This window comes from Lissotriton helveticus, chromosome 11 (genome assembly GCF_964261635.1).
Source record: "Lissotriton helveticus chromosome 11, aLisHel1.1, whole genome shotgun sequence".
Lineage (NCBI taxonomy): Eukaryota > Metazoa > Chordata > Amphibia > Caudata > Salamandridae > Lissotriton > Lissotriton helveticus.
The window spans coordinates 872,471,408-872,543,496 of record NC_136072.1 but is presented as its reverse complement, the minus strand read 5'-3'; positions in this window follow the sequence as shown (position 1 = coordinate 872,543,496).

Below are 72,089 nucleotides of genomic sequence, written 5' to 3'. Positions count from 1 at the left end.
TTAATGGAGGCCACTGCACGGCCAGGCGAAGCGGGCACGCGGCTGGCGTGCCGACGGCACGCCAAAGTCAAGCCCGTCTGCACCTGTCTGCGCCCGTCTGCACCTGTCCGTGCCTGGACCACGCCCAGCGCTAGAACCCCTGGCCCCAGCCATTGCCAGGGCACCCGACTGAGGTACAACAGCGCCACCCTCACCGCACTCAACACCAGACGACCAGCAGCCTGCCACCGAGCCACCCTGAGACGCACCGATGGACCCTTCACCTGCCAAGCCTGCAAATTCACCTGCCTCCAAACCGGCAACCCGCCCACCGAACACAGCAACAACAACAACCACCTCAAATGCATCCTGCTCAACACCCGCTCCGTCCACAAACACGCTGTCGAACTTTGGGAACTCCTCGATACCAAATCACCAGACGTCGCCTTCCTCACGGAAACCCGGATGAACGTCTCCTCGGCCCCCGATACTGGACGGCTACAAGATCACCCGGAAGGACTGCATCAACCAAACTGGAGGAGGAATTGCCATCATCTACAGAAACTCCATCAGCGTCACGAACAACGCCGAAGACACACTCACCGCCGCCGAACACCTACACTTCCAGATCCACACCGACCCCCAGACCAGCCTCAGAGGAACACTCATCTACAGACCCCCGGGCCCACGGACACAATTCAGCGAAACCATCACCGACTTCATCAGCCCGCACGCCCTAGCCTCATCAGAGCACATCCTCCTAGGGGACCTGAACTTCCACCTGGAGAAAAACAACGACAACAACACCACCACCCTGCTCGACAACCTCGCCAACCTCGGACTCAAGCTACTGGTGGACACACCCACCCACCTCACCGGCCACACGCTCGACCCCATCTTCTCCTCCAGCAACCACGTCTCCTTCAGCCATTCCACCGGACTACACTGGACCGACCACAGCTGCATCCACTTTACCTTCAAGAAGACCACCTCCCACCACCAGACGCTACAGATCCCCCGCAGATGCTGGAACAAAGTCACCACAGACCAACTGACCACATCACTGAGCCAGAACCCACCTGTTCACACCCCCGATGCCAACAACGCAGCACACAATCTTGCACAATGGATCACCAACTGCGCCGATGACCTCGCCCCTCTGAAGAAACCCCCAGGCAAGACTAGCAACAGAAAAACCGCATGGTTCACAGACGCCCTCAAAATCGCAAAGAAATCATGCCGAACCCTCTAAAAAGCCTGGCGCCACAAACGGACATCAGAAAACATGACAGCCCTCAAGAGCCCCACCCGTGAATACCACCAGATGATCCGCACCACCAAAAGGACATCGTTCAAAGAGCGTCTGGACAACAACGCCCACAACAGCAAGGAACTCTTCAGCATCGTCAAAGAGCTCTCCAACCTCAGTGCCAGCAACAACGACATCACACCGTCGCAAGACCTCTGCAACTCTCTCGCCACATTCTTCCACCGCAAGATCGCAGATATACACTACAGCTTCGGACCCCAGACTCCACCTTTAGCCACCAACCCAACGACCCCCACCACCAGCCTCAACGCATGGACCCCCATCAGCACTGAAGGCACCACCCGCGTCATGAACACCATCCACTCCGGCTCCCCCTCCGATCCATGCCCTCATCATATCTTCAACAAAGCCAACACCATCATCCCACCCCACCTCCGGAACATCATTAACAGCTCCTTCACGTCAGCCACCTTCCCGGGAAGCTGGAAACACGCAGAAATCAACACCCTTCTGAAGAAATCAACAGCAGACCCCAAAGACCTCAGGAACTTCCGCCCCATCTCTCTTCTCCCCTTCCCGGCTAAAGTCATCGAGAAGACCGTCAACAAACAGCTGACTGCATTCCTCAAAGAAAACAACTAGCTTGACCCATCCCAGTCCAGATTTCGAGCCAATCACAGCATCGAGACCGCCCTCATCGCAGCCACCGATGACATCAGGACCCTGATGGACAACAGAGAGACAGCCGCTCTCATCCTCCTGGACCTCTCGGCAGCCTTTGACACCATCTGCCACCGCACCCTAATAACCCGCCTCTACAACACTGGGATCCAAGGAAAAGCCCTGGACTGGATCACATCGTTCCTCTCCAACAGAATCCAGAGAGTCCGCCTCCCTCCCTTTCGCTCCGAGCCACCAAAATCATCTGCGACGTACCCCAGGGCTCCTCACTCAGCCAAACTCTCTTCAATATCTACATGAGCCCCCTCACCCCCATCGCACACAAACACAACATCAACATCATCTCCTATGCCGACGACACCCAACTGATACTCTCCCTCACCAAAGACCCTCTCACCACCAAAGCCAACTTCCAGGACGGAATGAAAGATGTCGCAGAATGGATGAAGCACAGCCGCCTGAAGCTCAACTCAGACAAGACGGAGGTCCTCATCCTCGAACAATCCCCATCCGCCTGGGACGACTCCTGGTGGCCCACTATGCTGGGCACCGCACTGACACCCACAGACCACGCACAAAACCTGGGATTCATCCTGGACTCCTCCCTCACGATGACCAAGCAAGTCAACACAGTCTCATCCTCATGCTTCAACACCCTGCGCATGCTCCGAAAGATCTTCGGTGGATCCCCACCGAAACCAGAAAGACGGTCACCCAGGCCCTCGTTACCAGCCGACTGGACTACATAAACGCCCTGTACGCAGGAACCACAGCCAAACTTCAGAAACGCCTTCAACGCATACAGAACACCTCCGCACGACTCGTCGTCGACATCCCTCGCCACAGCCACATATCTGCCCACCTGAGGAACCTGCACTGGCTCCCCGTCAGCAAGAGGATCACATTCAGGCTGCTCACCCACGCACACAAAGCGCTCCACAACATGGGCCCCGAATACCTCAATAGCCGCCTCTCGTTCTACACTCCCACCCGCGAGCTCCGCTCCACCAGCCTCACCCTCGCCAGGGTCCCATGAACCACCACCGGAGGAAGATCGTTCTCCTACCTAGCAGCCAAGACATGGAACTCCCTCCCCGCACACCTATGACTGACCCAGGACCATCTCACCTTCAGGTAACACCTCAAGACCTGGTTATTCGAACAATAGCAGGCACCCCCCCACCTCCCTCCAGTACCTTGAGACCCTCACGGGTGAGTAGCTTGCTTTACAAGTGTATTGATTGATTGATAAACTACACAGTGAAATAAAAAGGCAGTAATTCTTTTTTCTTCTACTTCCCAAAACATTTCATAGTAATATGCTAAACATATACCCTCTGATATATACAGTTCATTTCATATATTGTGTACATATCACTGTGATACTCTTTTTTAACAAATTCCCTTATACCTCTTCTTTTCCATTGTATTTCTTTTTTCTAAATACCTAAAAAGTTATGTACATACCAGTGAATTGAGTGCGTAGTTTATATTGTTGTTTTAGCATTTTTTTAAAACGTTTTGACACAGTAAGGGTTTGTAAAAACTAAGTACAAGAATGGTACACCACTCTCATACAAAGCATCCATAAAATAGAGAAAACGCGTTTTGGGTAACCCTGGGCGGAGTTCACAGAGTTGCACTACGTGGAGCTCCGCAAGCGGTAGTAGAAAAATGCAGTTTGCGGTGACTGCAGTGGAGGAAAAATTCCTAGGCAGTAAATAGAATTCACATTCCATTAATCTATTCTTAAAGTGATTTGGGGGATAACCCAGGCTCAGTGCAATAGATCAACAACTGTTTAAAACATATGAAATTCTTTTTTATTGAAGTTTATCTAAAAATAGAGACATAATAAAAAGCAAAAAATCAAGAAAAATACAGGAAAGTGCATTATACATCGGGTACAACGTATTCACCACAAGTTACGATCGGTGGCACTTAATCCAAAACAGTATTAAATATCAACATATACATATAATACAATAAACATTCAAATGATTACTACAAAGATTATAAAATGAAATTGATATAATGTGGCTGACTGATGAAAGTTCTCAAAGTTCTCAACGCGCGTTTCGGCACTGGGCGTGCCTTCATCAGGAGGGCCACAAAGGTATATCAGAAGGGGGCGGTTATTAAGAGCAGATTGGCTTCAAGTGCAACGGAATGACCAAAGACAATAAATGGTGACGGTATCCACTGCTATTGACTCAGTTTTAGTGTGCACGATCACACAAAGCTTTATGGCATCAATTATGGATAAGAGTGTCCAGTTGGGGACCGCTGGGAGTCCTGCTCTTAATTTATATAAATCTATAAGCTTCCGTGATGGGGCTTAACTCGGTGTCTGTTGATGTATAGAAATAGTCTGCATGGATTGGCAACAAAGACGCTCGGGTTGAACTGAGAGCAGTCGCTCGGAGACGCAGGTCTTTCTCCAGATGGTGTGTAACGAGGACATACACTGTTTCATCAAAAATGAAATACGGTATAGCGGCAAACGAGTGCTGTAGTAGCCTCGGGGTTCAATGAAGAAGGACGCCTTAACCGGGTTTACGGTGACTGCACAATGCCGGGTGCTTGTCCGCATTGTGCCATCCTTGCGAACAGCACCATGCACAGCACAAGCTTACCTTCTCTGCCGCTCAAGTAAATTTGTACTCGAGCTGCAGCTTTCTCAACGCGAATGGGCAGTTTCTCAATGCGAGCAGTCGTAATGAAAAACCTGACCCTCCCGCGTTGAGAAATCTTGCCGGGAGGTTTATTTCCTACACTCGGGCTCGCCAACTTGATGTTGGCAATCGCAAACGAGGAAAAATCTCGCCGGGTGGTGCATTTTCCTCACTCGCGCTCCCCAACTTGATGTTGGTAAACGCGAGCGAGGAAAAAAACTTGCGCAAAGAAGAGATTTCAGAACTCTGCAAGCTTTGCGTAACACTTAGTGCGGGAAACTCCGCAAACTCTACCACCCAGGGTTAGTTTTGGGACCCCTTTTTTCTCTGCCCCCCCTTGACAAATCACCCAAAAACTTTCAAGACAGGAGCTGACCAGAGCGGGCCTTTAGTTTTGGACAGTTTGCAAAAATTCATCAAAAGGCGCTAAAGATATTGGCAAATCAAAAAACACCTTTCCTATAGAAAGTAGGTCTTAACTATAACTACCAACTGCCAGTAGGTATATGACGCGTTTCTGCCTGAGGGAGGGGCCGAAATGCGTCATGGCGTCCACGAGCACCAAATAAATAACATCTGCACGATATTGTGGTCCGTATCCGTTATTTTATCCTGTGCAGGACTGCACTATAAGAAACGGAAGTCTGGGATATATATATATATATCTCCACCTCCAATGCTCTCCTTGTTACAAAGCAAGCGGGACACACTCCGGGTCAGACAAAGGATTTATTCAACGAAGCAAACACACAGTCCTTCCAAGTCCGTGAAACGCTGTAGATTACAGGCAGACGCGTTTCTGGCCAAGTGTGGCCGTCATCAGTGCCGGTCTCACAGAATGCTGCATATCCCTGGGTTTGGATCGGTCACCACTCCCTGTGAAGCAGTTCCATGACTCCTCCTCCCAGCTGCAGGTGTGTGCTGATTGCTGGTAGCTGTGGGTGAACTGCATGGTGGTTAACGTAGTCCCTCGTCGTGCCACATACAGTGATTGGTACACCAAGCACCCCAAGGATGCCCCCAATGATTGGCGCTGAACGATGCTCCTTCCACACAGCACCTAAGTAAGTTGGTTCCGTTGCAACTTTTGTCTGTCCCCTTAATCAGGCAGCGCAATGCCGCCTCCTCTCTCCCCTTGCGATAGTTCTCGCCCAATAGCAATCTTTACGCGTGGGGGGGTGCCGCATTTAGCACTTGCCGTACTAAGTCCACAGTTTGTTTGCCGATACAAATGCGGTGCACCAGAACGAGAGGGCGTGCCCCCAACCGGTCTCAGCAAAACCGGATAACTATCCACCTCCAATGCTCACCTTGTTACAAAGCAAGCGGGACACATGCTCCGGGTCAGACAAAGGGTTTATTCAACGAAGCAAACACACAGTCCTTCCAAGTCCGTGAAACGCTGTAGATTACAGGCAGACGCGTTTCTGGCCAAGTGTGGCCGTCATCAGTGCCGGTCTCACAGAATGCTGCATATCCCTGGGTTTGGATCGGTCACCACTCCCTGTGAAGCAGTTCCATGACTCCTCCTCCCATCTGCAGGTGTGTGCTGATTGCTGGTAGCTGTGGGTGAACTGCATGGTGGTTAACGTAGTCCCTCGTGGTGCCACATACAGTGATTGGTACACCAAGCACCCCAAGGATGCCCCCAATGATTGGCGCTGAACGATGCTCCTTCCACACAGCACCTAAGTAAGTTGGTTCCGTTGCAACCTTTGTCTGTCCCCTTAATCAGGCAGCGCAATGCCGCCTCCTCTCTCCCCTTGCGATAGTTCTCACCCAATAGCAATCTTTATGCATGGGGGGGCGCCGCATTTAGCACTTGCCGTACTAAGTCCACAGTTTGTTTGCCGATACAAATGCGGTGCACCAGAACGAGAGAGCGTGCCCCCAACCGGTCTCAGCAAAACCGGATAACTATCCACCTCCAATGCTCACCTTGTTACAAAGCAAGCGGGACACATGCTCCGAGTCAGACAAAGGATTTATTCAACGAAGCAAACACACAGTCCTTCCAAGTCCGTGAAACACTGTAGATTACAGGCAGACGCGTTTCTGGCCAAGTGTGGCCGTCATCAGTGCCGTTCTCAAAGAATGCTGCATATCCCTGGGTTTGGATCGGTCACCACTCCCTGTGAAGTAGTTCAATGACTCCTCCTCCCAGCTGCAGGTGTGTGCTGATTGCTGGTAGCTGTGGGTGAACTGCATGGTGGTTAACGTAGTCCCTCGTGGTGCCACATACAGTGATTGGTACACCAAGCACCCCAAGGATGCCCCAATGATTGGCGCTGAACGATGCTCCTTCCACACAGCACCTAAGTAAGTTGGTTCCATTGCAACCTTTGTCTGTCCCCTTAATCAGGCAGCGCAATGCTGCCTCCTCTCTCCCCTTGCGATAGTTCTCGCCCAATAGCAATCTTTATGCATGGGGGGCGCCGCATTTAGCACTTGCCGTACTAAGTCCACAGTTTGTTTGCCGATACAAATGCGGTGCACCAGAACGAGAGGGCGTGCCCCCAACCGGTCTCAGCAAAACCGGATAACTATCCACCTCCAATGCTCACCTTGTTACAAAGCAAGCGGGACACATGCTCCGGGTCAGACAAAGGATTTATTCAACGAAGCAAACACACAGTCCTTCCAAGTCCGTGAAACGCTGTAGATTACAGGCAGACGCGTTTCTGGCCAAGTGTGGCCGTCATCAGTGCCGGTCTCACAGAATGCTGCATATCCCTGGGTTTGGATCGGTCACCACTCCCTGTGAAGCAGTTCCATGACTCCTCCTCCCAGCTGCAGGTGTGTGCTGATTGCTGGTAGCTGTGGGTGAACTGTATGGTGGTTAACGTAGTCCCTCGTGGTGCCACATACAGTGATTAGTACACCAAGCACCCCAAGGATGCCCCCAATGATTGGCGCTGAACGATGCTCCTTCACACAGCACCTAAGTAAGTTGGTTCCGTTGCAACCTTTGTCTGTCCCCTTAATCAGGCAGCGGTCGCCAGTAAGTAGTTATAGTTAGGATTGTTTTCCATAGGGAAATCGAAACATTCTATGGGGAATAACTTTGGCGCCGGTTGAGGAATCTCCGCTCCTTCCCTGAAAGTTTCGGGGGGATCCATCAAGCGGGGGCCGAGATAAAAGGGGGGTCCCAAAACGTGTTTTCCCCATGTTAATTTCCATAGGACGGTCGGACTCACTTTTAGCTCGAACGGCTGAATGGATTTTCAGCAAACTTGGCAAAATTGTAGGGACTGGTAGCCCGATGTGCCTTTGCTATGTCTCAAGATATGTGCTCCAGAGGATTTTGAGTAATTTAGGTTAAAAAAAATATATATATCTATGGCCGCGCCCCGGTACGCGCACCGGGGAGCGCTCCGGGTGCGCCACGCGACTTGCGCACGGAAAGCTGATTGGCTCTCGGGTGTCTGTCAACATTCCAAACAGTCCGGAGTGGTAGGATCGAGACACAAGAGGTGGCAAAAACAAAGGGGGAAAGAACCAAAAGGGAGCAGGGTAGACCCCCCCTGAACCCCTAGGTTTGATGTGGGGGCCTTAAAAGGGTCTCGCGGGTAAAAAGAAAATGTTTTACTTTTTTTTCGATTTTCGCGGGCGTAGCGCTCGGTATGCGTACCGGGGAGCGTACCGGGGAGCGTACTTTAGTGAAAATTAGTGAAAAAAGTTAGAGTAAAGTAATCATTTTGAGTGATTACAGGTAGGGTAGCTCTGAAAAGAGCTTTTGGGTTCTGTGGCTGTTTTAGGTACCTACAAGTACGTCCCATACACACCCACACACACACAACCCCACCCCCCCACAGCCACACACTCCCCACACATACCTTACACACGCACACCTCTACCCACACCCAAACACCCCACACCCCCACACCGACACCTTACACATCCCCACCCACACCCACACACCCCACACACCCACACACACACCTCACCCCCCCAACACACACACACACACACCCTTATGATGTTTTAAAATTGCACAGTATACTGTAAGTTTCACTTTATACTATAATATAAACATAATCATTTTGGTCGTACGTCATGAATTAGATATAAAAATGAATAATGTCTCAAACAATTTTTAATTATTAAATATTAATTTATTATTCTGAATTTTCATAATTTAATAACACTTGCAACATTTCATTATCCAAAATCTCCTCCAAATTTGTACTGCATGATTCCATATTATCTAAGCAGTCTATGAATTGTTGGTCAAGAGACTCATCCAGGAAGTCAAATAAATCTTCTTCAACAATCTCTTCATCGGTTATTTTGAAATGAATCTGCTCATCAGTTTTTTCGAAAGAAATATTGTTGGTCTGTGGTGTATCTTCCATTTTCTTGCTGTAAATTGCATAAAAAATAACTATATCAGTAGAGTTAGGGCACTGTTGGGTGTAAGTTCAGAAAGGTAGTTCTGAGTTTTTTAACAGTGAAGTTAACTTTGGGCAGTGTATGGTAACAGGCAGGAAGTAGAAATATAAAAAAGTGCCTGTGAAGAAGCATAAGTAAATTCATAATTATAGCAGAAAAGCCTAAGTCAATCCATAAATATAACAGAGGAGCCTATCTCTATCTATAACTATAGCAGAGGGAGAGTAAATAACTATCAGAAAACGTTTTTACAAATTAACTTAAAGTGCCCTTTACAAATTATCAACTTACTTTACAGAGAGGTGAAGAAGAAAAAATGCGAAAATCCTTTCAAGATGTACCTCAGGTAGTTGTAGTCAAAATGGCTGTGTTTCCCTCTCATTTTTCATTTATATTCATGTACATAACCAAGCGTACCGGCAGCACTACGGGAGTCCTCCATCTTGTGTTTCGGAAGAATCGAGACACAAGATGGAGGACAAACAACGTTGGGAATGGGTAAAAGGGGGCACGGTAGACACTCCCTGACCCCCTAGGTTTTCTGAGGTGGACTTAGGAGGCCCATATAGGCCCAAAAAAAACATTTTTTTTTTCTAATTTTCGCGGGGGAGCGCCCGGTACGCGCACCGGGAAGCGTACTTTAGTGAAAAACAGTGAAAAAAGTCAGAAAAAGATAATTATTTGGAGTGATCAGAGGTAGGGTAGCTCTGAAAAGAGCTTTTGGGTTCTGTGGCTGATTTAGGTACCTACAAGTAGGTTCCAATGCACAGTCTTATATTCAGGAGGAATATTCTATTCCCCTCATCTGCGAAGTGCACACCATCTCCTCTGTAGATATCTTGCATGTTGTAATGCAAGTTGTTGTTGTATATTGAACCCATTCCATAGTCTCTCATGTAAGCAAAAACAGATTTATTCACATGTTTCCGTGCTTTCTCAAATTGTGGACAAAATTGGTTGGACCACTTCCATTTCTGTCTTTGGCATATATTGGAATATACCAAGGCAGTTTGAGGAAAAAGTGCCATCAATTGCTCAAAGGTGTCCTTTAAAAGCATTTCCAGACCTACCCCAGTCAAAGTGCTTAAGTCATTTCCACCACAGTGCAGAATTATGAGGTTAGGGTGTGGCAGATGCTAAAAAGTTTTCACCAATGGTATCAATTGATGACATCTCAATCCTCTTTGGCCAATCCATTTTATGTCTACATTTGGTAAGTCAAGGTTGTGAAAATTTCTGGTAGCTGCATACCTTTGAGCCCAGTGGATGTAGCTATGTCCACTAATCCATACAGAATACATGGTAAGAGGAGGTTCTGGTGCAGTCAGATGAAGTGTGGGAATGAAATGGCAGTTGGAACAGTATGAGTTTGCAAAAAAAAAACTGGAGTTTCAGTGCTCTTCAATCACAAGCAATGATTGGTGGATTCAGATAGTTGAAAACTGGAAGTTAGGGTGCATGGTTCTGTTCTGTGAAAGAAGCAATTTGAATGGTTAAGAAAAAGTCATTTAAAGAAAGATTGCAGCGGATAAGCTGGTATATTGAGAGGTCAAACATCCTTGCTTAGTTCATTTGCAACATTGTAGAATAAACTTTTAACCCTGAGAGCTTAGTGAGGAGGGAGTTGCTATGGTAACAGGTAAAAAAGGCTGAGGGGGGAAGGGTGTTGGTTTGAAAATAGAGAGGGAAGAGTTTTGATTGGTTATCATGTGCAATATGTGTGTAGAATTAGAGGTTCTCTGTGCCATTCATGGTTGCAGTGCCTGGAGTACATACCTTTTGCTCTGCTAAAGAAATATTGGTGTGTGTGTCTGACACTGTTCTCAATCTCCTAAAGCATTTGTAAAGGTGAGTAATGATTCATTTAATATACATAGAGACTTGTATACTCTATGGAGAAGATTTGGAAGCAAATTGTGGTTTTTTAATGTTGCTTTGTGTCATGCTTTTTGATAATGCTTGGTAAAAAGTTTCTACTGCATAGAGGATTTGTATTTTGTAAAATTGTGAAGTTTCAGTAGTGACATGGAATTCTTGTACATAGGACCTGTGCTGTGTTTCTTAAATGTGATGTCAAAAACGATTTTGGGAAAAATGAATGGCTTTTACATTTTTTAGAAGGAATAAATAATGTGTGCATGCTTAAAGAAATAAATTTGACTCTTTACAATGATGTTACCTGTGTTAACTCAGTGTAGGAAGTACATTGAGTTTCTTTGCATAGAGGAATTGTATTTTGTAAAATTGTGAAGTTTCAGTAGTGACATGGAATGCTTGTACATAGGACCTGTGCTGTGTTTCTTAAATGTGATGTCAAAAACGATTTTGGGGAAAATGAATGGCTTTTACATTTTTGAGAAGGAATAAAGAGTGTTTGCATGCTTAAAGAGATAAATTTGCCCCTTTCACAATGATGTCACCTGTGTTACCTCAGATTAGGAAGTAGATTGTGCAGATGAGGTGAGGCATGTCCAGAGGTACAGAGGAGGTGAGGCCTTTGTTCAAGACTGTAGTGGGAGAGAGGGCTTTCCTGGGGAGCATAGGAGGTGAGGCTTGTGTCTAAGAGTGCAGTGGACTAGGCTTCATGAAGCCTATCCCCGACTGCACTCTTAGACACAGGCGTCAATTTGACTCTTTACAATGATGTTACCTGTGTTAAGTCAGTGTAGGAAGCATATTGAGTTTGTTTGCATAGAGGAATTGTATTTTGTAAAATAGTGAGGCTTCAGTAATGACATGGAATGCTTGTACATAGGACCTGTGCTGTGTTTCTTAAATGTGATGTCAAAAACGATTTTGGGGGAAATGAATGGCTTTTACATTTTTCGAGTAGGAATAAATAGTGTCTGCATGCTGAGAGAAATAAATTTGACCTTTACAGAATGATGTTACCTGTGTTAACTCAGTGTAGGAAGCACATTGAGTTTCATTGCATAGAGGAATGGTATTTTGTAAAATTGTGAAGTTTTAGTAGTGACATGGAATGCTTGTACATAGGTGCTGTGTTTCTTAAATGTGATGTCAAAAACGATTTTGGGGAAAATGAATGGCTTTTACATTTTTGAGTAGGAATAAATAGTGTCTGCATGCTTAAAGAAATACATTTGACCTTTTCACAATGATGTTACCTGTGTTAAGTCAGTGTAGGAAGCACATTGAGTTTCTTTGCATAGAGGAATTGTATTTTGTAAAATTGTGAAGTTTCAGTAGTGACATGGAATGCTTGTTCATAGGAGCTGTGCTGTGTTTCTTAAATGTGATGTCAAAAACGATTTTGGGGAAAATGAATGGCTTTTAAATTTTGAGAAGGAATAAAGAGTTTCTGCATGCTTAAAGAAATAAATGTGCCCCTTTCACAATGATGTTACCTGTGTTACCTCACATTAGGAAGTAGATTGTGCAGATGAGGTGAGGCATGTCCAGAGGTACGGAGGAGGTGAGGCCTTTGTTCAAGACTGTAGTGGGAGAGAGGGCTTTCCTGGGGAGCATAGGTGGTGAGGCTTGTGTCTAAGAGTGCAGTGGACTAGGCTTTATGAAGCCTATCCCCGACTGCACTCTTAGACACAGGCGTCAATTTGACCCTTTACAATGATGTTACCTGTGTTAACTCAATGTAGGAAGCACATTGAGTTTGTTTGCATAGAGGAATTGTATTTTGTAAAATAGTGAGGTTTCAGTAATGACATGGAATGCTTGTACATAGGACCTGTGCTGTGTTTCTTAAATGTGAAGTCAAAAACGATTTGGGGGGAAATGAATGGTTTTTACATTTTTGAGATGGAATAAATAGTGTTTGCATGCTGAAAGAAATAAATTTGACCTTTTCAGAATGATGTTACCTGTGTTAACTCAGTGTGAACTTTTAGTAGTGACATGGAATGCTTGTACATAGGTGCTGTGCTGTGTTTCTTAAATCTGATGTCAAAAACGATTTTGGGGAAAATGAATGGCTTTTAGATTTTTGAGAAGAAATAAATAGTGTCTGCATGATTAAATAAATATATTTCAACCTTTCACAATAATGTCACCTGTCTTACCTCAGATTAGGAAGTAGATTGTGCAGTTGGGGTGAGGCATGTCCAGAGGGACAGAGGAGGTGAGGTCTGTGTTCAAGACTGTAGTTTGGAGAGAGGCCTTTCCTGGGGAGTGTAGGTGGTGAGGCCTGTGTTTAAGAGTGCAGTGGACTAGACTTTATGAAGCCTATCCCCCAGTGCACTCTTAAACACAGGTCTCACCTTCTTTGTACCCGTGGACAGACCTCTCTTCCACTACACTCTTCAATACACACCTCACCTCTCCTGCACCCCTAGACAATCCTCACCTCATCTGCAACCCTGAATAGACTTAAACTAATCTGTATCCTTAGACAGGCCTCAGCTTATTTACACCCTTGGACATGCGTCACCTCATCAGCACCCAGTTACCATCATTTATACTCAATACATTGAGGCCTGTCCAGAGGACACAGATGAGGTAAGGCTTGTCCAAGGGTGAGAGGAGGTCAGTCCTCTCCACTGTACTCATGAACACTGAATGCTTGTACATAGGACCTGCAGTGTGTGTCTAAAACGTTATTTAAAAAACTATTTTGGTGCAAATCAATGTTTTAGATTTTTGAGAAGGAATAAATAATGTCTGCATGATTAAATACATATATTTCATCCTTTCACAATAATGTCACCTGTGTTACTTCAGATTAGGAAGTAGATTGTGCAGATGAGGTGAGGCATGTCCAGAGGGACAGAGGAAGTGAGGCCTATGTTCAAGACTGTAGTGGGAGAGAGGCCTTTCCTGGGAAGCATAGGTGGTGAGGCCTGTGTTTAAGAGTGCAGTGGACTAGACTTTATGAAGCCTATCCCCCAGTGCACTCTTAGACACAGGTCTCATCTTCTTGGCACCCGTGGACAGACCTCACTTCCACTACACTCTTCAATACAGGCCATACCTCTTCTGCACCCCTAGACAATCCTCACCTCATCTGCAACCCTGAATAGACTTCAACTAATCTGCATGCTTAGACAGGCCTCAGCTTATTTACACCCTTGGACATGCGTCACCTCATCTGCACCCAGTTACCCTCATTTATACTCAATACATTGAGGCCTGTCCAGAGGACACAGATGAGGTAAGGCTTGTCCAAGGGTGAGAGGAGGTCAGTCCTCTCCACTGTACTCATGGACACTGAATGCTTGTACATAGGACCTGCAGTGTGTGTCTAAAATGTTATTTAAAAAACGATTTCGGTGCAAATCAATGAGTTTTAGATTTTTGAGAAGGAATAAATAATGTCTGAATGATTAAATACATATATTTCATCCTTTCACAATAATGTCACCTGTGTTACTTCAGATTAGGATGTAGATTGTGCAGATGAGGTGAGGCATGTCCAGAGGGACAGAGGAGCTGAGGCCTATGTTCAAGACTGTAGTGGGAGAGAGGCCGTTCCTGGAAAGCATAGGTGGTGAAGGCTGTGTGTAAGAGTGCAGTGGACTAGACTTCATGAAGCCTATCCCCTACTGCACTCTTAGACACAGGTCTCATCTTCTTTGTACCTGTGGACAGAGCTGTCTTTCACTACACTCTTCAATACAGGCCTCACCTCTTCTGCACCCCTGGAGAATCCTCACCTGATCTGTAACCCTGAATAGACCGTTTGCTTTTTGTCATTGCTTTGTTGTTTGGTAATAGTGGTCTATAATGTGCTATTTTTTTCTTTAACACAGATTGAAATCAAGATTTCAAGAGCAAGGAAAGATGCCCTCAAGGCAAAGGAGAAGAAAACATGATACCCGCAAAAAAACAAAAACAGCAACGGAATTACAGCACTCTTCCACAACAAATACTTCAAAAAACAGGAACAAAGCTCCTGGTAAGACAACTAAGTCTTTCTTACGGAACATATGCAGATCAAAAAAAAATGTTGGACAGCATGTGGAAAAAGAGAATGAGAGAGTACATTTGAAAAGGAAGGAGAGACCCTCAAAGAATCCTACAACTGGAGCAGGAGAGAATAATATATATAGGAATAGAAGGCAGAATCAGTTTAGAGACATTCGTAAACAAATGTTTTGCAATAGGGTGGTTTTAAATTTGTTAAAAAACATTAGGAAAGGTAAACAGAGAGCTGCTTTTTATAACAAAAGAAAAGTGTAGGGAAGATTGTTGATCAGGCTTTTGAAGTTAAGAAAAAAGTATTTATTTTAATAATTAATAGAATTAGGACACTTAACAAGACAATTGATGTTTTCAAATCAAACAGTAGATGGAAAAGAGTAATTAATTGGACTAATTTTTGTAAAGTTTTTTCAGGAGAATGGATGCACAGTTCAAGTTGTGAGCCATTTTTTAATGAGGAGAGTTACTTCCAGGAGAATTATTTAGTGCATGCAGTTGACACCAGTGGTCGAGCGTATGAAGTGAAAGACGGTTGTCCGATTGAAAAAGAGAAACTTGTGCCTAGAGAGCCAGAAGAGGTGTTAACTGATAAAGTTTTAGGGAGACGAACTAAGGGTCCAGTGTACACTTGGAAGTGTAGTCGTATTTGTAGTGTGCGACAGGAATCAATTGATTTGTTTTGTAATTTCTTACGTACATATAGTAAGAAAAGTCTAAAGCAGAAAGTGAAGTTGTTGCAAGACTTAGATCCTTGCAGAGTGAGAGAAAACACAGGTTTGCAAGGGCATTCACTGGCTTGTCTTTCTAGAAAAGTCTGTCAGAGTGTTTTTCATCATTTTAGGATGTTAGCAGTGCATCATACCAAAATGAGGAAATTAGTGAGAATGTTGTATTATGCAGCAAAAAGTCCAGCACTTAAGCTTAGACAATTAAACAGTGCTCTTTTGCATGGAACTGAATTAGATGTGAAGAAGATTTGTGAAGAAATTGAGATTTGTTATTTTGGTGAAAAAGAGGACAGTGTAGAAATTGACACAGCAATTCAAGGTAATGTGGAAGACAATGTACAGATTTCAAGTACAGAAAAGTTTGAGCAGGAAATTACCAGGTTTAAGGTAAAATCAAGTGAAAGGCCAAATTTTACTTGTGTGTGTTGTCGACGAAGTCATTATAAGCATCAAACTAGATTAGTTGATTTATACGTAAAAAGTGAAAAGATAAATAATTATGAGTGGAAGGATTTTGCAACTTATTTGTGGGTGGAGAATTGTTTTGATTTGAGTTCTGATCAGCGTATTTGTAAATATTGTTATGATAAATTAAATCAAAACAGAATGCCTGCTAGAGCTGTTCATAATAATCTGGAGTTGGTAGACATTCCCCGTGAATTGATGGATTTAAATACATATGAGTCTATTTTGATTCAATGTGTCCATCCTTTTCAGGCAATTGTTCGCATGGAGCCTAAGATAGGGAAATTGCCTCCTACAGATTGGCAGAGAGGATTAAAGTGAAGAGTTGTTTATTTGCCTCTAGATTTAAAAAAAAATATTGATACAATTGGTATAGAAAAAGTAGAAGAGGAACCTTTAGTTATTCTAGTTAATGGGGTTCCGACAAAGAGTAAGAAAATCTGACAAGATTTAGTGGATGTTAGGAAAGTCAAAAAGGCAACGTTGTATTTAGTCAAAAACAATGAGTATTACAAAGATGTCTGTGTTGCAGCAGAGGAAACAGCTGCAGATGAAGACAGTGATTGTTCAGGTGGCCAAATTGAAAAAGTTGATGTGTCTAAGAGTGTAGAAATATATGAACATTATACTGTTCATCCTTTGCATTCCAAAGAAGTAATGGGGAATGCAATTGAATTGTTTCAAATGAAAGCAGCAAAAGGAAGTCCCATTAGTGTATGGGAAGAAAGTTTGGAAGCTCGTTGTTTTCCACAGCTATTTCCAACAGGTCGAGGTGGACGATATGACAATCGACCACTTCAAATTCCTGCATCTGAATATCGAACTGTAAGATTATATGCTGAAGATCCAAGGTTTCGTCAATGCATTCCCTATTTGTTTCATCTACTGTATGAAAGTGACTTGTCTGGGCTTTCTTATCCAGTAAACCATATACTGAAAAGTGGAGCACATTTGCAAAATGTTTCGGCGAGGGACTTTATGCAGAAAGTGAATCTGCAAGATAATATTTTGGAATCTCATTTAATCAATCTCATGGCATGTCAGGGTGTTACAAATGAGTATTGGTTCCGTCGTCATGGGGAATTGAAATGTATGCTAAGAAACTTAGGAACTTTAACATGGTTCCTCACTCTTAGCTGTGCTGAGTATGCATGGGACAACTTACCTAAATTTCTACGAGAGGCAAATGCAAATATTCAAAATATAGAATTAAAAACTGCTGGAGAACTGTGTTCTTTGGATCCAGTGAATGTGTGCAGATATTTCAATCATAGATTTGAAGCTATGATGTCTTTTATTACCAACAAAAAAAATCCTCCCCTTGGAGAGGTTTTGGATTTCTTTTGGAGAAAGGAGTATCAAGCGAGAGGTGCTCCTCATACACATATGTTGTTGTGGATTAAAGATGCACCCAAATTTGGAACAGATTCGGATGAGACAGTGATGAGCTTCATTGAAGAGTATTCAACATGTGCTGTTCCGAAAACTACCGAAGAGAAAACAGTTTAAGGCAACAAGTTTTACGCTTTCAATCCCATCGTTGTGGAAAGTACTGTCGTCGAAAATTCTGAAACAAGGACAAGTTCTACACAAAATGTCGTTTCGGCTTTCCACGACCAGTGATTTCTAAAGGAAGAGTAAATAATTTGATGTCTTCTCTGCGACATACTGTGACGAGGAAATCACCAAAAAATACATACAATTTAAAAAGAAACGAAGAGTCCAAGTACATCAACGACTACAACCCAGTGATTTTGTCCATGTGGAATGCTAACATGGATATTCAGTTCGTTGCTAACAACTCTATTGCTGTGGCTCGATATGTGATGTCTTACATCACAAAAAAAGAAAAGACAGAACTGAAGGAAATGTGGGAGGACATTTCACATGAAAAGAGTCTAAGCAAGAAATTATACAGTTACAGTCTGAAGATGTTGTCGCATCGAGAAATTGGAGCATATGAATGTTCTGATCGATTGTCATCAGCAAGTCTCTATGCCAAATCTAGAACCATCATTTGGGTGAGTCTAGGTCTTGCTGCAACACGAAATCGAGTTTTGAAATCTGTACAAGAAATAGAGTATTTGGCGGAGAAAGAACCAGAAATTACAGATATTTTGAAGACAAACATGTTGGATACATACTATCCAAATAGAAGTAGTCATCTTGAGAACAGTTGTTTGTATGAAGTTCTGCAAAACTATATTTATAAGAGAACCATCAGAGAAGATATCAACAATGGAATATATGCTATCATTGGGTGTGAAGGATGTCTAGTGAGACAGAAAAAAGGCCATTTGATTAATCATCGAAAATTGAGTTGCGAAAATCCAGAGAAAAGGGAATTTTACTATTTAGCTCTTTTGCAACTCTTTAAGCCATGGCGTACAGAAGAGGAACTACTTGGAGATTTTCTCTGTTACGAAGATTCTTTTAATGCAACCAAGGATACCATAGAATGTCCTGTTTTTCCAAATTATCTGCAAATGTTGAACGAAGAAATAGAGCAAGAAGCCACAATTGCTGCAGAGATTGCTAGAGACAGTTCTCAAGACAGTCAGAGTTCTGCTTCATTGAGTCAGGATCCACTTGGAGGACCAATTATTCAAAATGAAGCTGCCACTGCCATGGATGAGGTGGAAAGAGCTATGCAACAAGCTCAAGATGATGTAGTTAACTTAGAAGATTTGGTGAAACAACTAAACCTTGAGCAGAAACAGATATATGACAAAGTCACAGAATAGATTGAACATGGATTCACTCATGAGAAAAAAGAGTGCTCATGTACATCATTTAAACCAGTCCAACTGTACGTAAGTGGAGAAGCGGGAACTGGAAAAAAAATTCTGATTAAAGCAATTGCAACTTACCTGCAGAAAAGGACTGAATCACCGCTATCTTGTGTTGTTACCGCTCCAACTGGGCTGGCAGCACATAATATTAAAGGGATTACTTTACATCGTTTACTGATGCTGCCAGTGGAGCATGATAACAAATTGCAATATCACAAGCTATCTGGAGATGCGTGTTCCGAAGTTTCGAGATTCCTGAAGAAAATGAAACTTCTTATCATTGATGAAGTAAGCATGGTGTCAAATATAATGCTTGCTTTTGTGCATTTGAGAATGCAAGACATTCTTAGAACAGACTATGATGTCTTATTTGGAGGAAAACATATTATTGTTTTTGGAGATCTACTGCAGTTGACTCCAGTGAAAGGACAACCTGTGTTCAAAATGCTCATGCATGAAGATACCAGGAAGTGCTTAGGAAGCATTGGAAACGTTAATATATGGTTAAACTTCAAATATGCAGAACTGCTTCAAAATATGCGGCAGGCAAAGGATGAAGATTATAAAAATATTCTACAAGATGTAAGAATCGGAAAAGTAAGTCAGCAAGGGAAAGAAGCTTTACATGGACGATTAATTTCAAATTTGTACCCAAATGAAAACATTCTTCCAGAGAATATTTTTAAGAAAATTAACGAGAAGAAATCTGTCATATGTTTGATGCCAACTCTGAAAGAATGTTCCATGTTCAACAACAAAATGTTAAAGTTAGAAAATGAAGAGATAGTGAAACTAGAAGCTATAGATAAAATTGAACATATGGGAGCAACAATTATTTTGTCTGAAAATTTGAAATCAAAATTGGATTCATTAGAGAAGACTATATCTAAAACTGCTGGTTTTGAAAAGACTCTGAATGTGTGTTTAAATTGTCGTATCATTTTGAGAAGGAATTTAAATGTTGAAAGAGGTCTGGTAAATGGAGCAACGGGTCATGTTGTTGGTTTTGTGAATTACAAAAATAGAGATGGAATTGAAATTTTAAAAATTAAATTTGATGGCATTGATGAAATAGAACAAATTTGTCGTTGTTCAGCTAGATTTTTGCTTGTGAAAGACTTATATGTTTGCCGAAAACAGTTTCCTATTTGTTTGGCATATGCGGTGACAATTCATAAATCTCAAGGTTTAAGTGTAGATAGCGCTTTGGTGAACATTGGAAGTTCTGTGTTTAAAGAGGGTATGGCATATGTGGCATTATCACGAGTCAGAACTTTACCAGGATTGTACTTGATTGAGTGTGATGAAACAAAGATTTGTGGTGATATAGATTGTCTTAAAGAATACAATAGGTTAAGAAGAGAGTATGCTCCACATTTGCCTCAATATCCTCTGTTTGAAAAACGTGTGGTAGGCCAAAAAAGAAGAAATGAGAATAATTGCAGTGAGGTAGTAGCAAAAAGACAAAAAGTAGATGAAACTGTAATTGTAAGGAGAAAGAAAAAGGATTCTGTTGAAGATGTTTTTGGATTTCAGTTTGAAAACAGTTCTGGTGTCAACTGCTATGCTAATGTAGTGGTTAATGTTGTTTTTTTTCTTCAAAATATACAAGAACAGATTGTTGAAAATCGGGATCAAAGATTCTGTTGTTTGTTGAATTCCGTGTTTGAGAAATGTAGCAGTGATAGAGCAAAAATAGAAAGTGTTTCAGAAATTCGAAATCTTCTAGACATATGTTCTGGTCAAAATCAATTTTCACAGAATATTCAGCAAGATTGTCAGGAATTTTTAATGTATATGTTTGATGTATTGGAAGATGAAGGTGTAGATATAAAAAATCTTTGTAGCCTTTCTTACCAATGGCAGCATGACTGCGACAACTGTACTTTATCAAGTACTACTAGAATAGACACTGAAAGATTTATATATTTGACTTTACCAGACTGCAAATCAGTGCCTTTTAATAATCTAGTTAAAGCAGCGGATCACAATATGGTGTGTACCCAATGTAAGTCTGCAATGCTGTCCACATTATTTCTACAAAATTATGGTCAGTATGTCATTTTAATGTTCCAACGATGTAGACCTGATGGAACTAAATTGACAACTTCTATTAAAAATTTCGTGGCTTCTCAGTTATCAATATCAGGAAGAACCTTTGCAACTGTAGCTATTATTTTTCATGACGGTCCTTCTACAACATCAGGGCATTACACATGCTATTTAAAAAGTTGTAAAGGTTGGACCCACTGTAACGACACTCATTTGACTTTCAAACAACGTTTGCCTTTTGGCTTAAAAAAGTCATACCTAGTGTTTTTACAACCAAAATTTAAGTAAAGGTAATTGGCCTATGAAGACGGGAGCAGTTAATAAAGGTTATTTTGCTGTTTAAAAATATATTCTGAGTAAAATTGATCCAGGTAATATAAAAAATTGACTTGTCATATAGGTACTGTAAGTGGATCTCATAGTAAGTGATATTAGTATTATACAAAATGATGAACATGAGTGAGTCAGAGATGGTTTTACAAATACTTAAATATTGTGAAAATGTTGTATGAGCCTTTCTTTCAGAACGTCGGAAAAAAGGTAATTTCAGAGTTTCTTAGAATTAATTTGGAAATATACTCATACATCTGACACTATTGGCCAAAAGGAAAGGTACAGGAATGAGTAAAAGAGTCATGACTGAAAAAAAGGAGTATATGAAAATAATGAAAATATTTCAGATGTTCTTGGAGCTTTTCTTCTAGAAAGTCAATGAAATAGATTTTTTAGTGAACAGCAGAGTACTTTGCAATGAGAAAAGGACCTCCATGATATACTAGTTGGCCTCAAGGAAAAGTAAGTCAATCAAAGATTAGTGTACATTTGTCATTTGTCAGTATCTAAGGTTTTTTTTAAAACACAATCTTTTAGATTGTGTTTTCTTTTCCCGCTGTCATATGATGAGTAATTTGAACTCACTGTTTTAAGTGAAATTCAATATATTCTGAGAACAGCAAAAATAAACTATGTAACATGTTGTACAAGTTATTCTATACTTTGGATTATGTAAATTAAATTGTATTCCCATTCTCTGACACTCACTTTCCTTTTTCCATCCTCTTTCAGCTCTTTTTACTCACTTATATTGTCTTTCTCTCACTCTCTGTAACCCCCGTTCCTTTACTCCACTTCTTTGACAACCCCTCATTCTCATTTCAACTGTCTGCATCCCCTCTCTCCCTTGCATAACTTTTCAGCTTTCAGTCTCTCTGCTTTACTTCCCTTTTCCGTATTTTCCTCCTTGGCTCTTTTAGTAATTCCTGTTTACTCACTCAGCAGTATTATCGCACTCTATCACTATAAATCACCCACTCTCCCTCGATTATCTTTGTTTGCTTTTTTCTTTTGACCTCTTCTCTCTATTTTTCGTTCACTACCTCTATGTCCTCAGTGCCTCACTCTCCTTGTGTTATGTTCACTTGTGTTTATCTACCTTCTATAATTTCTTTTACAACAACTTCACTGCTCCTCTCTCATCGTTCTTCATCCCATTTCTTTTACTCTGGTTCCATTACTATCCCTCATTTGAGTAGAGTTGAGTTGAGTAGATAGATGTGTGTGAATACACAAATCCACAGTAGAGTAGAGGCCGCTAGGTGGCGAGCGTGTGCGCGGCTCTATCGAAGCAGAGCAGACACACACAGACGCCGAGCGAGCAGGAGCCGCGGTGGGAGCTGCAGTGGGAGGCTTCTCTGTGTTTTCTCGGGGGTATGTAGCCTCAGCCCAGGCCCAAGCCCCCCCGCACTTTGATTTTCAGCTCTCCTTCAGCTGTGCAGACGGGAGGCCGAGAAGCCAAGACCTAGGACCTTGCCCCTGCCCCTGCACAACGTCCGGACGCTCCGGCCAGTTCAGAGCCACCGAGGAGAGGTGTGGTCGGTGTGGTCGATGAGTTCAAGGGGCGAGTTGCCCACCGTTTGGTGTTTGGTGTCCTGTAATTCGCAGGAGGCAGCCCAGTAAGTTGGCTATCGCGCTTCACCTGGCAGCTTGTTGCTTGCTACAGCTGGCTGCTTTGCTGTGTTCTAGGGCCAGGGCCAGTATTAGCAACGCCCTGCCGCCCCCATCCGGGAAACCCTCCCCCTCTTGGACCTTTCTTGGACCTTTTTGGACCTTTTTTCGAACCTTTCTTGGCCTGCCTGCCTTCGAGAGGCTGAGAGGCAAGCAAGCAAGTGGAAGTGAAGGGCAGGGTAGGGTAGGGTCAAAGCACGAGCGCGGTTGCCGTTAGAGGCAGCCGCTAAGTAAGAGCCCAGGGGGGGCAGCCCAGGCCAAGCTGACTAGGTCGGTTTTGGCTCAAGGCACCCCCTGAGTGCACCGCTCGTCCGAACCAACTGCCCCCCTCAGTGCCCCACCTCGGCCCATTCTTGCCCTAACCAGCAGGCCATTCAGCTTTTTCTCCAGCTCCAATTCCGACATATTACAGTGGAGGTCAAACATGCGTTCAGGTACCAAACGACAGGCTACAACAAACAAAGCATCACGCAGCAAAAAGACAAAGAAGTCAGACGCATCAAAACAAGCTCAAGCAAATTCGCCCCTAGTCGTTCTGCAGGAGGGGATGTGCGACGGAGAGGGGACAAGCAAGACGGTTCCACTAATTGAGTAACCATTCAAGTCTCTCACAAAAAAAACAGATCTTGTACAGGCAATGATTCATAATTGTAGCTCTCCAAAAGCAAATCAAACAAGCCCGGGTAAAAAACTGTTCTGCCCTCGCCCATTTCTCCTGGTCAGGACTCTTTAGAAATCTTATTCAATGATTTCAATAATAAATCGATAATGGGCGATAATAACCATGCTCTTGATCACAATAAGGCCAAAACCAATCACGGGGATGGACGTTTAAAAACACAACCAATCCAGAGGCCTACAAGGCAAGATGACCGGATTGATCACTCGACTGGATTTACTCTTCCTAATTTGGTCAATGCGACACTGGTCACGGCCCCAAGCCATCAGTCGCAAAAGCTAAATCTAGATCTAAATTTGGTCTACGACCAACTGGCCGAGGAACAAAATCTAAATCCAGTGGCGTCTACGCCCCAAAATGTGGTTGCCTCTAGCACGACTCATAGAATCTTAATCGACGACACCTCGGGAACTCGCAGCATCTACCAAAAAAAATCAATACAGTCTCCTATATCAATTTCTTCGACAAGTTCGATCTCCCAACGGGAGGAGCAGATTAAGATCAGCTCCAGCGAAGCGCCTTCTGGGTCCTGGGGGAACACTCTGATTAGCACTTTGGACCAAGCTATAAAGGCTCTCAACTACCAATCCGATAAGATGGAGGTCCAAATAGACTTGATAAACGTCATTGCAGACCATATTGCCCAAATCAGTTCTAAAACGGACACAATCATCACTCTCTTGACAAGCAAACAATCCTCGGATACTGCCCTGGCAAAACAGGCTCTAACTGACAAAGGCCTTACAAGCCCATTGTCCAGTTGCGACTGTGGGCGTATTATAGAGAAACTGGCCACACTCCCTGCAATACTCAAAGATATTCTGGGAGCAGTAAAAAAAGGAAACAACCAGATGATAAATCTAGTTCCATCGGGAGAAAATTATAACATGGGCAAACCAAGTGCTCCAACCCTTCAATCTTCATTATGCGAGAGTCCAGACGGGAATGGGGATCCTTGCCCGCCACCCCACCGAAAGTCGCAGAATAAAGCTTCCTCGATCTCGATTGTCCATTCGCTCAAAGGTACGGCCGATCATGACCAGCCACCCCCCGATAACCCTACAAAAAAACAAAGGAAAAGAGCAAGGAAAGCTAGGTCCAAATTAAAAGGTAAACAAGGGATCACCATCGACAACTTCTTTTCAAAAACTTTGATCAATCGGCCAAGAGCAAATCGATCAGAAAACACCTCTTCCAACACTGTCACTATTTTATCGGAAGGACAATCCCTCATCCAGGCAAAAACTTCAACGAAAACTTCCAAACTGTGGGCACAGTCCCGCGGCACAGGTCAACTTTCCTCAGAAGGACTGAGCAAGACTCAGAAAGCTCGTACCGACATAAAATCACCCTCGCAACTCGCCTCAGAAACAACATCATTGGTGAAAACCTTTACTCCGACTCCAAATGCTAATCAGACTCCCGTACAAGTAAATAGACCAATAGCTGGGAGTGATCCGCTCGAAAAAACATGTCCCTCGGAGCAACTAACAATCAACCCAAAAGGAGCCACAACATCATGTAGGACCCAACGAGGAATTGGCCAAATCCACACCCACTCAGTACACGATTTGACCCCGATCAAAATAACCAAACAAAAAATAATGGCCCTACCGGGAATAATGCAACACAAACCAGTAACCCGTGTCCCACAAAGGAACATCACTCCGATTTTAATAACCAAAAATGGGCAAAACCGCAATTGTATAGTGCAATCACATCCGGTTATTGAACCCAAAAACAACCATAAGCCACCATTAACCCTTTCTCCCGCAAGGGGTTCCAGCGACAAGGGTTCAACACAAAACGTGACCAAAAAATCAAAAAAGCATCCAGTGAGTAACCCCAATCACTCTATCACATGCTCTCAAGAACTATTGAAAAACTTGATACCAGATCTAGAACCGATGCTAACATTCACCCCCGAATATGAGTCAAAGGGCTTGCATGACATTCTAAACAGAGGAAACTTACTGAAATTATTTGGACTTGTTCCTGAGCTTAGAGGTATAACCTCTCAAGACCTTGTCTCAGTTGTGTTCGGCCAAAAAACAGATCATACAAACATCGAAGTTTCGGTTACAACCTGGGCAACCAAGGAGATAACCGCAAGAATCTTTGAAAACAAAGGATCATTCGAACACTGGGGAATTATCATTACACAACATACACGCAAGAGATATCCCTTCCCGCTTGTAAAAAGTTTGCAGAATACAAGCAGTGAGGACAGAACTAACCATAAGCAAACCTCGTGTCTTCATGGTGCCCTCTCGGCTACACTAGCCCAAGAGAACTGTGGTAATGATATATTACAAACGCAATCTTGTTCAGGCGGGTCCCAAACCCAGGCTGGTCATGGATCCCGTTAACCTTAAATCAAAAGTATACCTAAGAAAAATGAACTTTTAAATCAAAGTACACGGCCAAATCTTGTATTCAAGGACGGGGTCAAAATGCCTAAAATAGGCATCTGCAGTTGGAATATTCATGGATTTAGTAGTATGGATCAAGACAGTGATACTCAATTGTTTTTTAACAAACATGGCATTCTACTACTACAAGAGACCTGGAATCTGGTATACCCCGCTATTCCTGGCTTCACCAAATATCACATCCTTGCCGAGAGAACATCCAAGTTTGGGCACCCCAGTGGTGGGTTATCCACTTACATTTCGCAGAAATACAATTGGGAGCCGGAACAACAGGACGTGGGACTAAACTGGGTGCAGGTAACCAAAATCTCTATAAAACCCTGCCACCAATTGTTATTAATAAACATTTACATTCACCCTGATTGAATGAAAAAAAAAGAGAAACTGTCCGTGCTTGCTGAACTTATAAAAACACTCCAGAAATCAAATTCCCAAAGTTTGCTGATTCTATCAGGCGACTTTAATTTAAATCTAAATGAGGACGATTTACATACTCACATCCTTAGACAAAACACCCGGGCTGTGCCCAACTCATCAATCTCAAAACAACTGACTATGTTGGGATTAACTATCTTAAAGTCTGAAACAATAGGCGGATTGACAACAGCTCCCACATACATGAGTGGCAAGGTTTTGTCAACGATCGACTTTACCTTAGTCAGTAATAAACTGATCGACTTAACGGAGGGCTATGAAATAGTAATGCGATCTGAAAGTGACCACTTTCCTCAAATTATTTGGATCAACTTAGGGGTGCCGGAGTCTGCCCAACTAACTGCTCTCTCTGCTCATACAGAGAAATTCAATTTACGAAGACTGCGTTGGAGGGGTAGCGGAACCAACGCCATCTACGAAACCGCAAGCGCCTTCTTTGTTCTACACGAAAATGAACAAAAAGAAGATCCGGTTTCAACTTGGGAAAATCTGTTAGAGAACCTGTCCATTCAACACTCGGTACCCCTTGCCTCGCATCAAGTCCCACTAGTTTTACGGGAACCATGGTTTAATAATAAACTAAGACAGGAAAAGAGAAAATTAGCCCAGGTGCAACGGAAGGCAATAAGGAGTAACATCGAGCGCTCCTCACTAACCTACTCCCTTGTTAGGAGTATGAGAAAAAAGTATCGTAAAATGGTGTGGAAAGCCAAGAACAAACAGAAGGAAGAAATGTGGGCGAAATTGCTAGTAGCCAGTAAGAAGCGCAACACAAGGGACTTCTGGGGTATTATTAACAAATTAAACAACGCAGAAGTAATATCCCAGGATCCCGGCATTAGCAAACAAAGCTGGGAAGACCATGTCAAAAAGCTCTATTTCAAAATGGACGAATCTCTTTCTGAAAATTATTGTTGCTCTAATCCCACCACGAATTCAATCCATCTGAAAGGAGCAGTAGAAAACTCTACAAATAACCGAGATATAGGAAGGCTCAATGACCTGCCGATACAGTCTGACTCATTTTCCAGCGACAGAGTCAAAAGGTTTATTAACAAACTTAAAACAGAAGGGGCACCAGGACCCAACGGTCTTCCTAATGCAGTATTTAAATATAACGCCGATTTTTGGGCCCTCCAGCTGTCTGCCCTGTTTAACCAAGTTTTTGCCCGTAAGCAGCAGCCTCCATCATGGAATGGTAATATCATCCACCCCATTTTCAAAAAGGGGGACAGGAGACTGCCACAGAACTATCGTCTAATATCCTTGATAGACGTGGAAGCCAAACTATACGCATCCTGCATTCTGGAGGAAATACAGGAATGGGTGGATAATAACAATCTAATCCCCAGTTATCAAACAGGTTTTCGAAAAGGGACAGGGACAACAACAAATCTCACAGCCCTAGCACTGCTGATAGAAAGAGCCAAAACGAAGAACAGCCGGTTATATGGCTGCTTTATCGACATCAGAGCCGCCTTTGACCGGGTTAGTAGGGGGAGACTTTGGGCAAAACTCAAGAAGTGGGGGCTGTCAACAAACCTTCTCAACTCTCTAATGCTCCTCTACATGGACACTTGGGCAAGGGTCAAACAAGGACAGGGCACAAGTCTCACGTCAAAAATTCCAACTGAAGACGGACTGAAACAGGGCTGTGTCCTGGCTCCTTGCTTATTTAATCTATACCTCGCCGATCTAGGGAAAAAACTTGGTCAAGTTGTAAGTCATGCTCCGAATCTCTGCAACACCCCAATGCCAATTATCCAGTTTGCAGATGACATTGTCCTTTTAAGCCAAACTCCAATCGGGCTGCAAAGGTTGATAAATGCTCTACAACTCTACTTAGACGAAGAACATCTGGAACTTAATAGAGACAAAACAAAAGTAATACGTCTTGTAGAGCGAAAATCAATTAAATACAATTGGACATGTAACCACCTTGCAATAGGGGAACACCCGCACTATCGGTATCTGGGGGTCACCATCGGCAAAGATAATTCAAAAAAACAACACTCTGCGGTGTTAAAAGCTAAGTCCCAGACGTTAATCTATGGATACAGGCCTCTCTTGCAAAAACTGGATGGTCCAAATTATATCCATCTTTTAAAAGTAATGGCCGCTCAGGTTTTACCCACATTATCGTATGGGCTGGTAACATGGCTTGGAGGGGAGATTGGTCTACTAAATACTCTACAAAACAAAATTTATAAAGAAGTATTCAAACTGCCTAAATGCTCCTCACCAGCGCAGGTGAGATTAGAATTCGGGCTTCAGAATCAAATCTTCAGGGCCAAGTCAACATTTGTTAAATTCTGCCACAAACTTCGCGCCGCCGACCCAGACACTCTAAATAATCTTTGTTGGCAAGCAATTAATACAGATCCCACTCAGCCCTGGGCCATTCATTTGGAGAAATGCCTTGTGGACTTTGATCTGCAAGTAACATGAAATAAAAAAGTTGATCAAGCCAGTTTCTGCAAAATAGTAAATTCTATTGCTAAAAGGAAGTCTGTTCTAGAAGACAAACAAACACTGTCCCATCGACGTCATGCCTGGTCAGTCATTTCTTCTTACTCACTCCAACAATCTCAGGCCTATTTGGCAACCCATTTTAGCCACTATTTAAAAAAATACCTTATCAACCTCCGTATGGGCCTTCACGAATCTAAGGATTTACTACCTTCCTGGAAACCCCAAGATGATTGCCCAAAATGTCGACTCTGCGGATATCATACTGAATCTCTAGTTCATTTGTTTTGTGTATGTCCATCCCTTATGGTATCTAGAAGACGCTTTATACGGGACATAATGAACAACCTGAAAATAAGAACATGTCGCCAGGCCGTTATTTTCTGGCTGGGAGGTTCATCTCCAATCCTGACCTGTCGGGGTCTCAAATTTATGATGGAAATTAGAAAGCAGCTACAGGCCTCCCAATGATCATTTTACATATTGCCTTGCCCCTACCTTCTTTGCTAGTGAACCCCTGCCCACTCTATAAATCCTTATCTTGTAAGAGGGGGCAGGTTTCGAGTAGAGCTCTAGTTTTAACTCTTTTTTAAACTGTTATCTTCCTGTTTTTTATAATGTAACCTGCGTTGCAAACACTGGTTAATCTTACCTTTCTTATTGTAAGGATTTGTATTAATTCAACAATAAAAATATTTTGTATTGTATTGTATCCCTCATTTCCTTTCTTTCAATGTCTTTCTCTTTACTTTCATCACCAAATTATTTTCTTTCAGTACTACTGTTTTAGTCATCTTCTCCTCTCTTTCCTTTTTTTGCTCCCTTACTCATTTGCTTTGCTTACTCATTGTACTCCACCTCACTCAGTTTTTCTCTTAGTGTGTCTGTCTACTAACTTCCTCACTCCATTTCCCTCAATCATTGTATATTATCCTCTCTCCCTTCATCCCTTCACTCTATGACTGTTCTTCACTTACTCTCAGTTATCTTCTATTCCTCATTCTTCTAAATGCATCCTTAATTAGACTCTTCTCCGTCTCAGTCATTATCTTTTTACTTACTACTGTTTCCTGATTTAGTTTTGCTAACTCACATTCTTTTAGTATCTTTCTTACCTTCAGTTCATTTCTCTGTTCTTCTCTTCTTCTCTGTCAGTGAATCTATATGCCTTACTCTTAGTAATTTGCTCTCCTTCTATTTCTTTTTCTCTCTTTTTGTCCTTCTACCTTACTTTATTTCTCTTTCTGTGTCCTTCACTCTTACTTTATTTCTAAATACACTGCTATGATTTTTAACCTCTTCATTTGTATCTTTTATTTTAAAATAGATATTTTACTAATTATAACTTATTTTTTCTTCTCTCTTTCACAGATACAAAGTGTAGTAAAAAAATGTAATAAAAGTTACATTTATTATATGGTAAGTGTGACTAAAAAAATGTAGTTTGTCATCACCCTTTGCTTTAACCTCACTAATATTTTCTCAACGAACCTCACTCCTGTTTCTTTACTCTGCTTCCCTCACCTATTCTCCATGTTTACTCCCCTTTCCCTATTTCCCCTCTCATGTTCAACTACTTTCAGTTCCCATTCTTTACTTCACTTACCCTCTGTTCCCTTCCTTTACTTCTTCACTCATTCTCTTTTTCTTAATTATTTACTTCACTCCTACACACACACCTCATCCCCCTCCCAACACATACACACACCTCTGACATACACCCAACACACACACCACACACACACCTCATACACACACACACACACCTGCACACACTCTTCACACACACACACACACATTCCATACACACACATACATCCCACACACATACTCCCCACACCCATACATCCCTCACAGATATCTCACACACCCTCACCTCCACCCACACCGAAACACCCCATACACCCACACACACAGACACACCTTACACACCCATACCCCGACCTACACCCACTGACTCCCTATAAGTCACGCACACTGCATTACTTACCTTTATTTGCTGTTTCAGTCAAACCCATTCAGGCACTGTTTCCTTTACTCTCTTTGTCCTTTCTCTTTGTCACTCCCCATGTCTTATCCTAATTCAATTTTTCACCCTCTTTCACCCCTCTTTACTAACACTAACTGGTCTTTTCTCACCCTCCTTCACCGTTCTTCATTTATCCCGGTTCCGCCACTACCCTTCATTCTCCATTTTTTACTGTCCTTTCTTTTTCTTTCAACACCCATTCACATTCTCCCACTATCTCTACTTTAGTCTTCTTCCTCTCTCTTCCTTTCTTTTGCTCCTTTAGTCATTTTACTCACTTTCACCCTATTACACCTTCTCTGTTTTTTACTATGTAATAAACAATCCCTCTGTGTTTCTCCCTCTAGCTCTCTTTCTCTTAACATTACTCTCTTTGTGTTCTTCCCTCATGCTAACTCCTTCATTAATTTTTTTTTCTTTTTTTTTAGTGAGCGCCTCGGAGCGCGCCCCGGTGCACGTACCGGTACGCGTACCCTGCAGAAAAAAGATTGACAGAGATTCTTTAAAAATATAGGTTTATTTTTATAAAGTAAAGGTAGTTCTAAAAATACCTGTTTTTATTCTTCTTTTTGTTGTTTTATATTTTTTTTATGTTTTTTTAAACATTTTGTACTTTTTTTGGCTTTTCTGAACACTTTTATATTTTTTTGTATTTTTTATGGGGAGATACAAAAAACAGGGAATTGTAAGTGGCTCAACTGGAGCAAAAAAAAATCAGAAAAAATTAGGGTTTTCTTGGACACTTATGGTTATCACGAGCAACCATGATAAGTTCGATACTTTGCTCACCAGAGCAAAGTGTCTTGTTACAATATTTGCACACGATTTTGTAATCAGCAAACTTAGGTTGAATAGTAGCCAATGTGTCTCTTGCCCCCGGACCCGATGGAGTGGGTTGTTTTGATATTGAGGGTCTAGACGTTGATGGGGGTAGCTTACTGCAGAGGTCCCTTAACTCTGCATTAGAGTAATTGTTTGGATGCCAACGCATCATGTGGCGAATCATGGTATGATTCCCGAAGGAATATTTTTTGTTAGGGTTCCCCCTGGACAGCTCAGCACCACAAATCAAGCAAGTCACCTTTCCAGCGTTGACTTTTTTAAACCCCCTTGGGATTTTGTAGAACTCCCATACAAAGTGCTCTTTTGGTTTGTAGGGCTGTTTATCTTCAGGCAGGAACTGCCTTGTCTGTGCCTCCTCTTCATCATCCTCCTCCTCTTCCTCTTGACCACCAATGTAATCTTCTGGTGGTCTTTTAGATGGTGGTGGTGGTGGTGGTGGGGCAGATGCTCCAGCTGTTGCTGCTACTGTAGCCATTTTATACTAGTAAAGAGTAGAGATAGAACTCAAAACAGGTCTTCCTCAGTCAAAGGACAAAGTCAGAATAAGGAAAAAAGGTGGGGTCTTTCATCATTTGGAAAACAAAACTGTTCTGGACCAATGAAAAGTGTTATTTTCAAGTCACATGATCCAGGCTTTCATCATTTGGAAACCAAAACTGATCTGCACCAATGAAAAATGTTATTTTCAGATCACATGACCCGACGCGCTTACGCTACGTGCCCCGGGGCGCGTGGCGTAAGCGAGTCAAGACATTGCGCTATCGTATGCGATCGCGTGCTTCCGGGTGCGCTTACGCAGTACGTCATATGATGCATCACGCGGCTGCGCGATACGTCACGATGTTGTTTTCGTTCGCGGCAATAGCGCTATCGGGATGCTCACCGGTACGTGCCCTGGGGCGCGACGTAACATTGCGCTTACCCGTGCGTTCACCGGTACGCGCCCCGGGAGCGCTCCGGGCAAAAAATATATTAAAAAAAAAACACTATTACATAATTATACAATATAAAATTTGTTATAAAAAAAATGTTACTTTTCATACCTATAGAGATTTGCTATTAAAAAACCATTGAAATTCACTGAAAAAACCATAGGTTTCACACCAGTTATAGTTAGGAATTAGCATTTAAAAAACCTATTAAATTCACTGAAAAAACCATAGGTTTCACACCAGTTATAGTTAGCTGGAAGTTTTACTCGCATAAAACCATTGAAATTCCCACGTTATAGTTAGTTGGACTCACTATAACTTGCGCGTGCAATGCACTGCTGATGACGTCACATATTACATCACTCATGACTAGGGGTGGGCGGAGAACTACGCTCCGTTCGCGGAGTTTACGAAGTTTTGGCAACTTCGCGCTTCGTGTCGTCTACTTCGCAATCTACAGCGTCGCGTAGTAATTTTTCTTCCTCGCGCGCTTAATAGCATTCTCGCGTGCGCGGTAAAGACTTACCGTGGTTCTGCGTTCGCTTTCTCGCTTTTATCTCCCGGTCGCGTTCGCTACGATGTTTGGAATCCGGCCGCACAATCCAACCCGACTGTGAGAACGCGATGACGTCATTCGGACGCGCGACCACGTCATTAGGACGCGCGATCTTCTTACAGCGCTATGTTAGTAAGATCGCGTTTCCGAACACGCAGAAACTTCAATCTGGCACAGAATATCTCTCGACCATGTTAACATTTTCTCTAAAATGTTCATTTAACCCCTCAGATTGTGATTTGGCTGTTTTTTTTTGGGCTAGGAGTCCTCTTTTTGTTTCTACTCTTTTTTTCAAGAGAAAGGAAGTGCCCCTGTATCTCCAACTTCCTGTTCCTGTCTACCAGGCTCCTCCCAGTGCTTTGTCCATGTGGTTTTCACTTTCATTTGGAATTGGAGCTGGAAGGATCACTCTTTGTGTCTGCTGCATCATAGCATTTAATTGGATGTATTGAGGAATTTTGGATTTGAACTTTTCTTTCACAAGTAAGTTTGAGAATTGGTGTACTGTATAAATGTTTTTTTTTAACTACAGTTTTCTGTGCTTCTTAATTTTTCTTAATTATTATGATTGGGGGAGGTCTGTACTGTTTTGGTATGTTTGCACAGTGCTGCAACGCGACCTTACAGTTTTTGTCATCTTCGCGCTCTCAATGTGCGTGCTCGGGGGCGCGATCACGACGTTTTGTTCAGTTCGCGCCGCCGAACACGCCGAATTTGCATTCTCGCGAGCAATATCTCTCGAGTTGCCTAAAAAGTTCCCAAAAATGTAGATGCTGTTCATTTTGCTAATAGAAACTCTTCAGGTTGTCATTTGCTCGTAGTTTTTGGAGCATGGACCACTCACTGTTTCTGTCCTCTATGTACCTTGTTGTTTGAGGGTGGCCTGACCATGTGGGCGGCTTGGTGGCGGCCATGTTGTCAAGTCAAGCATTTTCCTTTTGCCATAGGAATGTATTGTCTATTTGTCTGTCTTCTTTTTCTTTTCCTGTTTTTGGGGGTGGCACTGGCCCGGCCATGTGGGGGCGGCCATTTTGTGTGACCTTCCATCCTGGTTGCCGCAGGCCTCCAAAGTTGTGTGATTTTTTTCTGCCAGTAGGCTTAGAGTCCCAGAGATAGTCAGCTGGGATGCTTGGTGTAGCGGTTTCCATTTTGTCTGTTGAATTTAACATCATTTAGGGCATGGGTGGCAATGCATTGAATTTTCAGATGTGGTGTTTGGGGTGTAGTTAACTAGTTAACTCTTTGGGGGAAAACTCCAAAATGCCTTTGTTGATTGTGTTGATGTGTAACTTTCAAACCTTGTAGCCATGGGGATTTTTTTTTTGCATTAAGCTGTGATGTATGCATCCTCCTTTTTCTGGCCATATAGGGAGGGATATAGGCCTGGTTGAGTTTATTTTTTTTGGCCTTTGCCCTTTACCCATGTACCTGTGATGTGATGAGTGCCCAATGTGGGGCTGTTGTGGTAGTAGTAGTAGTAGTGTGCCGTTTTGTTTTTGAGAAATTGACCTGTGTCTTGCCATTGTTCCTGTTGGCTTACTACTGTTCACATCCCCATTGCTATCTGCTGCAGGTCACTGATGCTGCATCCATGATGCACAAGTTATGGATAAACAAGTTCCACTTCCACTAAATTTGCATTTTAATTCTTTTCTATTCTTACTCTTACTGGATGTACTAATACTTCTAGTAGTAATTAAAGCTCAAATAAATCCATATTCGACTGATGTTGTTCTGCCTTCTTTGCTTGTAGGTGCACAAAAGACTGGAGGAGGTGTCTGTCATCATTCATCGCCTGTTCTACTGCCAGACGGACGTCCTTTTGTACTACGTCACGTGTGGTGTGAGTGACTAACCTGACCAGACATCATTCTCAGCAACTTGTGCAACTAAGTGCTGCTGCTGACATCTGAAGAAGATGGGCCCAAAGAAAGCAGGTACCAGGTCCTCCAAAAAAGTTGCTGAGAAAAAGGAAGAGCAGAAGAAGGAAGTGACACTTAAGTCTGGTGTTGACCCGAAAACCTTTTTTGGGAAAAAAAAAATACGCCTGCAGCAGCAGTGACCGGGGTCCAAGCTGGGGCCAGCACCTCCGCATCAGTGGGCCCAAGCCACCACCCCAGGCCCAAGCAGATGAGTGGGGAAGAGGTAGCCAGCCTAATCTTGGAAAGCAGTGATACTGAGCATCACCTGAACTTATCGCAAAGTAGTACACATTCCACGAAAGAGGGAACACAGCAGAAAAGTGGTGAACAACAACTAGCGCCTGCAATAGTAGATGCTCAACGAAAAGAACAACCACCACCTGTAATAGTAGTTCCACAACCACCAGCCGCAATAGTAGATGTTCAACAAAAACAACTACCACAGCCACCGCCTGCAATAGTTTTTCAAGAACCACCGCTGGCAATAGTAGTTGTTGTTCCTCCCGAAGTTGGGGCAGTTCAGGAAATTGAGCCTGATGCAGAGCAAGAAGAGGTAGCACATCCTGCAGGAGATCTATTGGGTTCCAAATCCCCACCAAGGAAAAGGAGGGTTAGTCCATTGAGTTCTTCGCCAAGCATCCCTTCTGATGATCTTGATCTCAATTGGGAGCCAGAACGATCTGAGCATGAGAGGGAGAGACATCCCAAGAAGACCAGGCTAGGGAAAAGGAAGGTTCCAGGAAGCCTACCACTTATGGAGTGCAATGTTCAGCAGCCGGATAATGATAATGATGGTGATGATGAGTCAGACCCAGACATCACAAGCATTACGCCTGGCCCTGAGGACATGGAGACCAACATTTTTACCCTATCAAGAATGGCTGCGACTAGGGTTGTAGTAGCACGCATACCACCAACACAGGCCACACCAAAACTACCTCCAGCTTCCATTTTTACATTTGCACACAGCCGGCAGCGTCCTACATCCAGCACAAGTTCCACCTCAGCAGAAGGAGGTAGTAGTACTACTGCGCAGCCACATAGTGCAGTTCACCACACAACCTCCAGTTCATCCGGCATTGGAAGTGGCACCTCTAGCAGGAGACAAAAATTAAGCTCCCCAGTGTGGGACTTCTTTACAGTTAGCGCAAATGAGGACAACATTGCTATATGCTCCATTTGTCATTCCTCTGTTCGTCGTGGTAAGCTTGGCACAAACTATGGTACCGGAGGCCAAATGACCCATTTGAAAAAACACCACGCAATCAAGTGGGAGGACCACCAACGTATCATGAAAACTGGAACCATTAATGTTGGTGGGGAAGCAGTAGAAGGTCCACGGAACACACAGGAAGAAGAGGGAGACATTCTATCGGTTAGTGGTACACCAAGTACCCCTGTCCCACTCCCCAGCACTGCAGTGGTAGAACCCAGATCCTCCGGATCAGCAACATCTCTGTGGCACCAGAGTACGAGTAGCCCGGAGACACCAAGGAGTACGGGTGCGAAGTCTGCGACACGAAGTACTGCATTGGGCATATCTGAAAGAAATACCAAGCAGCAGCGTACCATTCTTAGCATGTTTAGGCAGGAGGGAAAGTACGAGCGCAACCACCCAATAGCACGTTTATACAATGCTAAGCTTGCTAAAATGCTAGCACTGGACCTTCTCCCATTTTCTTTTGTTGAAGGGATGGGTTTCCTGGAATTTGTGTCAACCCTCTGCCCAAAATGGAATGTTCCCAGCCGCTACTATTTTGCCAGAGTTGCTGTTCCAGCACTACACCACGACGTGCTGAAATTGCTTGGAAAAACCTTGCAGCAGAGTGCAGTGCATAGTATCCACCTGACAACAGACATGTGGAGCAGTACCCAAGCCACAGATTACATGTGCATCACTGCACACTGGATCTCTTTTTCAGGTGTTAGAGACAAGATATCTACAGGCATTGACATTAATGACATTTTTAATGATACTCACAAACATGCAACTGTAGCCATGTTTGCTATGGAGAATTTGCATACTGCTGCAAACATTTTGGATGAGTTCAACAACAAGGTCTTTGAATGGCTGCGACCAAGAGGCCTCAATATTGGTTTTGTTGCCACCGACAATGGCAGTAATGTAGTTAAGGCCATGGAAGATGGTGGCTATTTCAGGGTCCTGTGTTTGGCACACTGCATCAACATTGTGGTTCAAGACTTTCTGAAAAGTGAAAGCAAAGTCAGCAACTTACTGACCATTTGCAGAAGAATCTGCACACATTTCAATCATTCTTTTAAAGCCCGGAAGCAGCTACGGGTCATTCAACGTGATTATAAAATGCCAGTCAAAGCACTCATTCAGGAGGTACCAACACGTTGGAACTCGACGTATTACATGCTCGAACGGCTGTTTGAGCAGTACATACCACTCAATGCATATGTCATGACAAGATCAGGGGACAATGCTGTTAAAGACATGACCGTTGAAATGTGGCAATGGGACCTCATTAAATGCCTGACTGAGATGCTACTTCCTTTTGAGGTCTTCACACGTGCAGTCAGCAGGGAGGACTGTACTATGAGCCAAGCAATCCCACTGTTGTACATGCTTGAGCAAGAGCTGAAGGAGGTGTCTGAAACGTACGAATGTATGGAAGGAAAACGTGAAGCATTTAATTTTGCGAAGTCCTTAGCAAGGCGCTTATCTCAGAATACAAGGATTCAAAATAAGATTTTGTCACATGAACATTACATTACTGCCACAATTTTGGATCCACGGTACAAATTATTTGTGAATAGTAATGCATTAATTCCTTTTTCTAAAGAGGATGTTTCCAAGTACAAAACTGTAATAGCCAAGGAAGCCACTGATTTAGAAAAAGAACGCCTCTCAATTAGAGGCCTGCCAATGCCAGCCCAGGACAGTGCAAGTACTACTGAGCATCCTACAGAGTCAAGGTCCTCTTCACAGCATGCGAGCAGTGCGTTTGCTTCTCAGCAGTCACCAACACAAACAATAACACCAACCACACCAACAGGATCTGATTCATCAGACACAAGCAAAAAAATAGCTGCTTGGTTTCTACAGAAAGGGATGGGGAAGTCCGTTGCTGCCGCAAAGCAAAAAGAGGACGAGCAAACCAGAGCACCAATGAACATTGAGCGGATGGTCCAGGCCTATCTGGATGACACAACAGAGGTGTTCATGGAGCAAAGCCCATTGGTGTATTGGTATAGAACAAGAAGCCAATTGCCACTGCTTAGCAGGCTGGCGATAAAGTATCTAGCTTCCCCTGTTGCAAGTGTCTCTTCCGAGCGTGTGTTCAGTGCTGCTGGTGCCATTGTGACTGTGAGAAGGACCAGTCTCTCGCCCAAAAGCGTGGAGCGGTTAACCATGATAAAAATGAACCAGCACTTGATACCACCAGACTACAAAGTCCGTGAATCAGAGCTGGAAGAGGAGAGCGAGTCGGAAGAAATAAGTATTGGGTTACAGGACCTACTTCTGTCAGAAGAACCACCAGGGTTTGAGGACGAGCTCCTCTTCCCTGACAACTAGCCCTTGCGGTGCCAAACGTCATCAACATCAACCACAGGTAAGAAGAGAAGTTTGCTGGGAGGTATACTGGAGGAGAGGCTGGTAGTACTAATAGGACAAATATAGCTTTCAGTGAGGGGCACAGCATCTATCTGTTTGCATGTTACACATGTGGTCAGTTAATAAAGTATTTAAATCAAACACTGGCCGCTGCCCTGCATCTAGAGTAAACCTTGTGACGTACAACAGTAACCCCACCACAAAACAACATCATATCATATCTGTATAAGTTGAAAATAAATAACATTTATTCATGTATAAAAATAATATCCTCCTATCCCCACCCTAACCCCAACCAATGTCCAAGTCCAAAGAATGTCCCACAAAAATAACCCCAACACCCAATTCCCACCCACCCACAAAAGTATTAAAAAAGGGGCAAATCAACAGGGTCCGGTCCATTACAGTTGGCGGGCTTTAAGGTGTTTGTCCACAATGATTTTTACGCGCTCCTCTAATTGGTCCTCCAGCTGGGCCATCCGGAGGAGAAGTTTTTGCCGAAAAGCACGGCACCTTCATTTGCATCCATTGTGTGTTGGGGTGGCAGATGTTACAAACCGGCGGTGAGCGGCTGCCTGGCCACGGCGCCGTACTCCTGCAGGTAGAGCCTTGCTGGGGCCAGACGCATTGGAAGAGGCAGCAGCTGCTGCCGCCACCTCCTCCTCCTCCTCAGCCTCAGCCACCAGCTTGCGGTACTCCTCCACAATGGCCTGCAGTTTCCTTTGCCGGGCCCTGGCTGCCAACTCCTTCCGCGATGGTTTTGAGGAAGGAGTATGAGTATCTATAAAAAAAGAAACAGAATTGTAACTGAAACTCTTCATAATTAATTCAACAGTACATTGTGGCATAGTAGCACTACCAAGCGCAGTACATACAATTGGTGTCTACTTTTAGTATCTATCTAATCTGTCCTCCTGCTTCCCCTGCCTGTAGCATTTGTTGAAGTTTTTTCCGGCATTATACTTGCCCTTGTACTGGGTGGCCTTGAGTACACATAAGAAGAACAAAAGTCTTTTTTGTATCCTTTTAGTTTTTCAAAGTAAGACTCTGCTTCCAGTGGCAGTCTTCACCTATGATGAATGTACAAATACATTTAGGTGGCATCCACCCATTAAAAGTCAATGTCTATCATTCTTTATTATCGGCTTACCTGGTTTCATTTTCACCAGCAACCACCCATGCGTCCACTCCTTCCTTGCCTTGGGTTTCATTGACAAAAACTCCGCTCATGATTGTTGCTATCCACTGTATCCATCCATGCACCCATATTCTTTTGCCCAACCAGGCCTGCATTTTCTTTGACCTTGCAGTTCTACCCATCCTTTAAAAACCCATGTATCCGATTTATATCAGCCATGTGAATGAACCTTACAAAGTATCCTTCTATGGTAGTTTGTCTTATTATTACATCTCTTTAGTCCTTCCTCCTTCCACCCTAGTTCACTTCTTTCCCTTTTTGTTCAACACATCCCTCAGGTCATCTGATCTGACTTTTAGTCTTCTCCAAAAGTTACACAGCTGAGTTGGAGTCTGATGGAAGAGGCCTTGTTTACTCAACTCAAACTGGAAATGCTACAAAGGGTGTCTTCTTCAACCATTGTATTTTGTCCAGTACAACTTCAAATTCATAGTTTCCTAATAAGTCTCATAGCACAGTGAGGAAAAAAATGTCCCCCATCCACCTAGTAATGCAAATAAGTTATGAATATAACTTACCACCGCCCACCGCTGAACTTTCCTCCCCCACTGATGCTCCTGCAGGTGCCGCGTCCTCTGTCCCCTCCTGGATGGCAATCTCTTCGCTGCTGGCCCCGTCAGCACTGGTGGTTAGTATTGATTGTGCACCTGTAAAGACAAGTACACCTTTTTAGATGCCTGCACACCTCCCCCTATTTTACTAGTTGTACTTTTTTCACCAGGAAGGAAGATTGAAAAAACAGTTACGTACAACAACAATCGTTGTTACAGTGTAACTTGTCCAAATTGCGTCCAATGTACAGCAGTCACATTAGACAGAGTTTTGTTTTAATTTATTAGATGGTCACTAGGGTCATCTAATCTACTCCTACTATAGTCTTTGGAAAGTTAGCCTGAGCCATATAACCATTTTTTGATCCGCGTCTACTGCTTTGCCCATGTTACCTTGCAGCTTGTTGCACAGTAAGAAAGACACCATTGAGGCCACATGAGTCTGGCATACAATTGACAAACCAGTATTGTTAGTCCATAATGTTACACTTGTTGCCATGTGATGACTGCTAAAAACTGGCATAGTTGTATTCACTGTCTAACGTGCAACATTTTTCTCATAGGCAGATGAGAAGAGAAGATTGCCTTCTACGAAACAAGGGATTTGCAGAGCTTTCGAAAGATGTCTCCCACAATTCACACATTTCTCTATCGTGCACTAGATGTACAAAATGTACAGTATTTAATCTTCTTCATTTTGCATGGTGGAGCAGGATGTTTCTCATTGAAATACTTCCAAGTTACAACAATACAAAGCTTGTTAATTATTACAAAAAATAAAGTTTTTGAACTTGCATGTAGACTCTGTGGTATATTTTCAGTGTCTGGGGTGCTGGGGACTGAAACGAGTGAGTGAGCGAAAGGGTCTTCTACTCTTCTTCTTCTGTTCTGGCGTGGGTTGTGTATTAAAATCATTGGGTATATCTAACTATCTTCGTGTGGGGGTCGGGAGTGGGACAATTGGCTATGACCAAGACACTTAGGTAGGTAGACTAGACGGTCATTGGATTATGGGTTCTTCTGGCTGAGTTCTGTGACCAGGGTGTAAGGTCCAACCTCCCTATCACCAACATCAACAACATCCTATTTTCTTCTTGTACATAGTTGTGTATGTGCAGAGAGAGAATAATAATAACCACAACAGTAGTAAAAGTATACTAACTGAACAATAATTAGTAGGCAAACATCTGGTTGTGCATTTTTGTTGGTGGGAATTGAGAGACTGGAGATTGCAGAGGACAACGCAAAAGACAGGAGTGGACCCAATGGCTACAGCTATTCTATCACAGCTTTATTCCAAAGAATACCTTAACTAAAGAGTGGCCAACAGGGCAAGCTTATCTACACACAGTCTAATAGTAGTAGCACAGAGACTCTAGGGGCAGAGGCAGTTTGAAGGAACTGAAAGTCAGGGATTGCATTGGATAGTTACGCAAAATTTGGAAAACAAATGTAAGACCAAAGAAGGTTTTGCTAACATTGAATTACGAAGGAGGATTAATAGGTTGAAATAAATAAGGTGCGTTAAAAAGTTAGGGAAATATAATTGTTAATAATATAAGCACTGTAGGACTTACTGGGGCCAGCAGCAGGATCCGCGGTAGAGGAGCGCTCCTCCTGTGGTTGTCCCGCCAACTCGGACCCCGTCTTCTTGCCCTTGGGTGGTGCTGATCATCATGTAAGAAATAATAAAGAAAGAGAAGCATTAAGTGCTGTGAAACAAAGACCTCATTCAAAAATCCTCTCAAACATTTTAGGGAACAGCAATTCCAATAAAATTGACTTCGAAGTATAAATGACTACTGGCTTGCAAGATCTACAGACCGTCTACTTATAGAACACTAATCAAATGTGCCATAAACATTCTGATTGCAGAATACTAACGAAGCCAGTACCACCTGACCTACACCACCTATTCAAGAATCCAGATGGGCCAATTGGTCAGTAAGTCGGCATTTCAATTTTATTTTTACCCGCAAACATGCATAGATGATGAGATGGAGGACACATGCATAAATTTGTACATACACATAATTGTTGGTTGCTTGCATCAGAACTGCTATTGACTCACCTGACCATGCTATTGCTGTGCTAAGCCTACCACTCAGTAAACAAACTCAAACCGGTTCTATGGAGGGGTGGGGTAAATAAGAACTAACTAAGCATTCAGTGACAGAGGAGGCGTCATGCAGACCGTTAAAAAATATGAAGCAAGTAATACTATCCATCCACCACTATTTCACTAAAGGACAATGGGACTCACTAGACTCTAGCAATAGCATCAACTAACTTCAGTTCTCTAAAAACTCTAACATCAATAATCAGCAGCCCAAGCTAGCGCTAAGTTACAAACCAGTAAGAGAAGTGGCGAGCAGCACCTGTGTCATACAATAACAGAAGAATTTGAGACTGAATTCATCGGCAATGTAACAAAGCGCACCAGTAACCGTGTTACTTATTCATCCAAGAATTATACACAATACTTGTACTACTATAATATATATTAAATTATTAATATTACTAGCTACTCACCAATCCCCACGACTTCAACACCTATCAGGTCCAACAGGTCCTGCTCCCTGTCTAAAATGTCTGCCCACCGGTGGGCCAGCTGCTGGTGGGTGCGCCGGATTTCTGAGCGACGGTAGACTGCCCGGCGCACCTTCGCCCACCGGCGGTGACGCTCCTCTGGCAGGTAACCAGACCCTGGCCTGCCACCTGCTGCCAAGGTCAAGGGGAGGTGACGCTGGATGAAAAAAACCAGGGCGGCCACCTCCGCCTCCCCGAAAAGATTCCGGGCCTTCACCCCTAATGGACGCATTCTGCCGCAAGGCAGCCGGCTCTTGGGCGCAGGCGCCTTGCCCTTCGAGCCGGTTCTGCTGCTCCCCTTTGCCATGGTCTGGGGTGGAGGTGGAGGTGGAAAAGAAAGTTAGGGGGAAGAAGTAGGAGCTTAAATAAAGAAATAAAATAAAACAGTAAAAAAGCAAAAAAAAAGTGGAAAAGTAGAAATAAAATGCAAAATATAAACTTAGGGACAGAGAGAGATAGATGATAAGTAAAAAAAGTAAGAAAAACTGTGAAAAGAGGTAAGGATTGAAGAGTTATAAAGTGGATAGAAAACTAGGCCCAGAACCATAGCATAGAGTGTGAAAAACAAGATGGCCGCGCCCATCGCGACCACGTGGGTAAGTTCGCGCGAGATTTCACGCGAACACGCACTTTGTCAGTGTAAACAAGTAGTTGTGTTCCCGAACAAGACGTGCACAGCGCGAACGCGTTATTCGCAACCCGGAAGAGGAAATAGGGGGCGCGGGCGGGCGGGACAATTGAAAAAACAAGATGGCCGCGCCCATAGACCAACCACATGGGTAAGGTCGCACGCTACAATCCCCCGAACACGCAGACAGCGCCCCGACCACGCACTACGCGCTCCCGAGCAAGAAACACGGCTCGCGAACGGGACCAGCAAGCTACTACGCATGCTCGCGAATCTCGCGTAGTGCGAGAACGTCTTCGCGTAGCTTCGCGTAGCTTCGCGTAGCGCGACTACGCCTACTACGCCCACCCCTACTCATGACATGGTCAGTGACATCACTCATGACATCACAGATGACGCCATCCAGTGAATGTGTGTCTTTCTGAAAAATAAATATGTGTTATATATGTATGTGTAAAAGTTGATGGAAGAATAAATGTTTAAATAAGTGTTAACAAAGATTGTTTTTTTTTTATTAATTGGTTAACTGGTTTATTAAGTGTATCTTAGTGAATACATATATTAGAGAGTAATGTTTAAATATTTAAATATATGTATTAGTGTTTCACTTTGTGTATAAGTGGCTGCATGGGTTGGTGAGTAGCTACATGTGTATCTATATATATATTCACTGAAAAAAACATAGGTTTCAGGGGCGTTATAGTTAGTTGGACATTTCACTCGTACAAAACCATATAAATTCCCCTGTTCTAGTTCAGCTAAATATATAACTCGCGCACCCAAGATGCACTGCTGATGACGTCACATATTACATCACTGATTACATGGTCAGTGACATTACTCATGACATCACTGATGACATCTCAAATAACAACATCACTGATGAAATCATCATTGTGATAGAGTGGCAGACCTCCTCTCACCCTAATATAACCTTTGATACTCACACTCAAAAATACAAACTAACATTTTAAAACAATGGACATACCAATACCTGTTACAACACACCTATTCAGTAATTCCAATATCTACACACACATCCACTCATTCAGCAACAGTCCCTATACAGTCACACATACATGTACTTACTCATCATATGTACTGATACACCTAAACATCCTGTTACACACCACCACTCCTCCATAGAGTTACTCACACACATAGTCACACATGCAAACAAAGTATCACGCATCCATTTACTTGCATATACAGTTATACACACACTACCACACTTACTTCTACAGACACTTACACATACTTACTCTCTTAAACAATCAATTATAGAAACACCTACTTATTTGTACACAAACTCTTCCAATTCCTCAATCTCACATATACTCACTTATATACACATAAACTCACACACACTAGTTTAAAACATATGTAGATACTCATAAAGACACTATTTAGACAGTCATTTACTCACTAACACACCAATACACACACTCATCCACCTATACAGTCTTGCACACATGCTGTCTTCAATACATACAGTGAGTCACTCATTCATGCATCTATGTACTAAGTAATACTCCCCCACCGAACTATACAAAAACTCAGACACTCATATTAATGTTCAAAAAACGAATAAATAACCCATATAGACACTGATGTAGCTACTCACCAACCCATGCAGCCACTTATACACAAAGTGAGAGACTGATATAGATATTTACATATTTAAACTTTACTCACTAACCCATGTATTCACTAAGATACACTTAATCAGTCAGTTATACAATCAATTTTACAAAAAAATCATCTATTTAGACACTTATATACCCATTTATTATCCGATCGACCTTGAGATATACATATATAAAACATATTTAATTTTCAGAAAAACACACATTCACTGGATGATGTCATCAGTGATGTCATTAGTGATGTCATTTGAGATGTCATGAGTGATGTCATGAGTGATGTAATATGTGATGTCATCAGCAGTGCATTGCAGGTGCGTGAGTTATAGTTAGCGGAACTAAATATAACAGGGGAATTTCTATGGTTTTGTACGAGTGAAATGTCCAACTAACTATAACGCCCCTGAAACATATTGTTTTTTCAGTGAATTTCTGAGTTTTTTTATGCTAATTTCTAACTATAACATGCCTGAAACCTATAGTTTTTTTAGTGAATTTCTAAGGTTTTTAAAATGCTAATTTCTAACTATAACGTGCCTGAAACCTAAGTTTTTTTCAGTGAATATATAATAATTTATTATTCTACGTATACATGTGAAAATGTCTTGGTCCGCCTGTTTGCCTCTGTGGCATGGAAAAAATGGGTGGAACTGACGTCTCATGGCTCGGATGACGTCATATGGTGTCGCGAGTGGAGCCGTGCTATTATGATGTCCTTGTCGAAGTGGGAGAGCTAGGAAAGAATTTCAGTGGAATGCTGGTGCAGGGGATATTCACCTAAGTGTTCAGACTAGTCCTTTGGGAGCAACTGTTTATGTTGCCACTCCAGAAATCAAAACCAGTTATACGAGGGCAGAGGCCCTGCAGATGGCACATGAGATGGGGTGCCCAGTCGTGTGCACCAGCGGGGCAGCAAAGTGACAAGCACCACAACCCACAAAAAGGTAACAAGGGCACTGAATAACACAGGATTGTCTCTTTGTATCTGGCAGGAACAACGAAGTTAAAATGCACTAGTACCAAATGTAGAATTAGTGCTAACATGGTCTTCAAGAAGACCTGTGATGCTGCTTCTGCCTCCCGTAACCTGGTGGCGGCACGTGGGTCACGCGGTACAGTCATACTGCGGTGGGACCTCTCATGGCACTGCTCTACACTTCAGGGAGGAAGCTTTCTATTAGCTATGTTTTCTGATGACGTGTAGCGCCGGCCCGGTCCAACAACAGAACTCCTTTAGATCCAAACAGACTCTTCCACTCTCTCACCGGAAATGAAACCAGGCCACACGGACACTTTTATAATACAACAGCTGGGACTGCACTTTTCGGTAAAAAAACACATTCCTTACTCCTAATTAATCGAATAAACATCTCACTGTAGAACAGGGGTCAGCTTTGATTGGTAAACAGCCACTACAACGACTTTTTTACTTTGCGATACCATTACAACGCATGCATTACCACGCATGCGTTGTACATTGTGAAGTCATTACTACGCATTTTTTTAGAACGCATGGTCATTTACCACGCATGCCTTTACAACGAATTTTGTTGTAAAGGTATTTATGGCAAATGACCATGTGTTCTAAAAAACATTTAGACGATCTACGCCGTTGTAAGGAAACGGAGACTGTTCCATTTCCTCACAACGATGTGCATCGCCCCTCAGAGACGTTGTGAAGCAGGAACCACGAGGAGAGAGAAACTACAAGGAGTGAGAGGTAAGTGGGATTGGGCATGGGATGGGGGTTTCTTTTCTAGAGTTTAGGGTAGTGCAGTGGTGTTTGGGTAGTGTCGGGGGTCATGCTGGGGGTAGTGTTTTAGGATTTAGGGTAGTACATTGGTGTTTGGGTAGTGTAGGGGGTCGTGCTTGGGGTACATTTAGGGTTTAGGGTAGTGCAGTGGTGTTTGGGTAGTGTAGGGAGTCATGCTGGGGGTAGTGCTTTAGGGTTTAGGGTAGTGCAGTGGTGTTTGAGTAGTGTAGGGGGTTGTGCTGGGGTAGTCTTTTAGGGTTTATGGTAGTGCAGTGGTGTTTGGGTAGTGTAGGGGGTAGTGCTGGAGTAATGTTTTAGGGTTTAGGGTAGTGCAGTGGTGTTTGTGTAGTATAGGGGGTAGTGCTGGGGGTAGTGTTTTAGGATTTAGGGTAGTGCAGTGGTGTTTGGGTACTGTAGGGGTTAATGCTGGGGGTAGTGTTATAGGGTTTAGGGTATGGCAGTGGTGTTTGGTTAGTTTAGGGGGTCATGCTGGGGGTAGATTTAGGGTTTAGGGTAGTGCAGTGGTGTTTGTGTTGTGAGGGGGTCGTGCTGGGGCTAGAGTTTTAGGGTATCGAGTAGTGCAGTGGTGTGTGTACAGTGTAGGGGGTTTAGGGTAGTGCAGTGGTGTTTTTGTAGTGTAGGGGGTCATACAGTGGGTAGTGTTTTAGGGCTTAGGATAGTGCAGTCATGTTTGTGTAGTGTAGGGGGTCATGTTTTAGGGTATATGGTAGTGCAGTGGTGTTTGGGTAGTATAGGTGGTCATGCTGGGGTTAGTGTTTTAGGGTTTAGGGTAGTGCAGTGGTGTTTTGGTAGTGTAGGGTGTCGTGCTGGGGGTAGTGTTTTAGGGTTTAGGGTAGTGCAGTGGTGTTTGTGTAGTATGGGAGGTCATGCTGGGGGTAGTTTTAGGGTTTAGTGTAGTGCAGTGGTGTTTGGGCAGTGTAGGGAGTCGTGCTTATGGTGGTGTTTTAAGGTTTAGGGTGGTCCAGTGGTGTTTGGGTAGTGTGGGGGGGCGTGCTGGGTGTAGTGTTTTAGAGTTTAGGGTAGTGCAGTGGTGTTTGTGTAGTGTAGGGGGTCATGCTGGGGGTAGTGTTTTAGGGTTTAGGGTAGTGCAGTGGTGTTTTTGTACTGTAGGGAATCGTGCTGGGTTCTAGTGCTATAGGGTTTCGGGTAGTGCAGTGGTGTTTGTGTTGTGTAGGGGGTCGTGTTTTAGGGTTTAGGGTCATGCAGTGGTGTTTGGGTAGTGAAGGGGGTCGTGCTGGGGTAGTGTTTTTGGGTTTAGGGTAGTGCAGTTGTGTTTGGGTAGTGAAGGAGGTTGTGCTGGGGGTAGTGTTTTAGGGTTTCGGGTAGTGCAATTGTGTGCAGGTAGTGAATGGGGCCATGCTGGGGTAGTGTTTTAGGGTTTAGGGTACTGCAGTGGTGTTTGTGTAGTGTAGGGGGTCATGCTGGGGGTAGATTTAGAGTTTAGGGTAGTGCAGTGGTGTTTGTGTGGTGTAGAGGGTCGTGCTGGGGTAGTGATTTACGGTTAAAGGCAGTGCAGTGGTGTTTGTGTAGTGAAGGGGTCATGCCGGGGGTAGTGTTTTAGGGTTGAGGGTAGTGCAGTGGTGTTTGTGTAGCATAGTGGGTTGTGCTGGGGGTAGATTTAGGGTTTAGGGTAGTGCAGTGGTGTTTGTGTAGTATAGGGGGTCATGCTGTGTGAAGTGTTTTAGGGTTTACGGTTCCGCAGTCATGTTTGTGTAGTGTAGGGGTCGTGTTTTAGGGTATAATGTAGTGCAGAAGTGTTTGGGTAGTGTAGGGGGTCATGCTGGGTTTAGTGTTTTAGGGTAGTGCAGTGGTGTTTGGGTAGTGTAGGGGGTCGTGCTAGGGTAATGTTTTAGGGTTTAGGGTAGTGCAGTGGTATTTGTGTAGTATGGGAGGTCATAGTGGGGGTAGATTTAGGGTTTAGTGTAGTGCAGTGGTGTTTGTGTAGTGTGGGAGGTCATGCTGGGGGTAGATTTAGGGCTTAGTGTAGTGTTTGGGCAGTGTAAGGAGTTGTAGTGATGGTAGTGTGTTAGAGTTTAGGGTAGTGCAGTGGTGTTTGTATAGTTTAGGGGGTCATGCTGGGGGTAGTGTTTTAGTGGTTAGGGTAGTGCAGTGGTGTTTGTGTAGTGTAGGTGGGAGTGGGTTAGGGTAATGCAGTGGTGTTTGTGTACTGTAGGGGGTCGTGCTGGATTCTAGTGTTTTAGGGTTTAGGGTAGTGCAGTGGAATTTGTCTAATGCAGGAGGTCATGTTTTAGGGTTTAGGGTCGTGCAGTGGTGTTTGGGTAGTGTAGGGGGTTGTGCTGGGGGTTCTGTTTTTGGGTTTAGGGTAGTGCAGTTGTGTATGGGTAGTGAAGGGGGTCATGCTGGGGGTAGTGTTTTAGTGTTTGGGGTAGTGCAGTTGTGTTTAGGTAGTGAAGGGGTCGCGCTAGGAGTAGTGTTTTAGGGGTTAGGGTAGTACAATGGTGTTTGTGTAGTGTAGGGGGTCATATAGGGGGTAGATTTAGGGTTCAGGCTAGTGCAGTGGTGTTTGTGTAGTGTAGGGGGTCATGCTGGGGTAGTTTTTAGGGTAAAAGGCAGTATATAGTCATGTTTGTGTAGTGAAGGGGGTCATGCTGGGGGTAGTGTTTTACGGTTTAGGGCAGTGCAGTGGTTTATGCGTAGTCTAGGGTGTTGTGCTGGGGTAGTGTTTTAGGGTATAGGGTAGTACAGTTATGTTTGGGTAGTGTAGGGTGTTGTGCTTTGGGTAGTGTTTTAGGGTTTAGTTTAATGCAGTGGTGTTTGAGTAGTGGATGGGGTTATGTTTTAGGGGTTAGGGTAGTGTGTCCAACCAGCCACAATATCTATGGGCAAAGGGGATCCTGACTCTTTTGAACACTCCACCAATTGAATAATTTGGGTCAAGGGCCCTACCACGTCCAGGACCTATTAATTTATTTCTTAGGATCCCTCATATACTTGGAGAAAAAGGTACATAGTTTCTAATCAATTTCAGGTGTGCGTTCCACCTTCCCCTTTAGTGAGGGCCTGGGGCATTCTCCCCTTATCCTATTCTGACCTCCTTTTCAAGGGGTGGATGGATTTTCCCCAACACATACTCTGACACTTTGGCATCAGGGGTCCACTCCGCCGACCTAGGATTGTAAATTTGGGTAGGCTCGGACATGTCCAAGTTGACCCTGTCCCCAACCGGGGACTGTGAGGATTGGGACCTTGGATCCCAGGGATTCAGTGAGTCCTTATCCTCATCGCAGGAGAAATCGTCCTCTGGGTCACCCTCTCCCTCTAAGGGAAACCCGCCGTCGGGGTCTACATTAGTGGTAACACCGTTGCATTTTTCTCCGGGCTCCTCCTCCTCCCGGCAGGGTGCATGTTTTAGCGTTCGTGCACTTTTGAGGAAGGTTTCTGTAAATGTATCAAATCCTTATTTACCATCCGGGAGCTTCTGGGACTCGCCACCACCAGATCTGGGTCACTGAAAACCCCAGGGATGCTTTTCGCCAGCTTATCAACCTGATCCCTAAGAGGAGCCAGCGCCCTAGAAATAGCCAGAGAGAGGGCTTGGTCCACTGCTGGAGGGAGAAGTTGGGGGGCCATTCCTACTCAACTTTCTAGTAGGAGGAGTAAAAATGGTCTTCTGGAGAAGTCATGAACAGTAAATCCTCTTACCTAATACAATACAGTGAGAATTAATTAAAACCAGTAGGTTAAAACGGGTGTTACAAAGCCCGGTTCAGAGCAACTTCAGGTTAACAGAATAGTAATGTTCAATGTTTCGCAAGATCAATATCATGTACTTCATGCACAATACGCAATAAGGCGTCCAAGTAAGATGTAACGCTCCAATACCTGACAAGTCTGCGCTATATAAAACTACAGAAAAACTAATAATAAAAAGCGTTGTACACACTTCTGTCATTGGGCTATATGTGGTCTACATCTGGGTGATATTTGTGCTACATTTGGGCTCTTGGAAGACTTATTTGTTATGAAGTTTCCTAATTTCCTCATGTACTGCAGGGTATACAACCTTTACAACGCAACTTTTACCACGACCTACCATTACCACGCATTTTTTACAACGCAGGATCCATGACAACGCATACCATTACCACGCATGTATTTACAACGCAGGTACTTTTACAACGCATACCATTACAACGTAAGTATTGGTAAGTATATTATTTTATTAAAAATATTATTTGGGTTTTTTTGTAAAGGGGTATTTTTTGGGTTCAGGGTCAGTTTTGGGTTTTTGGGTAAAGGGGTATTTTTAGGGTTCAGGGTCAGTTTTCAGTTTTTGGGTAAAGGTGTATTTTTAGGGTTTAGGGTCAGTTTTCAGTTTTTGGGTAAAGGGGTATTTTTAGGGTTTAGGGTCAGTTTTCAGTTTTTGGGTAAAGGGGTATTTTTAGGGTTCAGGGTCAGTTTTCAGTTTTTGGGTAAAGGTGTATTTTTAGGGTTCAGGGTCAGTTTTGGGTTTTTGGGTAAATGGGTATTTTTAGGGTTTAGGGTCAGTTTTCAGTTTTTGGGTAAAGGGGTATTTTTAGGGTTCAGGGTCAGTTTTGGGTTTTTGGGTAAATGGGTATTTTTAGGGTTCAGGGTCAGTTTTCAGTTTTTGGGTAAAGGGGTATTTTTAGGGTTTAGGGTCAGTGTTCAGTTTTTGGGTAAAGGGGTATTTTTAGGGTTCAGGGTCAGTTTTCAGTTTTTGGGTAAAGGGGTATTTTTAGGGTTCAGGGTCAGTTTTCAGTTTTTGGGTAAAGGGTTACTTCAGACGCCGCATTGCCTGCCGTGAGGGAAACGGCCATCTCGCTTTGTCTTGCTCCAGCTCACCGGCTCCTAATTTCTACAAACCGCGCCGTGAGGGAAACGGCCAGAGGGTCAGCGCCCATACCGCCATCCACCGCTATCCACCCGGTGCAGCAGCAGCTGGGGAACTACATCACCCAGCTGCCCCGGGGGTGGTCGCGGCGGGTGTGACGACGCCCACGCGCCAGGAGGCGCCTTATCAGCAGGGAACGCCTCTCGCACACGCGAGTCGCGCGCGGGAGAAGCCCGGGACAAGGGCAGGCCCTCTACGGCCCTCATCGGCAGGAGGAGGCAGGGGCAGGGCTCGACCCCCTGGTTCATCAGAGACGCGTCTACAAGTAAGACTCTGTTGCTGTGTTGTTTGTCAACCGTGTGATATATAGATGACGACTAAAAAGAAACCTGCTGCTCTGCCCACAAATACCATGGATAATTATGTTGTGCAAACAGTAAAGAAAATAAATGAACAAAGGAGGGAATCACTTGGGCTAAGCCAGTCACCAGATTTGCGCAGGTTAAGCCCTACTTTACCGCTGTCAGCTGAGGATAGCCCCTTCGTGTTGGTGGAAACCAGGGTCTCACCAAATGCATCACCTATGATTGAGCCTGACAGCCAGCCATTGATCATGCTAGCATCCCCTGTTATTCTGGATGTAGACTCTGATAATGTTATTGATTCAGACCCAGAAACAGTAACTGGTCCTGTGGAGGATGATCTACCACTGATTGAGCACACACCCCGGCCTGTGCGCGCCTGTGTGAAGAATCAGCGGAAGCAGGGCGGTCAAAGGCCAAGAGTGAAAAGAAAAAGAACATTATCCCCAGGTTCCTCGAGAGCTCCCCAAAAGACAGTAGGGGAAGAGACTATAAGAAACAGAGGAGATGACGAAATGTTTGCTAAACTGCTTGAGGTTGTAGAGGGTAAACTCATTGAAATTGTAAAACCTCTGATCTCTAAAATAGATAAACTGCAGGCGGAAGTAAAAAGACTTGGAGGCGTGCAAACAAAGTTGACTGAGGAAATAGGTAGTCTTAACACTTTATTATTAACAAGAAATATTACCGAAGGGGCTAATCAAGCCGGAGAAGGGACATCTGGTGTGTTGACCAATTCAGTCCATATGCTGGCCCCGGAAGTTAATCACAATGTAACAATAGCAGAAGGGCGTCCGTTGATAGTAAATTTACCACAAGTACAAGTTCACGGTACAGACCCACTGCAGTTTATTGAGGAAGCCTCACCCGTTGTACTGGTACTAGCTAACGTACCCCTGTTGGATGACGGTATTACGGAGTCATCCAGCTCTCTGAGTAGTAAGGCCCTTCACTGGCTCTCAGGTAATATGAGGTTAGCGCCTGGTGGGTTACAGCAACTGGCGCATGATATCAAAGCAGTTAAACGTGTTCCCTGGATAGGGAATCGCCCTAAAAGATTTAAAGGGGACTGTGTGGCGGTAACATTTGCACATCCCGATGTACTTCCTAATGTCCTAACACATATTCTTCCACCCCAGCGTAGAAAAGGTACGGTGGTTCCCCTAACGTTAAAATTTTTTCATGGGGAACAGCAAAATGTAACCCTACCAAAAACGCCAGCATTAGGATGGGATAACAACTTGAATATGCATAACCGCTGGGCATCCCCCCTAGTACCAACCATGCTATTGCACAATAGATATGATGCCCTGTCTGGTCTTAATAACTGCGATTGACAAGAGGTCAGACACGAGTTTGTCGAAGTGGTTGCAGGAGTAGATTTACATCAGTCCCCAAATACTACTGGTAGTATACTGCCTAAGTCTGTGGGTACATCTTGCAATACCTTAGAGGGGGCATCAACAACTTGCCTTATTGCTAGTTGGAATATAGCTGGACTAGTTTCTAAATTAGAAGTACTAGGGTGGTTAGAACTAATCAGAACATTTGATATCTTATGTTTACAAGAGACCTGGTGTCTAAATTTTAAGGGCCTTGATGGTTTTGTAGCATATGAGTTACCAGCAGTGGCAACTACCTCAGGGAGGGCCAAAGGTGGTTTGCTAATTCTGATTTCTGTGAAAATGCGAATTAGGGTGAAGGAGCATATCACTGTGGGCAATAATTCCCAACTGCTGTGGTTAGCTGATGAGGCAGACAAAAACATTCTGTTGATTAATATGTATAATAATGTTTTTGATGCCAGCAGACACACGGTTATTTTAGAATTAGACGTCGCAATCAAACAACTGATGAAAGCTTCTAATACAGTTTTTGAGTTCATATATGTTGGAGATTTTAACATTTCTGTTTGCCCTCTCTCTAATCAAAAGTTGTGTGGCATCTTGAACCGTGTTGGAGAGCCAGCTACACATTTCCAACACAATACATATGGAGAAACTCTGAACTCCTTCCTACTCGCCTACGATTTGGAGATCCTAGAGATTGAGCAGGACAAGAAGGGTGATAGTTTGCCAACCTTTGTGGGGAGAGGGGCGAACACCGTAATTGATTTTATTTGCATGTCTTCCGAATTAGCTCATTTTAGTTCTGATGTCAAGGTTGTAGACCATATGGTCAGTGATCATAACTGTCTTGTTATTGAAACTAGGTTTTGGGAAGTTTGTATAATTCCAGATAGTAGCCCTATCTTAAACATTGAGGTATATAGGCCGAATGGATTCAGAATAAGGTGGGCAGGGGATAAAGCTGAAGTAACTTCTAATTGCATTATCTCATGCTGCTTAAATGACATTACTTCAATTATTGATGAGAAACCAAATATGGAGGCCTGTATTTTTTATTTTACAAAAATCAATGTTTTTATTAGTGATAAGTTTACTAGGTCTGCTGGAAATTTTAATAATAAAGCAAGGGGATGGTTTAATAATGCATGTACTGTGGCACTGAAGACACTAAAAAAGGCATTATCCATCAAACCTAGAGACAAAACAGTTGTAGCTAAGCTTAGATCTGACTATAATTTAGCTCTTAAGCAAAGGAAAGTTGAACTACGTGAGGAAGCTTGGGAGCGACTTGATCTAGCGGCTGTATCAAATAATTGTACTCTTTTTTGGGCAGTTGTAAACAGCCCCTTTTTAAAAGATGATAAACTTCCCGTGTTAACCTCAAACGTGGGTAAGGAATCATGGGTACGGCATTTTTCTGGCATTTTTAATCCTAATACGGTAACGTTGCCGATAAGTTGCTCCTGGCCAGTACTTAACCTAGATATCACCTTACAGGAGGTCCTAAGTAGTATCAGGGCGAGTAAGGGCGGTAAGGCCCAGGGACCCGATGGTGTCCCAGTTGATGTGTACAAATTCGCACCTGAGACTTGGGGGCCAGTACTAGTCAAAGTTTTTAACGTTGCTGTTCGCTATACTATTCCGTGTACCTGGTCCGAATCTATTATAGTTCCGATTCACAAGAAAGGGGACCGAGGAAACGCTAAAAACTACCGGCCAATTTCATTGTTGGATTCGTCCGTCAAGATTATGAGCCGTGTACTCCTCGTCCGATTAAAAGAGTGGGCAGAGTCTAATCAGATAATGACAGACTGCCAATACGGGTTCAGGAAAGGAAGAGGTTGCATTGAACAATGCTTAAACCTGGAACTCCTGATAGGGAAATATACCCGAGCAAAAAATGGTTCACTCTACCTCTGTTTCGCTGATTTGAGCAGCGCTTTTGACCTGGTGGATCACGCCATACTATGGACTACCTTGCTAGAAATGGGAGCACCTAGGGAAATTATATATTTTCTGGCCCGTTTATACGAGAGGCTTAGCTCGAGTGTCCGGTACGGGCCTTCGGGTGAATGCACAGACAAATTCAGGGTCAGGAGAGGTATCAGACAAGGGTGTGTTTTGGCACCCTTGCTTTTCACTCTGTTTATTAATGAAATAGACTCGATCCTAAAGAAGGCACCAGCGGACGCCCCTAGAGTAAACACAAGTACCATCCCCGTGTTACTCTACGCGGACGACGCTGTGTTGCTCTCTAGGACTCCCAGGGGTCTTCAGCTTTTGATGGATACATTTGTGGCCTTTATTGAAAAAAGAAAGCTGGTCATTAACAAAAGCAAGACATATGTAATGGAGTGTGGAGCTAGTAAAGTTAAAACTAAAAAGCCCTATAGGTATCTCATTGATGGCCAAGTGGTGCAGTGTGTGGACAATTTTTGCTACCTGGGGGTTAACTTTTCCAAAAATGGTCGCTGGGATGTCGAGCATAAGGTGGTGCGCGACAAAATGATCAGGAGTGCCAATGGAATATTTGCTTTTGCAAGTAAATTAGGTAGTAGAAGGCCTAAAGTAATGCTTAAGATCTTTGAAGCTAGGTGTCTATCGGCTGCCCTCTACGGAGCAGGGGTATGGGGGATATCCAGGGTAGAATCTCTACAGGTAGAAGAGAATACATTTCTGAAAAAATTACTGTGTCTCCCGACCTCCACTGCTAATAGCTTGGTCCATAAAGAATTAGGACTACATCATCTAAATGATCTATTATTATTGAGACCTCTGATGTTGTGGCGTTCAGTCTGGATGAAAGACGAAACCTCATTTAATAGGGCCATCATTGAGGATTGTTTACGTCTAGACTATTTTCTCAAAATCCCATGGATTAAATACACAATTGAATCTTTCTCTAGTGTGTTTGGGTTTAACGTTACATTAGATCACTGTTCTGCTTCGGATCTCTCTAAAGAGAGTCTGAAATCAATTTTCTTAAATCATTGTGCAGAAAGACGAGCCACGGATGATCTTAAACTTTCCACCTGTATACGTTATAACCATTTGAACGAATTGGTGGGCCTACACCCTTACCTCCTCCAGGTAACTAAAGGGCAACACCGGTTTGTTCTTACCAGGATGAGGATGGGTACGGTCCACCTATTGGTTGCATTTCCTGAGATTAAGATGCGGCCTACAGGTCCATGTCGGTGCGACAACATTTCAGAACAAAGCACAGAGCACTTTCTACTTATATGTAACCTGTATAGTGAATGTCGTAAATTCTTTTTAAAACCTTTATTTATTAAATTTGGAGCAAGAACTGTTAAAGCGGCAATGAAATTACTTTTTAATTTGCATCATCCTGACATCTGTTTTTACACGGCTAGTTATTTACTTAGGGCCATTAGCTATAGGAAAAGCATGATTTTTTAAAAACAAATATAATAACTTCTTAAAACATTTTATCTATTGGAAATCTTTTTAAGTGTGTTACCTGATTTGTTATATGTATCATACTGTATTTTAGCGGATTGCGATCGTCAAGTGTATTTTTCTTTTAATATGTATTGTATGTATGTACTTTTATGGACATGATTTACATGTTTCCGAATAAAGTTTTGAATTGAATTGGGTAAAGGGTTATTTTTAGGGTTCAGGGTCCGTTTTTAGTTTTTGGGTAAAGGGGTATTTTTAGGGTTCAGGGTCAGTTTTGGGTTTTTGGGTAAATGGGTATTTTTAGGGTTCAGGGTCAGTTTTGGGTTTTTGGGTAAAGGGGTATTTTTAGGGTTCAGGGTCAGTTTTGGGTTTTTGGGTAAAAGGGTATTTTTAGGGTTCAGGGTCAGTTTTGGGTTTTTGGGTAAAGGGGTATTTTTTGGGTTCAAGGTCAGTTTTGGGTTTAAATTTAAATTACATTAAATTAAATTGATTAAATTAAATTAAATTAATTAAATTAAATTACATTAAATTAAATTAAATTAATTACATTAAATTAATTAAATTAAATTAAATTACATTATATTAATTTTAAATAAATTAAATATTAAAAAATATTATATACTTACCAATACTTACGTTGTAATTGTATGCGTTGTAAAGGTATATGCGTTGTAAATACATGCGTGGTAATGGTATGCGTTGTCATGGATCCTGCGTTGTAAAAAATGCGTGGTAATGGTAGGCGTGGTAAAAGTATGCGTTGTAACGTCATACATCCTTACTGCTGTCTCCTCAGTAGGAATGCTTTCAGTTTTTTACTTTGATACCATCAAGAAGGCATTCAGATGTGTCACACATTTGCCATGAATTCAGAATGTTAGCACTTTAGTTGTTCATTAGATCACTGTAGTAAAGCTACTGCTCACCAGGGAGTGAACTGAAAGTCTACTACTGGTATTGAAAGTGATTGTTTCAGTCTGCATGTCAGTATTTTCTAATGAATAGAAGAGGATTTGAGATCTCCCTTAAAACATGCCCTACATTTTCTTTCTGCAGCACTAACCATAATTTCAATGGCAAAATGAACCCCCTCATTTTGTTCCTTTTTAAACTAAATGTTTTAAGTGTTACCAGTTTATTCCAATCAGGATGGCTTCAGGTGTGCCATAATTTTGTCATATGTAAGACTGTTAGCTCTCTAGTTGTTCTTTAGAACACTCTGGGGAGCTGCAGTAGAACACAAAGGCATCAACTGACAGGCTGCTCCTGTTGAAATATAACAGGAATATATTTGAGTTCACACTTGAAACATGTCTTAATTTTTCTTTCTACAGCACTAACCATAATTTCTATTACTAAATGAAGCCCATCATTGTGTTCCTTTTTAAAATAAATGTTTTAAGTATTACCAGTTTATTCCAATCAAGATGGCTTCAGGTGTGCAATACTTTTGTCATAAGTAAGGCTGTTAGCACTCTAGTTGTTCTTTAGAACACGCTGGGAAGTAGAAAACAAAGGAATCAACTGACAGTCCCTGCTCTTGTTGGATGTACATGTTTTATTTGAGAATGTCAGACTTCATTCTCACATGACTGAGAAAGATAATGTGAATTTTCAGAAAATATGCTCTCATTAGCTTCTGGAGCACCTTCAAAACTCTATGGGACAAGCATGAGAAAATAGTTTTCTCTCAAACATAATTCAAGACATCCCAGCAGAAGGTTTTTCACAGGTTAAAATCACCTTAGAACACACCACAATTCCTGAAATTAGTAGGGTACCATCAACAAATGAGTTCTAATGTAACTAAAATCTCCTTTTGGTAACCCTCAAAATCTTCAATTCACTACAATGCATTTTAATGCGGTACTATCATATATATTGGTCCAGGATGGTTGCCAGCAATTCCAGGATGAAGTGCTGACAGCCAATCAGGTCTCACGATGACATGTGTGGTTAGGCTCCGCCCAGATATTGATATTTTTTCTTTTTCAAATTTCTCAGGAACTACTGAATGGATTTACAGCATTTACCAAAAAGAGTTCTTTCTGAACCAAGGGCTACCTTTTTGTCAAATTTGGTGTATTTCCGTTCAGCAGTTCGGGCTGCAGCCATGGCTAAAGTTTCCTATGACAAATTGCATGGGGTAAACATGTTTTGGGACCCCCCTTTTTTCTCGGCCCCCACCTTCCAAATCACCCCAAATCTTTCAAGATAGAAGCGGACCGGAGCGGGTCATAAGTGTTGAGAATTTCACGTGGATTCGTCATTCGGCGCCAAAGTTATTAGGAATTGAATGTTGCAATTTTCCTATGGTAACTAGGTCCTAACTAACATACCTACTGGCGACTGCCAGTAGGTAATATATATATATAAACAGCTCCAAGGAGAGCGCACTTCGCATAGCAGGTGTCGGTGCAGAGGACAGGCTTGTCCTCCTGTTATTTCTCTCACCAAAGGTTCCGTATGACAAGGATTACCCCGCACTCCAACATATTAGTTCAAGGATTTATTCCGTGCAGGTAAACACCATTGACCGTGAGCAAGACCGATTGTTAGTTGAAACGCGTTGGTGGTGTTCAATGGTATTTACCTGCACAGAATAAATCCTTGAAATAAATACCCTGTTGGAGGGCGGTGTCTTCCTTGTCATAAGGAACCTTCGGTGATATATATATATATATATATATATATATATATATATATATATATATATATATATATATATATATATATATATATATATATATTCATTAAAAAAACCATAGGTTATAGACCATATATAGTTAGGAATTTGCATTTACAAAACCTTGAAAATTCACTGAAAAAACCATAGGTTATACACCATATATAGTTAGGAATTAGCATTTAAAAAACCTTATTTTACTCACACAAAACCAATGAAATTCCATATATAGTTAGTTGTACTAACTATATATCACGCACCCGCAATCCACTGCTGATCATGTCACATATGACATCATTCATGACATGGTCAGTGACATCACTGATGACATCACTGATGACATCTCAAATGACATCACTGATGACATCTCAAATGACATCACTGATGACATCATTGATGACAACATCCAGTGATTGTATTTTTCTGTAAAGTTAAAATATGTCTTACATATTTAAGAATGAGTGGATGTATAAGTGTCTGGATGAAGGATTTAGTAGGTGCATGACTGACTGTATGAGTGAGTGGTTAAATGTGTCTCACTGAGTGCATGGGTTAGTGACTAAACTCTCTTAATTTGTGCATCATTATGTCTGTTGTTCTGTAAACTGCTGCATGTGTTGATCAGTAGCTATATGAGTAACTATATGGGTTATTGATTGGTTGCCCAAGCATTTGTATGGGAGACTGAGAGTGTGTGTGGGTGGCTGGGAGGTGTATGACTCTGTGCATAGATGTATGGGTTCAAAAGTGCATGTGGAAACAGCTGTATGGGTGGTTGACTGTGTGCATGACTGTATTGGTGAGTGAATAGATATCTCAGTGCTACATGTCAAAGTAAGTACATATGTAAAATACAGTACATGTGAGAGTTGACATATATAAATAACTGTGCATAAGAGCCAGTGAATGTGTGAGTGGCTGTATGGATCATTGTGCTCTTGTATCCAGGATTGTATAAGTGAGTAAATATGTTTTAGTATATGTTTGAATAAGTAAGGTGTGTATAACTGTATAGTTGTGAAAATGGAGCTGTGATTGATTCTTTGCATGACTGACTAGGTGTGTAAGTAACTCCATGGATGAGTGACAGTCTGTGAGTGTCTGTTTACACTGAGTGTATCTAAGGTTATATTAGAGTCTGAAGAGGTTCATCGTATTATCACATGAATGATGTCATCAGTGATGTGATCATTAATGTCAAATGAGATGTTATCAGTGATGTCATCAGTGATGTCATTTGAGATGTCATCAGTGATGTCATCAGTGATGTCATTTGAGATGTCATCAGTGATGTCATCAGTGATGTCACTGACCATGTCATGAATGATGTCATATGTGACATGATCAGCAGTGGATTGCGGGTGCGTGATATATAGTTAGTACAACTAACTATATATGGAATTTCATTGGTTTTGTGTGAGTAAAATAAGGTTTTTTAAATGCTAATTCCTAACTATATATGGTGTATAACCTATGGTTTTTTCAGTGAATTTTCAAGGTTTTGTAAATGCAAATTCCTAACTATATATGGTCTATAACCTATGGTTTTTTCAATGAATTTCATTGGTTTTTTAAAAGCTAATATCTATAGCTGTAAAATGTATTCTTCTTTAAATACAAAAATATATTTTATATGTTTATTAATAATTTTTTTTAAATATTTTTTTTGTTTCGCTCCCGGTCCGCGAACCGGGAAGCTTTCCGTTAGCTCAAATAGATGCCGCGACCCGGTCCGCGAACCGATAAGAAATCAACATAGTGACGGTATCGCGTTGCCGCGTAATGCGTCTTATGACGTACTGCGTTAGCGCACCCGGAAGTGCCCCGGGGCGCGGACCGAGGCGCGAAACGCAGCTCCCCGGAAGCGATCCGCGGCGCGTCGCGAAAGCGCGACGTATCGCGTTGCCGCGAAATGCGTCTTGTGACGTATCGCGTTAGCGCACCCGGAAGTGTCCCGGGGCGCGGACCGAGGCGCGAAGCGCAGCGACCCGGAAGCGATCCGCGGCGCGTCGCGAAAGCGCGACGTATCGCGTTGCCGCGTAATGCGTCTTGTGACATATTGCGTTAGCGCACCCGGAAGTGTCCCGGGGCGTGGACCGAGGCGCGAAGCGGAGCGACCCGGAAGCTAACCGGGGAGCGTTCCGCAGCGCGTAACATGAGCGTGAGAGGTCATGTGACTTGGTAATAAAACTTTTCATTGGTTCATTTCACTTTTGGTTTCATAATGATGGAAGGCTAGGTTAGGTGACCTAAAAATAACACTTTTCATTGGTTGAGAACTTTTGCTTTTCCCAAACGATGAAAACCCCTCCTTCTTTCCTCACTCTGACTTTCATCTTGGTGAGAGAAAGACCCTTTTACATTCTAGAGAAATGGCTTCCATTGTTGCTTCAGCTAGTGTTCCCCCACCACCACCCCCACCTCCTCAAGGGAAGAAAGGACCACCTGCTCAAGCAATCATAGAAGAAGAGGAAGATCAAGAAGAGGAGCAAGAGGAGGAAGAGCCTGAGTTTTTGCGAGAGGAGCCCAGAAGATACAATAGAAAAGAAAACTACATCTGGCAATTTTTTAAATTTCCAGCAGGGCAAAAAAAAGTCAATGCCAGATATGTGTTTTGCCGTATTTGCGACGATCGACTTTCAAGGGGCACTGACAAGAAATACAGCTTCGGAAATTATACAATGCACAGGCATATGAGTAGGTGGCACCCAAATAATTATAGTGCTGCCCAGCTTCGTGATGAACAGCAAAATCCCCCGGCAATGGCGAGAAGATCTGTTGTCAAAGAAGTATCGGGACCAGAGGCGAGGGAGGTGATCCCGAACATTCAAATGGACATGGGGGAAGTAAAGCAAGTGTGCGTGTGGTGCAACCAAACACTTTGCTACCGAGAAAGTAGCATTACTCTTATAATGAGAGCTATCAATAATCATGTTTGCCCGAAACGCCCCAAAAAATAAATTCTTCTTTTTTTCGTTGCTCCTGTTGAGCCCTTTTCAATGAATCATTTTTGTTTCCCCCCTCCCCCCCAAAAAACAAAAAAATTACAAAATGTTCAGAAAAAACAAAAAAAATATAAAAAATGTTCAGAAAAATAATAAAAAAAATTTAAAACAACAAAAACCAAAAAAAAAGTTCTTTTCAGAACTACCTCCCCATTATAAAAAAAATTGGTAGAATTTTTGAAACTCTGCCAACCTCTATTTCTTTTAGTTCGCTTCCAGTTCGCACTCCGGTACGCGAACCAGGAGCGAACCAAAAAATTTTTTTTAAAAAAAGAACAGTAAGTATAAGGGAAGGAAACAGACAGTTATGTTACAAGAAAGACAGCTACAGGGAGTAAAGAAAACATACTGTTACCCGCAATCCACTTCTGATCATGTCACATATTATATCATTCTTGACATGGTCAGTGACATCATCAGCAGTGGATTGCGAGTAACAGTATCTTTTGTTTACTTCCTATAGCTGTCTTTCTTGTAACATAAATGTCTGTTTCCTATCCTTATACTTACTGTTCTTGTTTTAAAAATTTTTTGAGATCATTCAGAAACAGTAACATTAATAGAGACAGAATGAGTGAATAATAATGAAGAAGTATGAGAAGAGAGGGACTGAGAAAAATACTGGAAGGAGTAGAATAATTAAGTAATAGAGAAAGGAATGAGAGAAGTAGCAAACACAGGAAAGTAAGGATTAAAGAAATGAAGCAGTAGAACTAATAGATGTTAAATGTGATAGATTAAATGATTGATTCAGGATGACGATAAGGTGTGTCCTCTCCAAAAGTTTGTTTAAGATGAGGCCTACTCAGGGTTGCATATCAAATTTATGCTTGTTGAAGAATACAGAGGAGATAATACATGTGAAGGCCTACCATTGAAGTAAAACATGTCCACTTCACTCTTGAACAACGGCCAGACCTCTTCTGTGTCCATAGACAGACCTAAAGTTCATCTGCACAATGTCATCCGTAAACTTAGAAAACACAAGTAATGTAATTGAAAAACGTGGAGTTTCTTTTGCTCATTTCACAATCACATCACCTGTGTTGCCTTTGCTTAGGTATCTCATAGTGCAGATGTAGTTCAGCATATGAAACAGTACGCAGAAGTGCAGCAGTGTATGCATTAATACATGTGAAGGCCTACCAATGAAGTAAGTCATGTCCACTTATTACATCATTCATGACATAGTCAGTGACATCATCAGCAGTGGATTGCGGGTTAAAAGAGTAGAAAACATTTACCTTATAATTCTTGTTAACTTTTTCAAATATTTTTTCATACTTTCAATCTGTAAAAGAGAGAAGAAACATTTAAAAAATATTAAAACATGTATTTAAAAATTTGAAAAGACAAGGGAAAAGGTTCAAGAAGAAACAGTTTTTCAAAAACTTTGAGATTTACAGAAGCCTCTGCTGCTATACGTCCCCTACACAATCCTAAAGATATATATTTTAAACAAACAGTATCTTGATGCTGATGAAGTGAGGCCTATTTTGGAACATGGTGCATCTTTTGCACTGCTGATGTCTCACAATAGTGATGCAATAGCAGAGCAAAAAAGATGTAAAGCCATCATAAAATTGTGTCTAACATTTTAAATGATTCTTTCAGGATACAAATAAGATGTGTCCTTTCAAGAGGTTTCTTTAAGGTGAGGCCTATTCAGTTTTCAAAAAAAAACAGTACCCAGAAGTGCAGCACTGTAAGCATTAACTTTGACACTTACAGAAGCCTCAGTTTCTCCATATCTACCTCACATTTCTAAATGTATATCATAAGTACAAAAAGTAGAACATTAATTATACATGTTAAATGGTTTATTTTTGCTGTTCTCAGAATGTATCAAATTTCACTTAAATCAGTGACTTGAAGGTATTCATCATGTAACAGCGGGGAAAAAAAAACACAATCAAAATGATTGTGTTTAAAAAACCCATACAACATAAGAAATCAGAATTCAGAACTCCTTAAAGTTAACTTACTTTCCATGACGTCAAAGGATGTCCTATGAACAGCTTACACTCTTTTGTGCTGTTATTACTTTCAGCCCGCCACTTTCTGAAAGAAAATCTCCATCGTTTTTAAAAACACATTACATGCAATAAATGACTTCTTGCTCTCTACCACAAGTTTCCACAAGGCCAAATCTTGTCAGAGCCATTTATAACTCTTGGATTTCTTGTAAGCCAATCCCGTCATTTGGCATTTCCGCAACTTTCAGAATTAAAATGTTGAAGATCATTTTCACAATCCTGGAATAGTAATATCTTCCCCTTCTTGCTCAGTCATGTTCTACATTTCCTATGACACTGATACTGCTTAGCTATGAAGCAGACTTACACTACCTCTATGACTACTACAATTATTTAATTCTCTACATCACTTTTAATCACAAAGCAATGTAAAACAGTAGACAGCATTGCAGACTTACATTCCCTCTACTCCATGTTTTGATTGGCTGCTTCAATTAGCTTATAAAAAGAAACAGTTTTTCTGAACTCATTCAAAGTGCACGTATTTCTCCATGACGTCCAGTCTTATGGTTAGAAGTTATGTCTCTGAACTACACTTATCCTCAAGGCCAAATTGTGTAGGAGCCATTAGAACTTCTTGAAATTCCACAGAGCACATCCTGAGATTATTTCCCTAAAATTTTGGTTTTAAAAACACCAGGTAAGAGTTTTTAAGGTCATACGGCAATTTTTTTTTGAAAATTAAAAAAGAATCATTGCAGAATGACCAGCCATTTCTAGACTTTAAATAAGCTGTGTAATGTCCTGATGTTATTGAAGGGCCGTCATGATATATAATTGCTGCAGTTACAAAAGTCCTTCCTGATATTGACAACTGCGAAGCTACAAAATTTTTAATTAAAGTTGTCAATTTTGTTCCATCAGGCCTACATCGTTGGAACATTAAAATTACATACTGGCCATATGTTCGTATAAATAATGTGGACATCATTTCAGATTTACATTGGCTACACTCCATGTTGTGATCAGCTGCTTTTACTAGCTTATTAAAAGAGACTGATTTACTGTCTGGCAAAGTTAAATATATAAATCTTTCTGAGTCTACACTAGTAGTACTTGATACCATACAGTTCTCGCAGTCATGCTGCCATTGATAAGAAAGCCCAAACAGCTGGTCTACATCTACACCTTCAGCATGTAATACATCAAGCATATACATTAAAAACTCCTGACAATCTTGCTGAATATTTTGAGAGAATTGTGTTTGCCCTGAACATCTGTCTAACAGATTTCGAATTTCAGACACACTTTCTATGTTTCTTCTATCAGTGCTACATTTCTCTAACACAGAATTTAACAAACTGCAAAATCTTTGATCAGAATTGACCACAATCTCTTCTTTTACATTTTCTAGAGAAAACAAAACATTAACCACTACATTAGCATAGCAGTTGACACCAGAACTGTTTTCAAACTGAAAACCAACAACATCTTCAACAGAATCCTTTTTGTTTCTGCTTGTAATTTTAGGTTCATTGACTTTTTGTCTTTTTGCTACAACCTCCCCAGTATTGGTCACATTTCTTCGTTTCCGGCCTACCACACGTTTCTCAAACAAAGGATACTGAGGCAAATGTGGCGCATACTCTCTTCTTAACCTATTGTATTCCTTAACACAATCTAGATCCGCACAAATGTTTGTGACATCACACTCAATCAAGTACAATCCCGATAAAGTTCTAACTCGTGACAATGCCACATATGCCATACCCTCCTTGAACACAGAACTGCCAATATTCACCAATGCACTGTCTACACTTAAACCTTGCGATTTATGAATTGTCACCGCATATGCCAAGCAAACAGGAAACTGCTTACGGCGAACATATAAGTCTTTTACAAGCAAAAATCTAGCAGAACAACGACCAATTAGCTGTACTTCCTCAATGCCATCAAATTTAATTTTTAAAAATTCAATTCCATCTCTATTTCTGTATTTCACAAAGTCAACAACATTACCCATTGATCCATTTACCAGACCTCTTTCAACATGTAAATTCCTTCTTAAAATTATACGGCAGTTCAAGCACACATTCAGAGTCTTTTCAAAACCTGCAGTTTTAGATATACTCTTCTCTAATGAATCCAATTTTGTTTTCAGATTCTCAGACAAAATAATTGTTGATCCCATATGCTCTACTCTATCAATAGCTTCCAGTTTCACAATCTCTTGCTTTTCTAAATGCAACATTTTGTTGTTAAATTTGGCACATTCTGCAAGAGTTGGCATCAAACATATTCCAGATTTCTTCTCAGTAATTTTCTGAAAAATATTCTCAGGCACAACATCTTGTTCTGGATATAAATTTGACAGTAATCGTGCATGTAAAGCTTCTTTCCCATGCTCGGTCACTTTTCCAATTCTAACATCTTGTAGAATAGTCTTGTAAACTTCATCCTTCGCCTGACGCATATTTTCATGCAGTTCAGCATAATTGAAGTTTAACCATATATTGACGTTGCCAATGCTGCCTAGGCACTTCCTGGTATCTTCATGCGTGAGCATTTTGAACACAGGTTGCCCTTTCACTGGTGTCAGCTGCAGAAGATCTCCGAAAACAATGATGTGTTTGCCACCAAATAACACATCATACTCTGTTTTGAGAACTTCTTGCATCCTCAAATGCACAAAGGCAAGCATGACATTGGAAACCATGCTTACTTCGTCAATGATAAGAAGTTTCATTTTCCTCAAGATTCTTGAAACTTCAAAACAAGCATCTCCAGATAGCTTGTGATATTGTAATTTGTTGTCATGCTCCACTGGCAGCATCAGTAAACGATGTAAAGTAATCCCTTTAATATTATGTGCTGCCAGTCCAGTTGGAGCAGTGACAACACAAGACAGCGATGACTCTGTCCTTTCCTGCAAATAGCATGAAATTGCTTTAATGAGGAAACTTTTTCCAGTTCCCGCTTCTCCACTCACGTACAGTCGGACAGGCTTCAACGACGTACATGAGCACTCTTTCTTATCATGACTTAATCCATGATCAATTTGCATGGTAACTTCGTCATATATTTTCCTCTGCTCAACGTTGAGTTGTCTTTCCAACTCTTCTAAGTTAACCGCATCCTCTTGAGCATGTGCCATGGCTCTTTCCACTTCATTCATAGCAGTGGCAGCTTCATTTTCAATAACAGGTCCTCCTAGTGGATCCTGACTCAATGAAGCAGAACTCTGACTGTCCTGAGAACTGTCTCTGGCAATCTCGGCTGCAATCGTTGCTTCCTGCTCAATTTCCGCATTCAACATTTCTACATATTTGGGAAAAGCAGGACATTTTATGGTCTCCTTGGCGGCATTGAAAGAGTCTTCGTAACAGAGGAAATCTCCAAGCAGTTCCTCTTCTGCACGCCAAGGCTTGAAAAGTTGCAAAAGTGCTAAATAGAAAAACTCCTTTTTTTCAGGAGATTCGCCACTCAATTTTCGATGGTTTACCAAGTGGCATTTTCTTTGCTTGACCAGACATCCCTCACTTCCTATTACAGCATACACTCCTTTCTCAGTATCTTCTTTGATGTTCCTCTTGAATATGTAATTTTGAAGAACCTCATACAGACAAACATTCTCGAGGTGAATGCTTCGATTTGGATAATATGTATCCAACATGTTGGTCTTCAAAATGTCGGTACTGTTTGGCTCCTTTTCCGCCAAATACTCAATTTCCCGCACAGGTTTGAGAACTCGATTACGCGTTGCAGCAAGACCAAGACTCGCCCAAACGATACTCCTGGACTTGGCATAGAGACTTGCTGAAGACAACCGGTCAGAACATTCGTACGCTCCGATTTCTCGATGCGACAACATCTTCAGACTGAAACTGTACAACTTCTTGCTGAGGCTCTTTTCATGGGAAATGTCCTCCCACATATCCTTCAATTCTGTCTTCTCTTTTTTGGTGATGTAAGACGTCACATACCGAGCCACAGCCATACAGTTATCAGCCACAAACTGTATATCCATGTTAGCATTCCACATGGACAAAATCACCGGGTTGTAGTCGTTGATGTACTTGGACTCTTCGTTCCTCTTCAAATTGTAAGTGTTTTTAGGTGATTTCTTCATGACATTGTGTCGCAGCGAAGACATCAAACTGTTTACTCTTCCTTTAGAAATCACCGGTCGTGGAAAGCCGAAACAACATTTAGTGTAGAACTTGTCCTTGTTTCGGAATTTACGACGGCAGTACTTTCCACATCGATGGCTTTGGAAACGCAGAACTTTTTCTCTTAGGCTTTTCTTCTCCTTTGCGTTTGGAACAGCACACGTAGAATACTGTTGGATGAAACTCATCACTGAGTCTTCTGGATCCGTTCCAAATTTAGGTGCATCCTTGATCCACAGCAACATATGTATATGAGGAGCACCTCTTGCTTGGTACTCCTTTCTCCAGAAGAAATCCAACACCTCTCCAAGAGGTGGATTCTTCTTATTCATGATGAAAGACATCATAGCTTCAAATCTATGATTGAAGTACCTACATACATTGACTGGATCCAAAGAGCACAGTTCTCCGGGTGTCTTGAATTCGATGTTATCTACGTTAGCATTTGCCTCTCGTAGAAATTCAAGTAAGTCTTCCCAGCCATACTCGGCACAGCTCAGAGTGAGGAACCATGTGGGAGTACCTAAGTTCCTCAGCATACATTTTAAATCACCATGACGACGGTACCAGTACTCATTAGTACCACGCTGACACGCCATGAGATTAATCAGATGAGAATCCAAAATACTGTCTTGGACATTGACTTTATCCATAAAGTCACTTGCCGAGATGTTTTGCATGTGTATACCACTTTTCAAGATGTGGTTCACTGCATATGACAGTCCAGACAGATCGCTTTCAAACAGGAGATGAAACAAATAAGGAATGCATTGTCGAAACCTAGCATCTCCTGCATACAATCGCAAAGTCCGGTATTCAGAAGCAGGAATTTGATGAGGTCGCTCATCATATCTTCCTCCCTGACCTGTTGGAAAAAGCTGTGGGAAACACCGAGCTTCCAAACTTTCCTCCCAAACACTAATGGGACTCCCTTTGGCTTGTTTCATTTGAAACAACTCAATAGCATTCCCCATGACTTCCTTGGAATGCAAAGGATGAACACTATAATGTTCATATATTTCTTCACTAGTAGAGGGTTCTACTTTCTCAATTTGACCAGCACACAAATCGCTATCCTCTTCCTCACTTACTTCCTCTTCTGCAACATATACATTCTTATAGTATTTATTATTTTTTTTCAAATACAATGTTGCCTTTTTAACTTTCCTAACATCTACTAAATCTTGCCATATTTTCTTATTCTTTGTCGGAACCCCATTAACTAAGATAACCAGAGGTTCCTCTTCCACTTTTTCTACTCCAATTGTGTTAATGTTTTTCTTCAAATCTAGAGGCAAATAAACAACTCTTCCCTTTAATCCTCTCTGTAAATCTGATGGAGGCAATTTCCCTGTCTTTGGCTCCATTCTTACAATAGCCTGAAAGGGATGGATACTTTGAATCAAAATAGATTAATAAGTATTTAAATCCTTCAATTCAGAAGGAATCTCAACCAATTCCAGATTATTATGAACTGCTCTAGCAGGCATCTGGTTTTGATTTAATTTGCAACAACAATAACTACACACACATTGATCCAATCCCAAATCAAAACAATTTTCTACCATCAAGTATGTTGCGAAATCCTTCCATTCACTATTATTTTCCCTTTCACTTTTTGCATATAAATCCACTAACTTAGTCTGATTCTTATAATAAGTGCGTCGACAACACACACAAGTGAAATTAGGCCTCTCACTTGATTTCACCTCAAACGTCGCAATTTCCCTCTGGAAATTATCTGTACTGGAAACCTGTACACTATTTTCCACATGACCCTCTTCTTCTTGCTCAATTTCAACATTCTCCTCTTTACTTCCAAAGTAACAAAACTCAATTTCTTCACATATATTCTTCACATCTATTTCAGAACCATGCAAAAGAGCAGCGCATAATTGTTTAAGCATAATTGCTGGACTCTTAGCATAATACAACATTCTAACTAATTTCCTCACTTTATTATGATGCACTGCTAGCATCCTGAAATGATGAAAAACACTCTGGCATACTCTCCTGGAAAGACAAGCCAGTGAATGACCATGCAAACCTGTCACTTCTCTTACTCTGCAAGGATCTAATTCTTGCAACAACCTTATTTTCTGCTTCAAACTTTTCTTATTAAATGACCGTACAAAATCACAAAGCAAATTGATGGAATCCTGTCGCACACTGCAAATATTACTACACTTCCAGGTGTACACAGGACCCTTAGCACGTCTTCCTAAAACCTCATTACCTAACACCTCTTCTGCCTCTGTTGTCACAAGTTTTTATTTTTCAACTGGACAACCATCTTTCACTTCATAAGCACGACCACTGGTGTCAACTGCATGCACCAAATCATTATCCTGGAAATAACTCTCCTCATTAAAAAATGCCTCACAGCTTGAACTATGCATCCATTCTCCAGAAAAAACTTCACAAAAATTACTACGATTAACTATTCTCTTCCATCTACTATTTCTTTTGAAATCATAAATTGCCTTGTTTAGCTTCCTAATTCTATTGATTATCAAAATAAATAACTTACGTTTAATTTCAAATGCCTGATCAATAACTTTCTCAACTTTTTTTTTTCTCTTATAAAAAACCAGTTTCTGTTGACCTTTCTTAATATTTTTTAACAAATTGCCAATTATCCTGTTGCGGAACATTCGTTTACGAATCTCCCTAAACTGTTGTTTCCTTCTACTATCATGCACAGAGTTATCTCTTGCTCTAGCAGTAACATTTTTGATTGGCCTTTCCTTTCCATTTGAATTCCTTCTCGTTTTATGGACTGAAACATTTTCTGTAGTAATATTTTTTTTACTACACATATTTCTTATGAAATATTTTGTGCTCTTACCCGGTGCTTTCTTCGTGACTTGACAAATCTTTTTGTTAGAGGACTGCTGCTTATTTTCTTTCACCTGCTGTCTTTGACGTTTTGCAGCCTTTCTCTGTCTTTCTATTGTTGGCATGGTGAAATCTTGAAATGATCTGCAGTTGAATCTGTGGTAAAATATAATAAAAAATGTTATTAACCATTATTACCAAACAGTAAAACAATAACAGTGATCAAAAACTTAACACACTACTTGACATTTTAAATAGAAGATTTTTTA